A 72,089-nucleotide genomic window follows, 5' to 3' on the forward strand; every position below is an offset into this window, starting at 1 on the left:
GTGCACTAAGCAGGAACCCACTTTGTTCAGCAATAGTTTTTGCTAAGATAATGTGAAAGAAAAGATTGATTGGAGCCTTGAGTTAATATTTCAACCCTTAAAAATATTTTATATTCACAGTTGAATTTAATCTCCTAAAATGTTTTGTTACCGACACAAGGGAAATGTTTTGAAATTGAATTCCAGTTTCTTTCTTTCAGATCTGACAATTAGGGTGAAAAGAGACTCAAATTAGTGATAAGGTAAATATCATGTGAGGCAAAGAAGACAAGAAAATGTTTACACATTCTGTAAACTAAAGTATCTCCCCATGGACAATTAGCCATTAGTGTTGGAGACTCAGATTTTATTAAGTTCAAAAACTTTGCATGCAAAAAGTATTTCAGGATATAAGAAATATTACATAACACTGCTCTTGAGTAAAATCTGGAATTCTGATAAATGTAAGATTGCTTAATTAGTTATTCCTCTTTTTCTTGTATTTCAGCCCCTCCCTTTTAATTTGCCTTTTCACTAATCTCTCTCATCTAATCTGCCCTGTTTATTAGCATCTCTCTAGCTTCAATAAATTGTTAATCCCTTATGAGTTAAGACAAAAGCCACTACCACCTAAAAGATCTTTCATGTTTTGACTTTTTGGCTACCTTTACAGATTTATCTGTACCATCCTCCCATTTTTTTCTCAGTGCTCCAGAATTCTTTCCTTTCCCTAAAAGCTTGCTCTAATCCCAATCACTAATGGGCTGTGATTATTTTTGTTTTGGGTGGTTACAAATAAGACTAGAGATAAGACTGGATTAGCTGTCAAAAGTCAGACTGTAGAGAATCTTAATGGCATATCAAATATTTGGAACTTATCTTTAGTTTAATGGTTTTCAAAAATATTTGTTTGAAATATTGCTGTTAGCTTCTTGCAGTGAAACACATTATTTAAATAAAATCTGACAGAAAATATGTAAAAGAAATAAGGTTAAGCTGCTCAGCGTGAAGTAAAAATATGAGTCCCAGAGTCATGCTCAATCCTACTTTTCCCTCTTCATAACACCTGAAGGTTACTGTATTCACCTAGTGATTTCTATGACACAGGTTGAAGAACGTTGCCTTAAGAAAAAAAAGAAAGAAACACTAAAGAATTCAAGCAAAATGATGAAGAGATTGCATTTTGATAGATAAACTGGAGCAGCAGTGTGAGGATGTATTAGAGGCTTGCAAAATGGAAGGCCGGCAGATCATGACCTGAATGAAGAAAGAAACAGTGGGAAACATAGCCAACAAATGGGAAAGAGTGTCTCTATAACTTGATTTCAAAATGTAAATTGACAGAAGAGAAAGGTGGGAGAACTTTCTGAGTTGGGTGACCAGGTGAGAGATGGTGCCATTCACTAATAGAGGGAATATAGAAAAAGGAGCAGCAGATCTGGACGGCAATAAGATCAGCTTATAGTACATGTGGGACATTCGAGTGGATATGCTGAGTAGTATAGGGAAGAGCCTTGTCTTAGTTACCTAGTGCTGCTTTAACACAAACACAAGTATTTAAAGAACAGAAATTTATTTTCTCACAGTTCTGGAGGCTAAAGGTCCAAATCAGGGTCTCATCCATGTCACTTCCTTCCTTGTTAGTAGCTCTGGGTGTTCTTTGGTTCCTTGCCATTCTTTGGCTTCTAGAAGATCCTCACATAGCATCAGACTTCTCCTATGTGTGTATCTGTATCTATTCTGGTCTTTTTTTTTTTTTTTTAACTCAGAAGTGATTAGGTTTAGGATCCACCTTATACTAGTATAAAATCATTTAAAAAAACAAAATAAAAATTTTATTTTCAAACAGAATCACATCCACAGTTAGAAGGGCAAAAAATTCAAAACATATTTTTGGAGGACAAAATTCAACTGATAACATTTCACCCATTAGCTCCCCAAAAGTCATGTCCTTCTCATGTACAAAAACATATTCACCCTACCACGAGCCTTATGTTGGGGGTTACCACATTCAGCACTGATTCACTACTTCAAATATACTCACTGAGTTATATCTGTATTCCAGATGACTTCTCAGTTAAGGAGTGTACAAGTGATCAAAAACAGCCATTTCCCTTAAGTTACAGTGATTAGAAATGATAGCCCATAATTGAAAGGGTAGAGGAGGAAATCTGTCCTGTGTATGTCTGGGCAAACGATCTTTTAGAACCTTGACAGTTCCCTATCAAGAGATAAAGTCTAATCATTTCTTCCCGAATTTGGGTAGTACTGTTAAAACACTTGTAACAAATAGAAAGTGGCAGAAGTAACACTCTGTGGTCTCTGAGTGCCATAAATAGCAATGCAGATTCTGCCTTTTATCTAGAATATTCACTGTGGAACATGAGCACCCAATATAAAATCCTGAGGCCACCAAAAGAGATCAGATTAGGTATCTGGCTAAAAGCTTTAGTTGAAATCCCAGGTGATAGTATCAACTACTAGACAAGTGACTGAAAACACTTCCAGATGATTCCATACCCCAGTAATCAAGTCCCCTCCCACTTTTAAGCTTTCTCAAGACAGTCCTCAGACATCATAGAGCAAAGAAAAGCAAACATCTCCACTGTTCTCTGTATTCCTGACCCTCAGAATCTGTGAACCCAAAAAAATTATACTGCTAATTTTTAAAGTCATTTGTTATACACAGTAGCAATCAGAACAGAACCCCACACTGTGGGTACAAAATGGGAGAGAGGTTGTTTTTGTTGTTGTTAGGTGTCATAGAGCCAATTCCAACTCATAGTGAGCCCATGTAGAACCATACGAAACACCGCCCAGTCCTGCACCATTCTCACAATTGTTGTTATACTTAAGCCCATTGTTGCAGACACTGTGTAGGTAGAGAGTGCCTAATACCTCACTTGAAACCTAAGATCTTTCTGGAGACTGATATACATTCTCTAAATGTAGGATACCCCAGGACTCACACCTGATGCAGCCAAAGTGACTGCAGATGGGGAAGAAAAAACTAGAGAGCTGCAATATGCAATGAACATTCCCATTGATTACAAGGAATGAGTGACCACTTCCTATAGACCAGAGGTAAGTTAAGTAGAAGAGACAGCTGGCGCAGGGCTTTCTTATGGCCTCCCAAAGAGGGCTGGCTGGGAGGATGAGGAAATTCTTTGGCTAATGTCTGACTATAAAGCTGAGGTAAAACTTCCTAGCTGAAGAAGAGCTATCAGACACATCAAGGGATCTTTGGTTAGAGGAGAACAGCAGGGGACCTCTGAAGAGTCTTGAAAGTTGTCTAGGGTAGAAGGAGTTTAAAACATCTGCAAGACCCAGAAGGTTAGAAGCCAGCCTATTACAATACAATTAAAGGAATTTCTTGTTATCAGTTCCCTTGCTTTTCCTCCAAAATTACAGCTATAGTGAAGGAGGAGATCAGAGGAAGTAAAAAAGAAAATGACTTTTTAAAGAAAAGGAGGAATGCTATCGAGTGGAGTGAGCACATTTTGCCCATAGTAAATCTGCTACAAAAGACTTCTTTAAAATCTTAAAAAACAAAGATGTCACTTTGATGACTAAGATGTGTCAGACCAAAGCCATGGTCTTTTCAATTGCATCATATACAAACAATAGCTGGAAAATGAAAAAGGATGATTGAAGAAGAATTGGTACATTTAAATGATAGTGTTGGTGAAGAATTTTGAATATACCATGGAGTTCCAGAGGTATGAACAAATCAGTCTTGGAAGTACAGTCAGAATGTTCCTTAGAAACAAGGGTGGTGAGACTCAATAACTAAAAAAGGATATGATATTTTGGTAAAGTGGACAATCACCAAAAGAGAGGGAAACGCATAACAAGATGGGTTGTCAAAATAGCTGTAACAGTGTGGCTCAAACATACCAGTCAGTGATTGTGAGGATGGTACAAGAATGGGAAATGTTTTGTTATGCATAAGGTATTTATGAGTTGGAGCCCACTTGATGCTAACTAACAATAGGATGGAAAGCAGAGTATATGGTCCCAGATACAAATTGTTAAACATGGTTGCCAGAGCTTGTGGAAGTTCTCTTGTTTTATTTTTCTATTTTCTCAATTACATGTTTAGTAGGATCGACACCAAGAGTGAGGGTGAAGAGAATGTACAGGTTTTAGGAGAGACTCATAATGGTTATCTATCACTCTCTAGCCTTGTTCCACTGTTGGATGAGCTGTAGATTAAATAGACAGTTGGATTTGAACAGCATTGAAGCTTTGCCAAAAGAAAAAGGCTGAGTGGTGATGCAAAGGAGAGTGAACTTAATCAGGTCCTTGACATTCAAGCTGGGGAAGAAGAAAAGAGAGGACATGAGGGGAAGTGCTGGAGACCGGAACACTAGTAGGATCAAAGCTGGAGGTTACCTCAAGGTTAAAGAGCAGTTGGTGTGGAGATAGAAAAATTAAGATAGAGATAGCACGTTGCTATTCCCTTAATTTATCAATGGTATGCGTAGGGGTTAAAATATATTATTAACCCATTATTAGAATAAGTTTGTATTGTATAGTATCTCTGTTGAATAATTAGGATGGTAAGCAAATTGGTACCAAGGATATAGCACTGAGCTTTTTGTATCCCATATGTCACATTTCTCAATTATACTGATTTTGAAGGCATTCAGAGGAAAATAATTCAACAACTAAAATGTTTTACAAATTTGTATTATTCTGAAAAGATACTTTTACTATTCCTTGTGTTTGTTTTAATGAAATAGTTTGCTCTTGTCAACTTACTTGTAATAAAATAGAAATTTTAGATGAGTAATTACAATGCCTGTTTTGGATGTCAAACTAATTTGACAGGCATTGGAAGGTTAGTAATTATGAATCTTTGGGAATTTTTGAAAAATCCAATTTGTTATTAAATTTAAATAAATATACTCCCTCACTCCTAACAAACAAATATATTCTGAAACACTCATCAATGTTTAAGAAATATTAAATATATTTAAATATTAAAGGAAAGGAATGTGCAAAATTATAGTCCCCATCTCAATATGATTTACTATATAATTCTTAAATAATATATATCTGATATTTAGTATTCTGTATATTCTTACTTTTCCAGTTTTTCTTTTTAAATTACTTAATTTATTCACTGAAGCCTGCAATTTTCAGATTATTTATAGATACAGAGGCCATTAAGCCTTGCTGTATAAATGTTGAATAATGACACCATGAAAATAATCCTTTAATACTACTTTATGAATATGTACGGCATCAATTGTAAGTAATATTCGTTTCTCAGAACTCCCTTATAAACTGGACAAGAACAAATAAACCAAGCAGTAGGTGCTCCAACCGTATTGGGTTATGTGCATCATTTCTATAAAAACCTTGAAAGAAAGCTTGAAATGACCTGTGTTAATTCGCTAGGTTAGTGTTAATTTTTTTTAAAGTTTTTGAAAACTCTCTTTGCTACCTGGTAGGGGAAAGGGTGTATAACAGTGTAGGTGGATGATCCCACCCCACCAACTGAAAATCCAACTTTTTTTTCACAGTTTTCAGGATTAATGTTGAATAAGAAAAACTAATAAAAACCCTCGAATCCTTCACCTGCTGATCTTTATATTTAAAATTTGTATGTAATGAAGTCAGCATTTTATTTTCAGAATTGTCTTTTTTATTAGCTTTGATCCCTATCTATATTGAGAGAATCAAAAGTATTTTTGTTTGCAGAGGTATTCTACCTTAAAAAAAAAAAAAACTGGCTGCATCCTGAAAGTAGAATTATTATCATTTTATTTTATGAAAATATTTTTTTCCTCAAAACAGTTCAAAATTATAATTATTAGATATGTGTGAATGTACTACATATCAGTCATGGCAATATGATTTTATTTTTTAATTTTTTCCCTGAGGTATGGTTCATCAATGAAATTGTTCAACTCTGGTAGACAGTAACCCTTTTACAGGAGACAATTCCCACTCATTGCTGTTTACCTCTGGTCGTCTTGCACTGGCTATTTAAAGCACATTTATTATGGTAGAAATAGATGGGTAAATCTTCAGTGCTATTAAAAATGGGATATCTTCCATATAAGACATCACACTCCATTTAAGTAATATGAACAGCTATTGCAACAAAGACAATAGTGAGGTAGAATTAAACAGGTATTACTTTAAGAAAAACTCTTTACAAAGCCGCAATTAACATACCTTGTTGAAAAAAATGAAGTACATACACATCTAAAAAACGTGTACATTTAAAAAACATGTTTTCAACACAATTCCCTGCTTTACTATCTGTCTCAAATGAGTAAATTTAGTGTTTGGAATTTCAGACACAAAGGAAGAATGGGAAAATAGAGCTGTTAAAAAACTAAGTGGTAAATGCAGGGTACAGAAAGATGCTAAGCTAAGGTGATCTGGTTTCAAACTTGGGCCCTGGTACTTACTTGCTTTATAAATTTGAAAAGTTGCTTACTGTTTATGGGATTCAATTTCTATTATTTATAAAATGGAGAGAATAACACCTAGTGAGTTGTAAGGATTAAAAGAAAACTGTACAAAGTGGCTATGGTAGGATACCTGTACTACAGAAGACAATGAATGGATGCCAGCGGTTCTTCTGGCAGTTTTCCTGAAGTGATCTCATAGGTAAAGCTGTATCTTTCCCTTCATACCTTGACTTTACGCTATGGGTAGAATGGATTTAAGGCTGAGAATTCCCCAAAGTTGTCGCATTACTAAGAAAAAATCGCTTGCTCTCCAGGTGATTCTGACTTATGGCGACTCCCTGTTCCCTGCGTTATATGGAACAGCTGTAGAACAGCTTCATAGGGTTTTCTTGGCTGTAATCAGATTGTGAGGATTTTCTTCCATGGTTCCAACCACCAACCCTTAGGTTAGCAGTTAATCGTAAACCACAAAGGATGTCCTGTCACATTACTAAGAAAGACAGTGATAATTTCTCTGGTTTTTAAATGAAAGCCAATTAGGTACCATAATTTCTTAATATAAAATCTGTAGCATGGTAGGAAACTTAAAGAGGTAGACTTAATGGTGACAGTTTGGGGAATAATAGGGAAATGAGTATGACAGGCAAAATAAAAGCCTTCAAAAGACAGCAGAAGCAGTTACCTATCTTTTCTATATATTATTGTTTTAGTTTGGCTTAAGTACTGTGACATTTTATATATGACTCCCTCTTCAAAAAAAAGAAAAAGACGGTATATTATTTTTATTTTTTTACAGGTAAGGAAAATAAACCTTGGAGAGGTTGAGTGACTTGCCGAGATCACTAAACTAGCAATTGTTTGGCCTCTGTAGAATCAATATTAACTTAAAAAAAAAAAAAAAAAAGAGTTAAGGATGTGTGGCTTTTCGGAGTTTTATTCAAATATTCTGAAGTAAATATATTTATTAAAGACCTTCTCCTGCTAAAAATGAGTAAAAATGGTCTGATGGATATTCAAAACTGTGCATTTTAAAATGAATATTCCAGTTGTTTCATCAACTAAGAGAGAGCATATTATACGTGTAACTTGGTTATTTAATCTCTTAATGTTTGAATTGATACATGTTTGCATACACATATATTTATGTATACACATACTTATTGATGTCTCTAACTGCATGTCTAATAGGCTTCTCGTATCATGGTAGAAATAGAACTCTGACCCCCATTCCCACCCAAGCAGGCTCCCTCCCATTTTCTCTGTGTTAGTAAATAACACACCACAACCCCGTTCTTTAAGTCCCAAAACATGAAGTCACCCTGAATTTCTCTCACTCCCTCTTTCCAGTCTCTTTCCTTTATCATCATCTAATCGTACTTTTAAAACATATATCAAATATATTTTCTTTCCTGTTCTCACTATTAACCTCTTAGTCCAGGGCTCCAATATTTCTGCCTAGAATACTATAAAATCTACAATAACCTCTTAACTGATCACTCTCAGGTCAATTTTGTCTTCCTGTAATACAGTCACCTGTCATTTTCAGAAAGTTTTCCAAAATATGAATAAAAAAAATATAAAGCCAAGCCAATTCCTACTTAAAACCATCCAAGGATCAGTACAGAATTGAAGAGAGGTGCTTCTTTACTTTTAAATATTAACTTGAAGACAAACTTTTTTTTTTTCTTTTCAAGCAGAGTTGTCTGGTTAGGTCTAGATACTTCATAATCTGTGTCAATACTAGAAGGGAAGGTAGTCTTGTATTGAAGGCTGGATTGCAACAGTTTCCTCCCTATTTAAAAAAAAAAAAAAGAAATGGCCTCTATTTTAAACATTGGCAATATCCGTTGAATTGAATTTTATTAATCAGTTAATAGTGCTAGAAAAATTTTCTAACCACATGAAAATAATAAGACTACAGCTTTATTTCACTTCATTCACAAAATGAATTCTAAATCTATTGAAGATTTAACTGTGAAAAACTAAACTTTTATGTTTATAAACATATATAGAGATGCTTTTGCAAAGTACACAGACATACAAGCACACACACAAAACTTCATAAACCTTAAGAAAAATTTGTCTACATTAAAATAAAATAGTAATAAAAAAGCTTATGTAGGAGAAAGACCTAATGAAACAGTCAAGCATATGCAACAAGTTGATGGGAGACATTTTAAACACAAAACCAGAAACAGCATTACACAGAATATAAAATACTGCTAGAAAGCTGCATACCTCCTCCCTTCCACACACACACAAATGACCAAAGGATATTTCTTGGAAAATTCAAAAATTCAAAACTTGTGATATCAGATCTGCAAAGATCCCATGTCACTTGTAATCAGGTAAATGCAAATTTTTAAACAACTCTGAGGTATCATTTTGAACTTAGAAGACTAAGAAAAAATTGTACTTCCAATTGCTGTCTAGTATGTGGAAAGTAAAAACAAACATACAGTGAATTATAAAGTGGTATAATCATTTTGTATAGCAATTTGTATAGCCAGTAAACCTGAATATATACTTATTTTTTTAAGAGCCCAGTAAAATCACTTCTAGGAATATTTGCTGGAAGAAATCTCAAATAAATGCATAAGAAAAAACATTCAGAGAGGTTACGTGTATTTTTTATAATTACAAACAAATAAATATAACAAATTATAATCATTCACATAAATATCCATTAAAAAATAGAAAAGTGGTCATATAATACAAAGCAATATTACATTAAAAATGAACGGGCTAAAACAACAGGCACCTAGATAGAAAATTCTGAAAATATAATATTTAGTGACCAAAGCACATTGAAAAATTACATGTGATATTTATCCAAAAGTTAACCTTTATTTAAAATTTAACAGAACACAATAATACATATTGCTTAAAGATGCATACATATACACTAAAATATGGAAGAAAAGGATTCAAACCCACTTCAGCACGGTGGCTATCCTTGGTGAGTTTGGATGGAATAGGAAGGAGAACTGTATTCCTACTGTTTCAAGTCTTTAAAAAATCTGAAGCATATATGATAAATATTAACATTTATTACATTTGGATACACAGGTGTTAAAACACTGTTTTTATAGTCTTACATTTGAAATAATATATGTATTAGTTTTGTATGTCTGCCGTAAGAAATTACCCCAAATTTGGCAGCTTAAAAGAACAGAAATCTATTATCTCACATTCTGAAGATCAGAAGTCTGAAATTAGTTTCAGTAGATGAAAAATCAGGGTATGGGCAAGGTCACACTCCCTCCTCAGGAGGCTGCAGGGGAAAAGGTGCTCCTTCAGCTAGCTGCCGACACCCTTTCGTTTGTAGCACATCACTCTAATCGCTGCCTTCATTTTCATATCATTTTCTCTTCTGTGTGTCTAATCTCTCTTTGCTTCTCTTATAAGGACATTTGTGATGGGATTTAGGGCCCACCTGGATAATCCAGGACAGTCTCCCCATCTCGAGATCCTTAAATAAATCACATCTGCAAAAACTTTACCATATAAGGTAATAGGCACCTGATAAGGATTAGGATCTGATATTTAACCCTGGTGGCATAGTGATTAAGTGCTTGGGCTGCTAACCAAAGGGTCAGCAGCTTGAATCTGCCAGGTGCTCCTTGGAAGGTCTATGGGGCAGTTCTGCTCTCTCCTATAGGGTCACTATGAGTCTGACTTGATTCAACGGAACGGGTTTGATTTTTGGTTTTACCATTCAAGGTACTACATTTTATAGCAAATAAAAAAAAAAAAAATCAAACTGAAGAACAGTCCTTTCTTCCTTCATTTTTTTTTTTTTCTTGCAACAAATATTTACAGAGGGACTATTACATGCTGAGCACTCTGTAAACATTGAGGATACAAAATAAGACAAACAAGGCATATGATTGAATCAAACTTACACTGGAGTAGGAGAGGCACAAAGATAATTATGTAAATGAAATTATTATAAAGTATGAATGATAAATACCACAAAATGAATGCACAATATGTGGTCAAGATTGATAAAGGATATAAGAGAGCCATTTTGTATTGTTTTTCTAGGGAAGGCCTTTCCGACCAGGTGTCAGTTATTAAACTAGGAAGATGACAGGAGCTGATGTTGCAAAGAATCAAAGAAAGAAGTGAGTGCAAAAGCTGTATAGTCACATATGTCCGGCTTTCTATGTCCAAATTGTCCTGACGTTTTGGCCAACTTGCTTGAATATCTTTGAAACAACCATCAAAAAACAGGATGCTAACTAGATATTTTGCAGGTTGCTTTTTTTTTTCATTCATATGCAAAGGAAAGAAAAACTTAATTTCCCCTTTCTGCTGAATCCAATCAACTAATATAATGCATTTAACTGCTATGTGATAGCATTTGGCCAAGATATGTGAAAGCAAAGTGAAGAGATACATTATGCTAAAAGGGGTCATACTGTATTTACCGGTAGTGGAAGAAAAAATTTCTGACTGCAAAACATTGAGAACGTATAAGAATAAAAATACTTGAAAGTTCTACCTTTTCCACACACACACACACACACACACACAAAACATATATTTCAATCCACGGAGATGGCGAAAAACCTTCATGCCTGCTAGAAATAATAGCAAGGTCACTTATTGAACAAAAAATAATTTTGGGGTGAGGAAAGGTGAATTTAGCTGGAGGATACTGAAGAGAGAAAATAAATGAGGAAACATAATCAATAGATGGAGGGCAGGAGGTTATTAACCACTGGCAATGCTGATTTTGTGTGTGCTGTGTGTGAATTTGTAATCAGGGGTATGTAAAGAGTCTTTTCTGAAGTGTATGCCTTTCACTAATGCAATAGAGGTTGATATGTTGCAGAGAAACTCTTCAGAAACAATAAACATCCAATTTATAACTGAGTACCTTTGTCTACAAATATTTCAAGAAATTATCCTAAGGGTCAGGATCTGAGAATAGCTTTGACAATTTTGTTCGGGCATAGAAGATTGTGGCAGCAGTAATAGAACTCATGTTCAAAAGGGCTAAAGAAGTGACTCTGGTGGCTTCAACTCCCACTGTTCCCATTTGCCTTTGATCTCTGTGACTAGAAAAAGCAGGTCCTTCTGCCATCCAGTCCCACTTGCCCATTCACCACAATAAATGAAGAAAAAAATTGTAGCATTTAACATGGAAAAGGATGCTCTTTTTTTAATTTTACCAGAAAATGTACATTTCATGAAGTTTAAATGTGCAGGGCAATGACATAACTAACCAAAACCATAAAGAGATGCATTTCTGTTCTCAGTTGGGAAAAAAAAAAAAAGCTATCTTTTAAATACATGAGAGAATGGAGTAGAACTGCCCTATAGGGAAACCAATTCGGATCCATCAGTTGCTTCTTAGAAACCCTGCAGGGAAGTTCTGCTCCGTCCTGTAGGGTTGCTATGAGTCAGAATCGACTTGACAGCAATGGGTTCGGTTTTATTGTCTGACTACAATTTCATCAAAACTCTCAGTTCTACAGCAGGTCAAAGACAAACAAAAGGTTCAGTGACAGAGCATCCCCATCTTTTACATTCATCTACAGAAGTTACCACCCAATCTCTCAGTTTGTCGCACTGTGGTGTCTTGTGTATTGTTATGATGCTTGAAGCGATGCCCCCAGTATTTCAAATATCAGCAGGGTCACCCATGGTATACAGGTTCCAGTGGAGCTTCCAGACCAAGACAGAGTAGGAAGAAAGCCCTGGTGACCCAGTTCCAAAAATTAGCCAATGAAAACCTTGTGGATCACAACTGAACACTGTCCGACTCACTTGCTTTGGACAGGTCATCTGAAAGGATCAATCACTGGGGGACAACATCATGTTTGGTGAAAGAGAAAGCTGGCAAGAGTGAGGGAGACCATCAGTGAGATGGATTGGCACAGTAGCCCCAACAATGGACTCAAACATGCCGGCGATCATAAAGATGACACAGGACAGGGCAACATTAAGTTCTGTTGTATGTAAGGTCTCCATGAGTCAGAGTCGCCAGCAGCTAGCTAGTTAGCCATCTGTTTATCTGTCAGTCTGTCTGCCTGCCTCCCTGCCTATCAACAGATGTTACTGATAGAAATATCTCAGACGTATTGAAAGCTAGATCTCCAATCATCAAAGTGTAATTTTCTCCCTATATTCAAAGTATGGAAACCCTTGTGGCATATTGGTTAAGTACTACAGCTGCTAATCAAAAGGTCAGTAGTTCAAATCTGCCAGGTGCTCCTTGGAAATTCTATGGGGCAGTTCTACTCTGCCCTATCAATGGCAGCGGGTTTGGTTTGGTTTTGGTTTGTTCAAAGTATATTAGTACAATATAAGAAAACGATTTTTTAAATATTTCTATTTCTTTGTCCTGCAGTCAAATAATCAGAATATCAATGACAAGCTACAAGCAAGCTTCTGTTCTGGCTTGATTAAAGTTGGGCAGGAAATTCATTACTTCGTCATCCACTTATTGACTCATCAACTAGCTCTTTTTCTGATCTGTCATAACCTGAATACCATATAAGTCAGAGTTATTTCATCTTTTGGGGAATTGTGTCTGTGAATAATATTTTAAAACAGTGACTCTTACCTTAAAGATTTATACTAATGATATTTTGTAGACAAATTCAGCTCTTACATAGGAAGTAGGAAAATCTTCCCTGATTACTGGAAATAACAACTCTTCTGAAATATTATGGAGGATATGCTAGTGACTTATCTATGATACATCTTAAAGGTGCTAAATGACACAATGATACGCGGCAATGTTTGTTGCTTACTAAAACGTTCCTTGATTGAGTTATTTTTCCCCCTCCCTTTTTTTTTCTTGGGTTATTTCTAAGTAGACAGAGCCTAAATCTGACTTGGTGACCAACATTTGACCCATCATGTGTGTATTTATTTTCCTGAATCATTAATTCCTTATAACCCTTTAAATAAGCACAGTGTCTGATGTACAGCCAGGGTGTGGTTGATGTCTAGTTATAAATTGCTCAAGACAGCACTTGATGCTGAGTATTACACAAACATTTTGTCAATTATATAGTCAAGTGTGATTCAATGGAATGACCAAGTCAGTCTACTATTCTATTAATGCTATGTAATACAGAGGGAAAATAGTGGGGTTTTTGAGTGAGATATGTTAGTTACAGAGTTTAAGTAACATCTCCTCTGATTGTCAGGGTGGCCTTGATCACTCTCATCAATCCCAACATTTCATATTTTCCATGTGTGAAATGTGGTATACGAACTATTGCAAAGTATTACTGTGAAGATTTTGAGGACTTAAACAATACGTGTAGGTTCCCTAGCACGTCTCAGGAGATTGTCCACACTGAAGAAAGTTCCCTTTCCTATGTGAGAACTGTTTTAAAGACTGAGCTTCTACAAAGCAATGACACACCATTGCATACAAGATGAAAATACCAGTTTGCACGATACATTTTGGTGGACTTTCTTTGACATCGGGTGCAGGAAAAATAAGTTTTGTTACTTATTGCCATCAAATAATTTGAAATTTAATTTCTTTTAAGTCAGTTCTATTGCCTGCATTTGAAATATCTTAACTGATACACACACCTCATCCAATCCAAAGATCTTAAAAAAATTAATATTATTTTTTCAGTGAAATTTTACATAGCAAATTAGGTTCCAATTTAAGAATTCCCACACAAATTGTTCAGTGACATTAGTTATATTTCTCACAACGTGCCTACATTCTCTTTCACTTCATTCTGGTTGTTTCCTGTGCTCTAGTTTCTCTGCCCCCTTTTCTTCTCATCTTTGCTTTAGAGTAATTATCGAACTTTTGTCTCATACAGGTGTTTATTTTTTAATATCGTGAAAATTTTTTTTTATTTTACTGTGCCTTAGGTGCAAGTTTACAGTGTAAATTAGTTTCTCACTTAAAAATTTATACACTAATTGTTTTGTGACATCAGTTACCATCCCCACAATGTGTTAGCACTCTCTCCCTTTCCCTTTACAGTCTGGGTTCTGCGTGTCCATTTGTCCAGTTTTCCTGTCCCTTTCTGGTCTTCTCATGTTTGCTTTTAAGCAGGTGCTTAGTTGTTTTTTTTTTTTTTTTTAATAAAGCTAAGGATATTTTGAATCTCTTCATCTCTTCTAATTCCCAACACTAAATTGCCATGTCTGGCTCAAATACAATAGTTTCCTAAATGTTTCCCTGCTCCCACTCTTGCTTCCATTCAAACCACCACACAACATAATTATCTTTTAAAGCATACAATACTATGTCATCTTCCTGCTTGAAATTCTCCAAAGCTTTCTTATTGCACTTAGCAAAAAAATCTAACTCCTTACTCCTTCCACGGCTTATGTGATCTGGTTCTTGCCTATCCCTCCATGATCATCTCATAACACTGTCTGCCTTGCTTGCTATGTTTTAGCTACACCGGCATTTTTTTGTTTCATAAATGTGTCAAGCTTGTTTTCACCTTAGGGTTTTTTCATAAACATCTCTGCTGCCTGTATTGCTTCTCCTACCAACGTTTAATAGATGGAATCCTTTTTGATGTTCAAACCTCAACTTAAAATGGCATTTCCTCAGGGAGACTTTCTATGACAATCTAAATTAGTCATAAATCACTCCCTTTCATATCACTCATTTTAATTCTGTGGTGATTATTCATCATGATATATGGTTTTCTTTTGTTTGTATATTCAGCATTTTTTATTTGACTCTCCCATTAGAATGTAAGCACTTCTGGGGCCAGAAACAATCTTGAATTTATATTTGTTAATTAGCAAAAAGTGTTATATCTCTAGTCATTTCCCCACCTTATATCTTTTAATTATATACAAATAAATTGGCATTTTCATTTTACCTACCATATTTGTACATAAATAATGCATGTGTTATATGTTTTGTTCACCCTCCCCCACGTTATTTTCATAAGCATGCTATACCATTTTTTTTCACGTGTTACTGACTTTTTTTTTCTGTCCAATATATTTAATGTTACCGGGATAAAACTGATCTCATGGAAACTTCATTTAAGGTAGATATTTTCCTAACCAAGTGTAACCAATGGTGAACTGAATGGGCTCGAGATGGAAATGAGACACCATGTTGAAACCAAAGAGTATGAATGTCCTAAGAGCTAAAAATTGGTAAATAAAAATGGCCCTGGACCTAAAACAAGACATTTTTTGTATTTTATTGCTTTCATAAATCTTAAACTGAAAAGTAATTTTTGATAATCAGTGTCTTTGAAATCAACCAATAAAAGTCACCAGAAGAAATTGTATTTTCATCTTAAAATAGGCCATTTTAGTTTATCCATTCATTGTCATAATCAGTGTATATCATTCTCACGGAAAGGTCATTCCTTTTCATGAATATTGAAATCTAGGTGAAACCAACCTTGAAATCTGGGATTCCTCTTTCATTTGCCAGAAGCTTCACTTTGACCAGAATTGCAATAGTAGAGACAGCTTGATTTTGATCCCTCTGAGAAATCATCCACTCTTTCAAGTCGTTCTCCAACTCAGGCCATTTTGCTTTGGGCCCACTACATTCATGTTTTCATGGATTCATTTTCTCCAGCTCCTTTTTCTTCTTTCTTCATTTGCAAATGGAGGACTCTCCAACCTCGAACTCTCTCGCTGCCACTCTATTGCTTGTTTCTTCTGCCTTCACAATAACTTTCAGCTTGAAGTTGGCAGTGGAGGACTTGTGTTTAATTCCTGCCATGATCATTAAGGGTTCTAAGATTCAGATTTATAAACTGAAAAAATATGTACAATGTAATCGGTAACTGGCTGGTTCCAATAAAGAGATTGCAAAATTTAATTGCAAGGTGTACAAGTAGCAAGGGCCTTTTTACATGCTCTCAAGCATATGACTAAGGTGATTTATGATCAAAGACATTGACCAAAGACATTGGCACTAATAAGATGTAATTAGACTATGAAATAAGTATACCTACCATAGCTTAATGGTTTCCCTTAGATGATCTGATAAGGTTTTCGGATTCAACTCTTGAGCCAAGAGAGATCATGCTTTTATGCCAGTGCAGGCTTCATTTTGTTGCACTTCTAATTGATAGTAACGGATTTATGGACAGGCTTCAAGAGGTTCAAGGTTCTGATTGATGACTCAAAAGTGAGAAGGATATAATTATCAACTTAAATTCATAGACAAATACACAGTTTCAACTGTTCATTTTCTGATTACCGGGGTAGTAGAAAACTTGATCCATGACTTCTTGATCATGCCTTATACCTTTATTATACAAATATGATCAAAAGTAGCATTTTCAGACTATCGAATGAGAGTGAATGAGGCCAAAATTCATTTCTGGAAATGTCATGAGATATGCGTGGTATATTCATAGCACACTAGGCCAAAACAGTTTTACATAATTTTCTCATTTTCACAGATCATATGTGTGTGCATGTTATTTACATATGTAAAAAATACCGTACTTTCTTTGTACTTAGTTGGTGTAAGAATAACTTAGTTTCATCACATTCAGATGTCTTCATAAAATTAAATTCCCAGGTCCATGAAATGAAACACATTTCTAGAATACGGTTTACCACTATGCGGCCTTTATAGTACTCTAAATAACAAGCCCAGATTTTTCAAGGAGCACCCTATACTTTTGTCCTGAAAGTCCTTTGAACTGCAACTTGGAGCTTTTTCTTACAGGAATTCTTTGCTTCCCAAACTCCTCCCCATCAACTCAGAGATGTAGAGAGGGGGAGTAGAGGGGGATACTTCCCCCTGCACGAGTCCAAAGGGGCACCAGATGAGGAGTGGAACGACATTCCAAGGTGTCATGGATGTGAAAGATGCCTTACTGAGGCAGCTGGAAAAGATGTGGAAAGGCATTTCTGCTGACTCATTGGCTCTATCAATGTCTATTTATCTTGAAATTGGGGCAGATGCAACTTAGACATGGCCCCTGGGTGGTTGTTACCCTTGCTACACCCCTGAATCAAAGAAGTGTGAAAGAATTCCTAATGATTCTAATTACTGCTTGAAAGAATATTTCTCCCCTTGTAGAATATTTTGAAGAAATGTAAGGAGTCCTGGTGGCTCAGTGGTTAAGCGCTTTAGTGCTAAGTAAAAAGTCAGTGATTTAAACCCACCAGCCACTCTGGGGGAGAAAGATATGGCAGTCTGCTTTCTGTAAAAATTACAGCCTCAGAAATCCTATGGGGGTAGTTTTACTCTGTCCTACATGTTTGCTGTTAGAATTGACTAGAGGCAGCATGTTATTGAATGTAACAAAATAATTTTTAAAACAAAATTTTACACTGTTATTTTTGCATTCTAAACCTTAGCTTAATAAATGCTAAATAACAATGAACATATTACAAGAACATGCTTAGTTTATTTGTAAAAGGAGTATGTTTCTTATAAGGTACTGTGGTCTCTAATAAGGAAATCATAAATTTCCTTCTGTATTACTAATAAAACATTAGGTTATTTTATAGCACCACTTAACATTTTGAACAGGTTTTAATGTGCTAATACTTAATTCTAGGCCTGTTTTTATTACTCCAGTGCTTTGCAAATTATCTGAGTGTGCAAAAAAGTTGACTGAACTGGACTATAGTGCTCATCTTGGCAATTTTTTTTTTTTTTTCAAAAGCGGAAAGGCAAAGATCTCCCAAGCCAGTGTTAAAAAAGAAAAAAAAGGAATAAAAAAGCCTTTATGTCATTTCATAACTAATGAAAGCTTTTAGAAACTGACATTTCTGATATTTTTCAGTATAAATCTATATCCTATCAAACACAGCTAATGCTGTAGTGAAACGAAATTAACGTGTATCATTTCATTTACATCCCGGGCTTCTTTTTATGTCAGATTTCCTCTGGTCATATTTTTATGTTCTTATCCTTGAATTTACTTTTTTCTTGGCCCATTTCTTACATTGAAGAATTCCTACTAACCCTGTAGGTTGGCCAACTCAATACCAACAATCTTCTTCCTTACTGCCTTTCACTCTAGACAATAGAAAACCTAAAGATTCTCTTCTCACATTCCCTTTCCACACAAGGCAAAATTATCACCAGTAGAAGATAAAATGTCTCATTCTGAGAAAATGCTGCTTTCCTTACACAATAAGAATGTTTTGATGGTGCTTTCCACTTGTCTTTCCCCTGATCTGGATATGTCACCTGGAGCTGTAATGTCCATTTTTTTCAAGAATGAGGAAAAGGCCAATAGAATCAATGACCAGTCCTGGGCTTCATATCATTGCTCAATAATCACTGCTCACTGACAATATCAGCAAGCACCTACCTCCATTATTCTTGTTATTTAATTAAAAAAAAAAAAAGTCTCCATTTTGGTATTTAATAGTAAGTCAAGTTTTGTACTGACAAATAACAGACATCTTTCTCCAGACCTAGCCAACATATTAGCTCTTCCACAAAGAATTCAACAACCCTCCTTGATGGAACCAGTAGCTCCCTCATCTGAATTCCCACCACGCTTTACAATCCTTCTTTATTTGACCACTTACTTTTTAACTATACACCTACTTTTTCTTCCTTGTTAGGCAGGGATCATCTTGATACACAGATAACATTTTACTTACTTTGAAACCACAGAATCTAGAACATACCTTGCAGAGTATACTTCATATATTCCATACAACAAAAATATGTTAGATTAAAATATTTTAATTGTAGTTGATATGAAGGTAAATTAAGAAGTGGTCACAATTAGTTGAACTCAGAGAAAGTTATCATTAACCATTGTGGTGGCCCTTTTCAGTAATGCTAGTATAATGATTAGGAAAAAAATATTCTTTAACACACTAGTGCAATAGGGTCAAAGCACATTTCACATTTTTTCTCCACATTTTGCAGGCTAATGTAGCCTTTGTCAGAAGACAATAAAAGGAACGTTACTGAGCCTGGTTGATTTACATCACTCTTGAGAAAACTGCTTGCTTCCCTCATGACAAAGAAATGGAAACAGAATTAACACTATGACAGACTGCCCCAAACCCATAAGGCCAAAGCCAATCTTCAATCACTTTCTTCCCTTTAAGGTCATACCTGGGCATTCACATCTTATCAAGATCTCAGAACCCAGACTGTATTTTACAAGACATGGAAGGAGGACTGAGATTCATTTCTTGTGGAGAAACGTGGAGTTCCTGAGCAAAGAGGTAGGAAAGAATAGTCAGATGTGAGGCCTGAGAAAAATTCATTGAACAAGTGAAAAATATCCTGTAAGTATAGATGAGTTTATATTTCACTCTAAATATAATAAAACATAAAGGGAAAAAAAATCAGAAGGTAGAGGTACACATAGAGAGTTCCAGTTAAAAACAAAATGGTGAGCTAAAAAAAAAAACAAAAAAAAACAGTGCCATCGAGTTGATTCCGACTCATACCGACCCTAATAAAGAACAGCAAATAAATATCCTACTAGTTCCCTTTACTTAACCCAACAATAGTAGTAACGCCTATGAGAAGGGGTGAAGTTTGGTTCTGCTGAATCCTCTGAGGAAACACCACTATGCCACAACACAGGCCAACAGCTAAAAAAAACAGCTACACAATGGTAAAATCGTATATAATGATATAACTCAGATTATCTTTTCAGATGAATTATTGCTAGATAATTTTTCATAATTAGGGTTATAATTTTTAAGAGTGTGCAGGAGCCTGCTATTCATAAAATTCAGCTGGGACTTTCAAAGGTGTTGCTTCTCCCATGGTCCCTCTCTCTGGAAGTGGAAATTTCTCTGCTGGGAAAATAAGAGGAGCAACTCTTTAATAGGAATCTTCAGGTACACCAATATTCTGGTTCTAGTCGATCGTCTGTAAACTTTCCTGTCAAATAAACCACATTTGATGGAGAACTTTGGAAATGTGTTAATCACCCATGCCAGGAAAAGCCAAAGCAATAAGTCTTATTTGTGTGTTGCAACTCATTTCAGAGAAAAACAGAAACAGGCATCATATATGAAAAATAGGTAGAGAAAAATTTTTTGTTTTTTTATATTTCTCTCTGACATTATGGCCTCAGCAGTTGTTTGCATTCCTCATTGCCACAATAAAGTAGCCAAACATCAGTGTCTACCTAGTGCGGAGCAAGTCAGCAAAACAACTTTCAGGTGGCAACAGAACATGGCTGGAGCGGGAGGAAGATGTCAGTAGGTACATGAAGACTTCTGTATCCCAAAAATAGCTGCTTCTTGCTGAGGGAGACAACTTTCATCTGGAAAATCAGCAGCATCAAGTGTGACAGTTTACGTTATGTGTCACCTTGCCTGGGCTATGATTTTCTGCGGTTTGGCAGACATTGGACTGATTGCCCTTCCATAATGTGATACAGTGTAATCAACTGCATGATGAGATCTGTTGAGAGCAGCCAATTAGTTGAAAAGGAAGTTTCCTGGGGGATGTGGCCTATGTCCAGTATATAAATGGGTGTTCCAGCAAGGCTCACTCTCACTCTGAATCCTGCATCCCACTCACTATCATCGAACCTCCAGTTCTTGGGATGTGAGCCAGCAGCCTCATGCTTGATCTACCAATTTTGCAATTTTCCAGCTCCTAGAGTCCCTTGAGTCAGCAGTCTGCCATCTCACCTGCCTATTTTGGGTTCATCAGCCCCTGCAACCACGTGAGTGAGAAAACTCCTCCAGCCTGATGCCTGACCTGCAAATTTTGGGACTTGTCAGGCTCCACAACTGCAGGAGCCATTTCCTTGAATTAAATCTCTCTCTCTCTCTAAATATATACAACACGTATGCATTTTACTTGTTTTGCTCCTTTAGAGAACCCAGCCTAAGGCACCAGCATAGAAGTATAGATGCTAATACTGGAGGCTTTATAGCCTAATACACACTACACAAAATTATTGAAAGAGACATAAAAGAATGTCTTAGATTTAGTTTTTACCTCTAGGTAGTCATCACCGTTTCTGGCTAAGGTGATATATTGTCAAAAATGCTATATTTAAAAAAAATAAAATAAATAGGAGAGGGAGAGAATATTGAAAATAAAGTGATGAAAATAGACATAGCAAAAAATATATAAATCTAAAAAAGTTTGGTGTGTAAACTTTAATATTTCAGTCAATTAATTTTAAGACAAAAACGTCACCTGGTTACAAATCATAAAAATGGAGATACAAAGAGATCAATAGTTATATTTGGAGATTATGATATACTTCTTTTAGAAGTGGATATATCAAGGATATAAAATATAAACAAAAATTAAAAAATATATAGTTAACACAATATGCTCAAAATAGCACAGACATTATAAATAAATTTGTCTGCAAAAAATAGAATAAAAAATTTCCATTGTTTGTGTAAATATAAAATATTCACTAAAAATGAAGATAATTTGGTCTCAAAGAAATATTTAACCATATGCATAATTAATATCAAGCAATGTTGTGTGACAATAAATAAATAAGGCATCAGTAGCAAAAGGATAGCAAAAAAAATTTCCAAATCTGGGGAAAAGAAATGAGCAAAAAAATTTGAATATTTTCAGGTTAAAGAGGAAATGACAGGAGATGCTACAAATTAACCGGATTTTTTTTTTTTTCAGAAGTGAATGATATTGAACATATCAGTTGTCAGAATTTGTGGGGCAGCACTGCAGTAGTGCTTAGAAGGATATTTACAGCTTTAAACATATGAGAAAGGAAGAAATAATATGAATAAATTAATCTTTCAGTAAGAGTAAGAATAACAATAAAAAAGGAGAACATAAGGATGAGCAGAAAACAGTGAAAGAAACAGATACACAATATCAGAGAAAAAAAAGAAATATAAAAATTGTTTGAAAGGTTAATAATAAACTAGTGAGAGATGGAGCTTGACAGGAATGCCTTGTTTTTCTGGATCTCGTAAGTTTTCCACCTTTGGCGAGGTGCAGTCTTACTGCTTTTCTAGCTCTCCTTTAGTGGAAAATATTTGAGTTTTCCTTCTCTGACAAGTTTTGCCTTGCACAGATTCTGGCTTTCTCAGGTTTTACTGTATAGACAAATCCCTACAAGAAATAGAGAAAAGACAAAATGAAAAAATACAAGTGGAATAATGTTAAGTCATTATACATGAAACGCCAATACAATGATATTTTAAGTTGCTAAACACCAAAGCACTTGAAAATATATAATGCTAAAATTGGTGTAAAAATAAATACAAGTATTTAATAGAACAATAAACATTAAAGAAATTGCTTATTCTTCCTCAGCAACATAAAAGTTCTAGGGTCATATGGCATTACAAATGTGTTCCAAAAGTCCTTCAAGGCAAAAACTCTCCCTCTCTATACAACTATTCCAGAAAATATAAATAGAGGGAATGTTTGCCTCTCATTCTTTGATTCTAAAACTAAATAAGGGCACCATAAGAAAATGAATCCGCACGCTTGATTAATCCATGAACACAAATATGAACCCCAAATAAAATACTAGCATATCCAACCCAATGTTTTATTAAATATTATTATAGCATGATCAAGAAAGACAAATCCCAAAAATATAAAGATGGCTCATCATGAGGGTGATTACATTATATTACATTATGGAAGAACAATCAGTGCAATATCTGCCAATTAACTTAACAAAACTCTATCAATAAATGTACCCTATTAATTGACTAAAGAACTATATTATCATCAGAATAGATCCAGAAAAAATAATTTGAGAAATTTTAATGACTATGTGTGCCTATATCACTCTGTCATAGATTGAATTGTGTCCCCTAAAAATATGTGTCAACTTGGCTAGGATCCTCAATTCTGTGATCTGGTATAATTATCCTGTAATCCTCCATTTAGTATGTTGTAAATCCTAACCTCTATGTGTTAATAAGGCAATATCAGGGTGGGATGTATCTTGAGTCACCAAGATTCATCAGCCTTTCTCAAGCCACACCCTTGCTTGAGTCACACCTTTTATCTTACAAGAGATAAAAGGAGAGAGAAGTGAGCAGAGGAGATAGGGTACCTTCTATCCCCAAGAAGGAGCTGGAAAAGAAATGCATCCTTTGGACCTGGAATCCCTGTGCTGAGAACTTCTTAAACACAGGGGAAGTTTGATGCCAAGATCCACAGAGATCTCCAGGGAATGCTGGCCCCACAGATGTTGAAAAAAGACAAGGACCTTCCCCCAGAGCCAACACAGAGAAAACCTTCCCCTAGAGCTGGTATCTTGAATTCAAACTTCTAACCTCCTAAACTATGAGAGAATAAATTTGTTTGTTAAAGCCATCCACTGTGGTATTTCTGTTACATTACTAGATAACTAAGACACGCCAAAAACAAACAAAACTAGCAATACTGGGTAATTTTATTTAGCAAGTTAAACACATTATAAAACTACAGCAAATACTGCACTTAAAGGACAAACTTTAAACGAATTCCATCTTTAGAATGGGAGCACAAGAATGCCTGTTTCGATGCTGCTGTTCACCATGATACCTGAGGCCCTTTCTATGACCATGAAGCCAAACAAATAAAGGATTAAGAAGTATAGAAGTGAACTCTGTTTTATTTGCCATTCATGTCTTCATTATCTTTTAAGTCTTTTTTAAATGTAAAAAATCACCCTACTTTTTTTTCTTACATTGATTTCTTGAAAACTGAGCCATTTATTCTACAAAATATCCCCTCCTTGTTTAATAGCTGTTACTTCTTCATATTGCCATTTAACTTGTTCTAGTACTGTCTAGACTGAAATTTAGAAATAAAGTTTGATTAGATTCAAGTATCATCCTTCCTCCCACTTTTTTGAAATGTACTTCATAGGTGATTTAAGAGAAAAAAAAAAAAGTTGCCATCAAGTCAATTCCAGCTCATGATGACCTCATGTATGTCAGAGTAGAACTGCACTCCTTGGGGTATTTATTTTTTTTTAATCTTATGGAAGTAGATTTCCAGGCCTTTCTTCCCTGGCACCACTTGTAGATTGAAACTGCCGCCAAAACACCAATCTTTCAGTTAGCAGCAAAGTGCAAACTATTTGTGCCACCCAGGGTCCTATTTATAGGTGACACCATGTCCTTTATATTGTACTACTTTATAAAGTTCATGGTGTGTGATCTCACTTTCACTGATGTTAAACTGATCAGTTAAGGGGTTAATACCTGAACCATTTTAACATACTGTACACATACAAAAAGTACACTAATCATAAGAGTATAGCTCAAAAAATGAGCACATATGGCTTGCCAGTACATCGATTATGAAATGAAATATTAGTAGCTCAAAAACCCCTGATGTTCCTTGTAGATGCAAACTCTGATAATCACTTCTAACACTATGAATTAGTTTGCCTGCCTTGCTTATTTGAACTATATGTAAATGAGTCATACAAAATATAGTATTTTTTGTCTGGCTTGTTTCAAAATCTCATCAATGAAATTCATCCATGTTTGTGTGTGTATAAATAGTTCATTTTCCTACTGCTGCTTGCTATCTTGGGTGTATATGCGTGACTATATCTATTCTACAGTCCATAGACATTTGGGTCATTTTCAGCTTGAGACTATTACATAGAGCTGTTTTGAACATTCTTGTATATAATTATTTTTTTTTAATGTGATCTTTTGTATACATTTTTGTTGATATATATATAACTGGGAGTGGAATTACTGGGTCATAGATATGCTGTACAGATATAACAAATAGTTTTCCAAAGTGGTTGTGCCCATCAATTTTTCACCTAGATTTTTTCCCATCTTTTGAAGATGATTGCCTGATTGGATATTAGAAAATATTAATGGCTTATTGTTAATTTTGTTAAGTGTGAGAATGGCACTATGGTTGTCAAAACCAAAAAAAAACCAACCCAGTGCCGTCGAGTCAATTCCGACTCATAGCAACCCTATAGGACAGAGTAGAACTGCCCCATACAGTTTCCAAGGAACGCCTGGTGGATTCGAACTGCCGACCCTTTGGTTAGCAGCCGTAGCACATTATGGTTATAGAAGAATATAATTTGTTGCTATTATAATTATCAAAGCCTTTGATTTAAATTAGTGACAGACAAGATATAATTCTTTTATTTTATTCTAAAACTTAATTTGAACACATCATTCCTTCTAAACTGGTAATCACTAACACTTTCAGATTCATTAGTCACTTTGAAAATATATTGAAAGCTATGGACCGGTATCCCTCTAAAATATGGTAAGGTAGATTGCACATAGTTGCATATAGATTTTTCGGAGGAGGCCGTATAGCACGCAAGAATCTTGGAATCTCCTAAGGTTTTACGGGTTCTAGATAAATTATGGAGCAGGTTAAGCACTTGAATACTAGCTAAAAGACTGGCAGTTCAAGCCTACACAAAGGGATGTCAGAAAGCACACCTGGTGATTTATTTCCAAAATGTCACAGCATTGAAAACCCTATGGAGCAATTCTATTCCTCACATCTCTGCTCTAAAATTTGTGAAATTCATGTTTCAGAGCTACATATGCAAATAAAACTTTCACCTGTCTAATATAGTTGAAGATGCTTCACTCCTGTGAAAACTAGTGAAGAAAATTTCCAAATAATACATAATATATCATACATAACTAAAATAAGGTTTTCAACAGAGCATCAGGCTAGTTTATATAAATAAGTTTCAATTAAATGTACTTTCTGTATTCCATTGAAATTTGTCAGTGTGTTTAAGATTATAATTTTAATCTTAGCATATTTTATTAACAAATAACTTACATGTGAAAAAAAGGCCAAGTACTTCTACTAGCAAGGATTTTGTTTAAAAATAAATAAATAAAAATGAATACATAAAATTTTTATGAGATGCTACTATTGGACTCTTATTTTGTAATCAGGCTGTTATTTTTATATTAGAACACGAAAAGCTTTTCGTAAGGAAACATGAAAATAAAGCAGTATTGACTTCTATCCCTTAGTAGCATAAGATTGACTTTCAAAGAATAGGATTGATTTAGCAAACATCAATTCATTTTAATTCAAGATAAAATTATCCTGTAAAATAATGGTGTATCAAACAATAAATGCAAACTTAAAATTGGCATTTGTTCATTCAATGCACATGAAATTAAATCCAATAAAAAGGCAAATTTAATCTTATTCAAAGGAGAGTTTGAGTGGCTTAGACAGAAAAAGTATCTTCAGTTAGTTCTTACATTTATCACCATTTACTTCTAAAAATATAACTTTCCCAAATTTAAGAAGCCGGAATCTTAAATGCAGAAAATATTGGCTTCCTTTACCCTTTGTGAGGACTATGCTACAAACTGTGCTATAAAAGAGGCAAGATGGGCAACCCCACTTTTATCTCTAACTGCATGGCGATGTTAAAATAGAAATCATGTTAAGCCAATAATAGAAGCTGATCGAAGTTTATTGAATATACAATTAGCAAATCAGGGTAATATTTAGATTAGGCAAACAAACAAACAAACCAAACCTGTTACTGTTACGTCAGTTCAGACTCACAGCTCCCCATAGGACAGCGTAGAACCACCCCATAGGGTTTCCTAGGGTGAGCTGGTGGATTTGAACTGCTGGCCTTTTGGTTAGCAGTTGAGCTCTTAACCACTGAGCCACCAGAGCTTTGGTATAAGAATTTTGGAGGTTGTTCTCATCTTTGGAACATTTTTAACATTTCAACTATCCTGTCAAAAATGTTCCAAAGGTGAGAACAACTTCCAAAATTCTTATACCAATTCTTATTGGCTTTGCCATGGAAAAAAAAGTGGAAACAAAACTGATAAATTTGTTGTCAAGAAGGATTTTCATACAGTATTGACTTGAAGAACAATTAAAATAATCACTGATTTACCCTAAACACAACTCCCAGTCTGATCTTTTTCTAAAAAAGACTGAATTCTTCAAAAGAGCACAATGCCCAAAGCAAAACAGTCTTACTAGGTTATCTAGGCCATTGTTTGACTCAAAAGTGACTTTTAGGAACCAGTTTTTTCAAGGTTTAAGGTTCAAAAGTAGAGCAAAGGGCAATGGCCTGTGTGGGCTATCCCAACTTCCACAAAAACCAGTAATGTGGATTCTAAGAAAATTAAAACAATTTTGTCAGCAAGGGTCAGCATGAATCCAATTCCCAGCTAGAAGTAGAGCCAGGCCTCATCTTCCAACATTTCTACTTCTCGTTGCCTGCCACTTTCATGGCAGTTCCCTCTCTGACGCTCATCACCCAGAGTTAGATCAAATTTCACCCCTGGCTATCCTGAGCCATGCTAAGACATCCCTGGCTTCCCGGGGCCCAGGTCATTGAGGATCAGCCGTAGGCTCAGGAGTCTGCACAACTCCCTGCACTTGAGACCAGCTGGGCTTTCTCCCTCTTTCTCTCTCTCTAATCCCCTGGGACTAGGTCACAAGCAAGGAGGATTCTATCCTTCTTCATCGACTGTGCAGCCTTCCCTTGACCATCAGACACATATAGCTGGGCCTACACAAATCAACTCCGTACTGCCAGTCCCTGATGGCTCATTGCCCCTGTGGGTTCATTAATCCTCTATAATGGCTCACAAAATTCATGGAGACTGTTACCTATACTTACAGTTACCCATTTATTATAACCAGAAAGGATACACTCAAAGGAACACATCAGGCAAGGTCTAGGAGAAGTCTCCCTGTAAGGCTTCCATTGTCCCCAGGGGCCGCATACTCTCAGCTGCATGAATATTATCACCAGCCCTAGAAGCTTCAAAGAGAAAGCTCCAAGGTCCAGATTTCCCTAGTCTTTGGGATCTCAATGACAATGCACGACTACTACCTTAATGCATAGTTTGGAAGACCTAAGAAGAATTGATGCATTTGATTTATGGTATGGGCAAAGAATTTTAGATATACCATGGACTGCCAAAAGAATGAACAAATCTGTCTTGGAAAAAGTACAGCCAGGTTGCTCCTTAAAAGAGAGGATGGTGGACTTCATCTCATGTACTTTGGATGTGGTATCAGGAGGGACCAGTTCCTGGAGAAGGACATCATGCTTGGTAGACAGTCAGTGAAAAAGAGGAAGACCCTTAATGAGACAGATTGATACAATGGCTGCAACAATGGGCTCAAATAAAGCAATGCTTATGAGGATGGCACAGGACCAGGCAATGTTTTGTTCTGTTGTACATAAGGTGACTATGAGTGGAAATTGACTCCAGAATAATCACATCGTGCACCCAAAGATTTCTGCAGTCTATAGGAATTATTCTCATCTTTTCTATTTGGGGCTACCACACTTCACTTCCACGGTCTTCCGGGGCTTGTGACCACCACACTTGATATGTTTTGCTGTGTGTAGTCACTGGAAATGTAGTTCGGACTTTTGCTCCTGCTGTTTTCTCACTCAGACTGTAATACTCTATAGTCCTGATAAGTACATGTCTATGTGCATGCACACATTTTACCTTTGGACTGCAAGAACAGAGGCTTGAATTAATTTTACCCTTCAGACCTTAGCATACTATTATCAGTGAATGTACTGTGCTGTGGCACAGTGTGTTTACTTTGTTTTGTTTTGCCTATCATACTCTATTCTCTTTCTTCTTTGCTTCCAATATTCTCTCCCTTTATTCTCCCCTCAAAGAAACCTACTCTAATGTGTGCCATATATGCCTTTGGATGTGTGGTGGCTTTGAAAAATATTTCGGTATGGTAAATGTGTGTGGCTTATTTAAACAAACTGTGTTAGGTTATAGATCTTCTATTTCCTGCTTTTAAAAAAAAAAAAAGTGTTTTTATGATCCATCCAAGTAGCTGTATGTAATTTAATTATGGCATTATATTTCAAAAGATATCAATGCCATATTTTACTTAATCATCTATCTAATGGAAGCTAAGTAACTATATCCCTTCCTTGCCTAAACAGTGCTAGAACCCACATGGTTCTATGAGAGATTTTTCTGGTAAATATATCCAGGAGTCAGAATATTGGTCCTAAAAATTGTTGTTGTTACGTGCCTTTACGCCAATTCCAACTCATAGTGACCCTATAGGACAGAGAAGAACTGTCTCAAAGGGTTTCCAAGGCTGTAATCTTCATGGAAGTAGATTGGCAGGTCTTTCTTCCTCAGAGTGGCTAGTGGGCTCGAACCGCTGACTTTCTGATTAGCAGCTGAGCGCTTAACCACTGCATCATCAGGGCTCCTTTTCTAGAGATTATGCTTGCTTATTTTCTAAGTACCACTGGATTGCCCTGAAGTGTGCGAGAGCTCCTGTTACCATATCCTCAACAGTATCATTTTTTTCTACTAATTTTGCTCAAATTGAGGATGTACAGTGGTACTTCATTGCTGAAATTTTAACTTTTCTGATTACTAAAGAGATTGAGCTTATTTTCATACACTTATAACAAGTCAGTGAATTGCTTATTCAGATTATTTTTCAAATTTTCTCTTGAATTTCTTTTTTCTTGTTCATTTGGGAGTTAGTTATATTTTAAAAATATTAATTTGTGTCAGCCATGTTCAGCTGGTGAAATATCTCCTTCCACTGTGCTAAAACCTATCTGTTGAATTTGACTATGGTTTCCATTTCTAAGAAGAAATACTTATTATTTTATTTCTAAGGCTTATTATCTATAACTTTTAAATACGTGAAAAAGATTATATGGCTGAGTATTTGCTTCTCAATTGAAATAGATGATTTTGTGTGTGTGTACCTTTGGAAGAGAAAAACTTCAAATGAGTCAGAGTAAACAAGAAAAATCTTCACATTGGATATACTTCTTATACTATTCAAATTTGTAATAAATGACTTTTTCCTACTGGATATTATTGGGAAAACATTTATTTTTGATAATTCTACAATCAACTCAGTAGTTCAATAAAATAAAAATGACTGCTTGAAGAGAGATTAGATACTGGGTTTCCACTTTTTAAAAACATTGATGATAAATGTTTAATTGACCCAAAATATTTGTTGACATTTACCATCTACTCTGTAGGGGTCGTGGTGAAATCACCAAGCACATGAAAACCAGAAGACACACATTTGCTGAAAAAAGTATTAAGATATACTTCACAAGTTAATACATATTTAAAACACTGTGGCTGAAGATGAAAATTTAACAGGGCAGTTGCAGAATGTACATTTATATAGTACTGTGTAAAAAAAAAAAAAAAAAAATTTTTTTTTTTTTTTTTTTAAAGCATGACTTCTCATTTATATTGAATGACTATTCTGCAAAACTAATTGGCTCATTTTGATACCAACTTTGCGTGTGTGTGGTTGCACTTACAAGAAGTTTGATGATAGCTATTGATGTGTTAGATTCATTAGCAGAATTTTGCAAACACTTTACATAGTGTCAGTAAATCAGTGACATCACATGCCTCCAACAGAAAGTCAGTTAATTCCAAAAATGGATCATTTATTTCACACAACTTATGAAAGAAATCACAGGATAAGTTTTTGAAGTTCCTTCTGTTGAAAATATGACATTTTTTGTGAATGATACTGTAAATTTAAATGATTCAGCATTGGATACAAACATTTTTAGTCAGGAAAATATAAATATATATTTTGGTGGAGAAAAATGGCATGGTATAGATATCACTCTTATTAGATTAAGAAGTCTCTGAGGACTGTGCTGTCTCTTTAGGGGGAGAGCAATTAGGAGTGTATAGCAAGGTGTATGTAAATTTTTGTATGAGACACTGATCTGTATGTAAACTTTCACTTTAAAGCACAATAAAAATTAACTTAAAAAAAAAAGCCTCTGAGCAAAAATGTTCTTGGAGTGTTTGGTGTACACGTAATTTATAATCACGTGTAAAGAAGCTGCAATATTCTACCAGTGAAGATAGAAATGGTAGTAGTCAAAGATGCTGCACACTTTTACACATACATAGAGTCCCTTGGTGACACAAACCGTTAAAGTCTGTGGCTCATATGCACCTAGCGGCGCCTCAGAAGATAAGCTTGGGCTGCCTAGCAATCTGCTTCCAAAAGGTCACAGCCTTGAAAACTCTCTGGAGCAGATATACTTAGCACACATTGGGTTGCCATGAATCAGAATTGACTCAGCAGCAACGAACAACAGCACAGCATATATACATATTAAATGAAAACAAAAAATCAGCATTAATAGTGCATGCTTTTCTTCTTTCTGCCTGTATCAAAACAGACTTTAGAAATATTTCAACTTGAAAGAATCATTACAAATTAAATTGTTTTCTGTAATGAAATCACCAGAGTCCTTAAAAATGGAAGAGGGAGGCAGAACAGGGTGAGAGAGGGAGATGAGACTACGGAAGAAAGATCAAAGTGATGGGATGTGAGGAGGAACCAATCTGCTGTTGCTGAATTTGAAGATGGAGGAAGGGGGCCAGGAGCCAGTGAAAGCAGCAGTTTCTAGAAGCTGGAAAAGGCAAGGAAATCAATTCTCTGTAGAGCTTCCAGAAAAGAAGACGGCCCTTGATTTTAGCCCAATGAGGTACATGTCAGATTCTGGCCTACAAAACTATAAAATAATAAATTTGTGTTGTTTTAAGCCACTAAGTTTGTAGTAATTTGTTGTGGTCACAATAGACGACTAATACTTTTCTTAATTCATTTTATGAGGCTTAATTTTAAAACCAGACAAAATTATTACAAATATAGGAATCTACAGACACATATACTTCAAGAGCATAGAGGCAACAATGTTTAATAAAATTTTAGCACATGGAATCCAGTTAATACAGAAGGAATAATATCTTGTGATTAACTGGATTTTTTTTTTCCCAGAAATGCAAGGTTGTCTAACATTTGAAAATCAATTAGACAATTGCAATTAAAATACAATAATATCCATAATTGCTAACTGAAAGGTCAGCGGAACGAACCTACCAGTCACTTCACTGGGAAAAAAGATGTAGCAGCCAGCTTCTGCAAAGAATACAGCCTTGGAAACCCTATGAGGCAGTTCTACTCTGTCCCATAGGGTTGCTATGAGTCGGCATTCACTCGATGGGAATGGGTTTGGCTTTTGGTTTTAAATGACAACATCAATTGTTAATGAGACTGTGGAGCAACTGGGACTAAATTACCTTGCCAGTGAAAAGTGTTAAATGGCAAATCTACTTTGGAATGCTGTTCAGCAAATTTTTATAATAATATACATATACTTACCGTGTTGTTGCAGTTAGTTTCCCTCGAGTTGATTTTCAACTCATGGCCGTCCCGTGTGACAGAGTAGGACTATCCACATACAGTTTTCTAGGCAGTAATCTTTACCAAAGAAAATTGCCAGGTCTTCCTCTCCTGGAGTCACAGGGTAGATTTGGACCACCAACCTTTTGGTTAGCCCCTGAGTGCTTAACCATTGCACCAGCAGTGCTCCTTTATACTTACTATTACCATTTACCATTACCCATTTCTGTCAAGTCAGTTCTGACTCATAGCAACCCTAGAGGACAGAGTAGAACTGCCCCATAGGGTTTCCAAGGAGCGTCTGGTGGATCTGAGCTATCAACCTTTTGGTTAGCAGCCGTAGCTCTTAACCACTATGCCACCAGGGTTTTGGTACTTACCATAGGACCCATCAATCCTACTTCTTTGTGTTTTACCAAGAAGAATGCAAACGTGTTCGCAGGAAGACTTCTGTGCAGGTGTTCACAGCACATTTATACATAATAGCTAAGAATTGGAAACAACGCAAATGATCATCAACTTGTAAGTGAGTAAACTAATTGTGTCATATTCATACAATGGAATACCACTCTGTTCATCAATAAAAAGGAACTAACTACTGATAAACACAACAATATGGATCTCCAAAGCATTGTGCTATGTGAAGAAGCCAAATACAAAAAATTCTGTATGATTTAATTTATATAAAATTCTAGAAAGGCAAAATTCTAGTGACAGAAAATAAGTCAGGGGCTTCCAGGGGCCCCAAGAGGATGGAACAAAGTTTTGGGGGAGTAAATAATTTGAAGGTAATATAAATAGTCTATATTGTGATAGACTACAAAATCCTATATTTGAAGGTGACAGAAATAGTCTCTATTCAGGTAGTTCAGTAAATATATAATTTACCAAAATTCATCAAATTATAAATTAATTATTATTGTATGTATATTATACCTCAATAAAATAAATCCTCCAATGAGACAGATCTTCAGATAACAGCATGGAGTTTATGACTTGGTTCTTATTACAGAGTAAGAAAGTCATTTCACATCACAGTCTACACCATTACACTTCTGATAACACCTAACAGAATCTGGAATAAAATTTATGCTGGAGGCTTGGATCATATTATAAAAATGCAATTAAAAAGCTTCCAGCATAATTATAAACCAAATAGTTACAAGTACTTGAATAATATTAACGTGCCTTTCAGGTAGGATATTTCCAATTTAAAATTCCTTTAAACAAGATAATTTCATTTAGATAAAATAGTTAATCTTCTAAATGTGCTAAAAAAAAAAAACACAATTTATCAGTTTGTTCTATAACTGGACAGATTAAAAACACAATGCAATGAAAGTAATTCTCTGATGTTTCCTTTAAAACAGAATATTAAAATTTGTAGCTTTAAAACTTGTTTAGGAAATTAGTAAGAATCATAAGACAAAAGGAATTAAATCCAGAGGTTTATAGAGTGAGAGAAGAAATGACAATTGCTTTAAACTTTAATGAACCCAACTTTTTTTTATAGGTTAAGGAAAAAGAAAATCTATTATTATTAGTTAAATACAGAGAAAACAAAGAAGAAATTTAGAAGCCGATACTAAAATTTTGTAACCTGTTCTAATTTTATTGCTGCCTACATTTAAAAACGGTTGAAGCATTTTAAGGATCTTATATAGTGTTGTTGTTGTTAGGTGCTGTTGACTCAGCCCTGACTCTTAGATACCCTATGTACAACAAAACAAAACACTGCCCAGTCCTGTGCTGTGCTCTCAGTCGTTGTCATGCTTGAGCCCATTGTTGCAGCCACCGTGTCAATCCATCTCAATGAGGGTCTTCCTCTTTTTCACTGGCCCTCTACTATGCCAAGCAAGATGTCCTTCTCCAGGGACTGATCCCTCCTGATAACATGTCCAAAGTATGTGAGATGAAGTCTCGCCATTCTTGCATCCAAGGAGCATTCTGGTTGTACTTCTTTTTTGTTCGTCTTTAGGCAGCCCACGGGTTATTTAATATTCTTCACCAAACCACAATTCAAAGCTGTCAATTCTTCTGTCTTCCGTATTCATTGTCCAGCTTTCGCATGCATATAAGATGATTGAAAACACTGTGGCTTGGGTCAGATGCACCTTAGTCTTCAAGATAACATTTTTGCTTTTCAAAATTTAAAGAGGTCTTTTGCAGCAGATTTGTCCAATACAATGCATCTTTTGATTTCTTGACTGCTGCTTCCATGGGTGTTGATTGTGGATCCAAGTAAAATGAAATCCTTGACAACTTAAATCTTTTCTCCATTTATCATGATGTTGCTTATTGGCACAGGTGGGAGGGTTTTTGTTTTTTTCATGTTGAGGACTAATCCATCATGAAGGCTGTAGTCCTTCATCTTCATCAGTAAGTGCTTCAAGCCTTCTTCACTTTTAGCAAGTAAGGTTGTGTTATCTGCATAATGCAGGTTGTTAACTAGTCTTCCTCCAGTCTCTGACTTCCTTATTTAAAACAGTATCCCCATCACTCTCTCTTTACTCCCTTTCCCTTTTTATTTTTCTTCATTGCACTTATCACCAACTTTCATGTTGTCTATCTCCCTTCCACTAGAATGTAAACTCCAAGATGATAGACCGTCTGTTTTGCTCACTGCTAAATCCCAGCACTTAGAACAGTACCTGTTCTAGTAGGTGCTTATTAAATATTAGTTAAATTAATGAGCGAAGAAAAGTAGAACCAGGAAATTAAAAGGGCCCTTCCCCAAACCAAATGACCTAGACACTAGTACTTGACAATCCTGACGCTGCATTCTTCTTCATATAGTCCAGCGTCTTGTATTATTTGCCCAGCAAACAGACTGAATAAGTATGGTGAGAGGACACAGCCCTGACGCACACCTTTCCTGACTTTAAACCTCACGGTATCCCCTTGTTCTGTTTGAATGACTGCATCTTGATCTATATGCAGGTTCCCCATGGGCACAATTAAATGTTCTAGAATTCCCATTTGCCTTAGTTACCTATCACTGCTATAACAGAAATATCACAAGTGGATGGCTTTAACAAAGAGAAATTTATTTTTTCACAGTCTTTTTTTTTTTTTTTTTTTTTTTGGTTTAGTAGGCTAAAGTCCAAATTCAGGGCATTAGCTGCAGGGGAAATCTTTCTTTCTCTGCAGGCTGTGAAGGAAGGCCCATCTCATCAATCTTTTCCTGGATCAGAAGCTTCTCTGCACAAGAACCCCAGGTCCAACGGACGTGCTGTGTTTCTAGCACTGCTTTCTTTGTGGTATGTTGTCCCCTACTCTATGTTGACTTCCCTTCCCCTTTATCTCTTGTAAAATAAAAGGTGGTGCAGGCCACTCCCCAGGGAAACTGTCTTTACATTTGATCAAAGTTGTGACCTGAGTAAGGGTGTTACAGCCCATCCTAATCCTCTTTAACATAATCTAATCTTGCCTCATTAACCACAGGCAGGGATTAGGATTTACAGCACATTGGAAAATTTTATCAATCACAAAATGGAGAATAACAACACAATATTGGGAATCATGGCCTAACGAAGTTGAAACATATTTTTGGGGGACACAAGTCAATCCATGACGCCATTCTTCATAATGTTATCCATAATTTGTTATGACCTACACAGTCAAATCCTTTTGCATAGTCAATAAAACACAGGTAAACATCTTTTTGATATCCTCTGCTTTCAGCCAGGATCCATCTGACATCAGCAATGATATCCCTGGTTCCATGTCCTCTTCTGAATCCAGCTTGAATTTCTGGCTGTTCCCTGATGATGTACTGCTGCAACTACTTTTGAATGATCTTCAGGAAAATTTTACTTGGGTGTGATATTAATGGTATTGTTTGATAATTTTCACTTTTGATTGGATCGGCTTTCTTGATAATAGGCACAAATATGGATCTCTTTCAGTCAGTTGGCCAGGTAGTTGTCTTCCAAATTTCTTGGCATAGACTTCCAGCGCTGCATTCATTTGTCAAAATAACTCAATTTCTGGAGCCTCGTTTTTCACTAATGCCTTCAGTGCAGCTTGGACTTCTTCCTCCAGTACCATTGGTTCCTGATCCCACGCTGCCTACTGAAATGGTTGAATGTCAATCAAATCTTTTTGGTATAGTGACTGTGTGTTCCTTCCACATTCTTTTGGTGCTCCCTGTGTTGTTTTATATTTTCCCTGTAGAACCCGCTTATATAATAGATATCAAAAACTTAAAATAATTTCACAATCAATATTTGTATGTTTGAAAAAAAATAACTTGTTGAAATTGTACTTGTTATTTATTAGTTTCATTGATGTATCAGTATTGAAAAAATATTATATGCACTTTGATAGTGGATGAAGAACTAATAACAGTGACTACTGCTCTACATAAACCAATGTCCTTTGGGGGCAAACATCAAATATAAATCAGGTAAAAAAGTAACAACTCTCCCTCAAAGAAACCGGTAGAATAAACCTGGGCAGCTTCCCTGCTTTGTTTCTTCCAGATTATACCAAATCCTTTGTTTTATCATCTCTTAGGAAATGAGTGGGACCTGCAAAGTGGAAATGCTAGTCCAGTAGTGTGTTTATGTTAGCACATCATGATAAATTTGGTTCCTTATGAAGCTTGGAGCCCTGGTGGCAGGGTTAAGTGCTCGGTTGCTAACTGAAAGATCAGTGGTTTCAACCCACTAGCTGCTCTACAAATGTTTCCATAAAGATAACAATGTTGGGAACCCTATGGGGCAGTTCTACTCTGTCTATAGGATTGCTATGAGCCAGAATTGACTGATAGCCATGGGTTTCATTTATGAAGCTTACACACTAGCAGTTCCTCATATAACAATTTATTTAGCTCTACGACCCTTTTCCCAATCCCCTACAATGGATTCTTTTTTTTTTTTTTTGACATGTTTAAGATCCTTCTCTGAAAAAGCAGAAAGGGAAGTGTCTAATAACAATTTTTTTGAAACTCATCCAACAAAATGGTAGAGGCAACACTCATATTGTCCCTGTTATATGTACTCCTTTCACATAAATCAGCAAGCTGGTGAACAACCAGAAACAGGGAAAACAAAATGTGCAAACAAACAAAATATGCAAGGGAGAAACATTAACTGTAAGAATTGAGTCCTGACACAGAAATTAAAAAAAAATAAAAATTCTCACTGAAGTAAAAAAAGTTTAGATAAAATGAACTTGTGGACTTTAACAGTACCAATCAGCATAACAGCAATGTTTTGGGGTTTTTCATTTGAACCAGGTACTGCTCAAGGTCACATGCATATATTAACTCTTTGAGTCTTTGGATCTGGCCTATGGCCAAACATTTGTGCAGATGTAGACCTGAAACCCAGAGGGGTTAGGTGTCATGCCCAATTGACATGCCCATTTCATTAGACCAAATTATATCAGAGTATAGGTTGAGATAAATGGCTTAGAGATCATAGCTTATTAATTAAAACATGGCATTTAAATACTACTATTATTAACAGATTTCTCCCATGCACCAGCAATACGGGTAGGAAATATTAATAAAATAATTCAGAGTCTCTCTATAGTAAATGTTAAAGAAGTAATACATAATGTTAATATACAGATACTAAAGGAAAGGTAACTATAAAAGAAATTAAAGTTTAAAGCCCACATTAGTTCCTTTTTCTCACATTTACTGTGGAACTCTGTTGTAGAGTGTGTTCTAACTCTTTCTCCCTTGTTGAGCTCTGGCCATGAGACATTGATTGGTGCAAAATAATTAGGTGCACAGAAAAAATGTTTTTAGAGACAGAAACTAAGAATGATTATTTACTTGGATAGGATGCCCTCCAAGTTGAAAATCAAAAATAATTAAGACTTGAAACTTCTGCTGATATGCTGTACAAAAAGTAATTTCTCTTGTTTTTAAGATAAATGTATACTGTGAGTTTTCTACCCTTGTCACAAAAAAAGCACAGGTGAATATTCTGATTACATATGTATGGAAATTGGTTGGCTCTAGGCTAAGTACAACTAAGTTAAAGTATATGAAATCATGCAATTAAAATATTTACTAACTAATTTTGTCTCTTTGTGCTTTGGCATGGGTCATTCTAGGCTGATAGGAGGAAACATGAGTGCGCTCATGAGACTTGCCAAAGTGATTAGTCACAGGGCAGGAAAAAAAAATTGGAGATTTTGAAATGGGAAAGTGAATGGGGGGCATCAAACTCTCCCTTTTCTCAAGTGAAAGTTGTGTTTGTGTGTGTGTGTGTGTGTGTGTGTAGTACAGAGGCAAGAGGGACTATAATGGCCCATTTTAAACAGAAAAAAGTCTATTTTCAAAGCCAGTTAACAAGGTAGCATAATCTCTGGAATGAGGAGCATGGGAAAGAAGCAGGTGTCTGATGCATGCACAGATTGGAGACAGGTGGACAGAACAAGCAATTTGCCCAAATCCCCACTAGCCTATGAATGTACTTTTGCATTCATGTGTAGAACATGGACTTAGCCAAGGTAAACAGAGCATTGAGTGACAGATTTAAAGTCAGTTCTGGTGAAGCCCAAGTTGAGACACCCTGTTTCTTGTTGAAAGGAGGAAAATATGAGAAAGAGGAGGCTCAGATGAGAAACTGCTGAAAATGAGGAGGCTTAGAAGGAAGCGGCTAGCTCGTCCCAGAAGTACCATGAAGGTGGTGCTATGGTATCTTGACCTCTTTACCTAAGGAAACAAGTGACCTTTTCTGAACATGGCAGTAGAAAGAATGGGACCGAAGGTGGCTTCATGGGGAGGTCCCTCCTCTCTCTGATTGAATATAAGTACTAATTGGACATAAAATTAAAAAAAAAAGTTACCAGCAACAATTTTAAAAAATTAACCCCCTGGGGGATTCGTGTGCAAGGGCTATCCCAACAAAAATCCAGTCTGTTAAAAATAGATTACTGGACTCATTCAGATAAGTTCCAGAAACAAAGCCAAATATTAAGTTAGCCAATAAATAAACAAATGCATTAATTTAAATACCTTTAACATTTTGGTGTCTAACATCTGTCACATAAAATTAGAGAGTTAGATAAAATTCTAAGGAAACTCTCAAAGGCATTATCCCTTTCACTGATTTTTTAAAATTTGTATTAAGTTCTAGTTACTATATTCTTGTTAGTTGCTGTGTGTACAGAGTAGAACTATTCCATAGGATTTTCCAGGCTGTGACCTTTCAGAAGCTGATCACCAGGCCTGTCTTCCAAGGCAAGTCTGGGTAGATTTGAACTGCCAGTCTTTTGGTTAGTAGTCTAGTGTTTAGCTATTTGTACCAGCAAGGGACTTCTAGTTATTAAATTGTCTTTTATATTTTTATTTTCTCTAATACACTTGTTAAGAAACATTAAAATGTCTTCTCTCTTTTAAAATAAATTATATTATGTTGATATATTTTTTTATGTCTTAGTCGTCTAGTGTTGCTAAAACAGAAATACTGCAAGTGGATGGCTTTAACAAAGAGGAACGTATTGCCTCACAATAAAGTAGGCTAAAAGTCCAAATTCAGGGCGTCGGCTCCAGGGGAAAGCTTTCTCTCTCTGTCTACTCTGAAGGAAGGTCTTCGTCCTCAAACTTCCCCTGGTCGAGGAGCTTCTCAGGTGCAGGGTCCCTGTGTCCAAAGGAGGCACTCTGCTCCTGGCACTGCTTTCTTGGTGGTATGATGTCCCCCGTCTGTCTGCTTGCTTCTCTTTTATATCTTAAGAGACTGCCTCAAGACACTATCCAGTCCTGTAGGCTGAGTCCTGCCTCCCTAACATAACTGCCGCCCAACCTCCCTCATTAACATCATCCCATCCCCAGTGCCCTCGAATCAATTCCATAGAGGCAGGACTTACAACATACAGGAAAATCACACAATCCCAGGAATCACGGTCCAGTCCAATTGATACATGCATTTTTGGGGGGACATAATTCAATTCATGACAATATACTATTATGAGAGTTCATCTGGGTTATTGAACTATAAAATTAATTTGAAGATAATTTGACAATTTTTTTTCAAAGGCAGTTACTACTAATGAAGTCTTAAAAAAATACCTTAGATGATTCTGATTCTGAAACTGGAGTATTGGTCTTCATCTCCCTTTATCCTCTTTGTTGACTATTTTTTATTAAAACTAAAAATGCAATTACTATAAGTTTCCCTTGAGGATGTGACACATTTTTAAGATCAGATTTAAAATTTTAAAAAACTTGTATTAAATAAGACAATTTAAGGTTACATGAAGAAAAGTCATGAGACGTTCTGGAGGGTTCCTTGGTGGTCCTTAGGATTATTTTTACCTCTCAGTTTATATGTCCTGTTCTATGTCTCATGCAAAAAAGAGAAAATGACAGGACTTTTTTTTTTTTTACCTGAATTAATGGGAAATTAATATGAATGTCGTGTACCAATTGTATACTTATTTTCATATTCATTAAGCCTATCAGAAAAGCTGATTCAATTATATAAAAATAAAAAATTTAAATGACTCCATTCTTCATTGTGGATCTCCAGTGGCAGACAGGTTAGTACCTAAAAAGATTAATCAAGTGACAGAAAATCCTGTACCCTTCATCTACTTCTGAGGAGCAGTTGAGAGTATAAACAGATTTTGAAGTTCAAATTAGCTAATATCAGTGACAACATATGTTTAAAAATAGTCTAATACCTTATCATTACCCCTTACAGGTATGAAGTCTATGCCAGAGAACTAGAAGTAGACCTTATAAAATTATTACAGGAAATTTTATATGGATGCTTAGAACAGTAACATGACCTTATCCAACATATAGTTGTAGATAACCCATGAAAAATTTACCACATGGTATCAGAATCTTATAACTTATTTCCAAAGGTCAAGACCAAGTTCTTAGATCTTCTTGTCTGTCTCCTGTCAAGGCCTGCCCATAAAAAAAAAAAAAAAAAAATAGTTAATCTCTGCTGGATTGAACTGTGTCAGTTGTTTTTGACAGTTTACAATGCCTTAAGATGCCAATAATGAGTAACCTGCATCTCACTACAAGTCAGTTCCTGACCCAGTGGAATATTTATCTTTTACCAATTTTCAAATAGTCATGGAGAATGGTGCACAAAGACCCTCCTCCTACTTCCCCACAACTTCAGGCTGCACTGTGAAAGTCAAGTTGTCTAGACATGGATCTCTTTTGGGAAGCAAGTATTTGAAAAATTGTCTCTGTAACTTACACTCCTGGTAAGTAGTACGTATATTTTGAGACTGAAGTAACATTTGAGGACTATGCTTCCAATGGAGTAAAGAATGGACGAAATCCAGCAAAACTGCATCATGAAATAATCCAAACATATGTTATGCAGAATAGCCTGAGAAAGAGATGAGGCAATCTTATTTTTAGAACTTTTAATTACCTTCATTATATTTTTCCTATGCTAACCTACAGAGTATTCTTTGGTTCCATGATTGATGGATTCCATTTGCCCTAGCAACTCTCTTAGAGATGCCATATAAGGCATCAGGTTGTGCCTGCAGGGAGACTTTGTTTCCAGAAAGCACTTGTTCAGAATAAGTATCATTATATTCACCATGTTTACAGAACTGATTGCTGTCTGGAGTGTTTTCTTGTTCATCAATGTGGATATTAGAAACCACATTGTACCTTATGATTTCCCACTTGAGATGATTCTCTAAAACTTACAAGATAAATCTTTACTAAAGGAAGAAACTCTGAGGCTGCTCTTTTGTTGGTAAAAGAAACTGGTATTCTAATTCATTGGAATTACACCCACTTTTCACTTACTGACATGGTTCCAAAGACCAGGTCATTATGCAAAAATTGACATTAGGTAAAAATGGAGGATGACCACATCAGATCACAAAAATGGAGAATGACTACATCATTACTCAATTGCCAAATTACATTATTACATAACTACCAAATTATATCATTACATAACTGTCAAACCACAGAGAATCATGGCCCAGCCAGTTTGACATTTAACTATCACAGTCACTTTGACTCTTAACTTACACCTCAGCATTTGTTACTGCCAGATGTATATTGTTAACACTCAAATAGTTGGATAGTAGATTTTTTACTGTTGTTGAGAATGTGAAATGTCAGATAACAAGATAGTCAATAAATGAAGAGTAGGTGTAATCCCACCTTTATCAACAAAAACAAAAGAAAAGAAAGAAACAGTGTTAAAGAATTCACCATCAATCAGGAACATTCCAGGAGTTCACATGTTTGTCTTAATTATGCTTAAAGCTTAAAGAAGTTGAGAATGTAATTCATTTTTTATTTTGACTTAAACTGTATCTACTCTAGGAAATTAACCTAGTTACTCCATTTGTGCTCATCCCTTATGGATCAATGTTGACTCTTATTACATTTCCCTCCAGCCTATGTTTATGGAGCAAAAATAATCTTATTAGTTACATCAATATGTTGTTTTGGACTATGTCAACCACTTAAATAGCATAGTGTGACCACCAACAGGTAGAAGTAGAAGTGTGCAGCACTTCCATACCCAATGAAAGATAGTGGAAATTCAAATACATTGGTAATTTTATCTTGGAATTGTCAAGTACTAGTGTCTAGGTCATTTGTTTCAGGGAAGGGCCCTTTTAATTTCCTGGTTCTATTTTTTTTCACTTATTAGTTTGGCTAATATTTAATAAGCACCTACTACAACAGATACTATTCTAAGTGCTGGGATTTAGCAGTGAGCAAAACAGACTATCATCTTGGAGCTTACATTCTAGTGGATGGGAGAGAGAGAATACGAAAGTTGGTGATAAGTGCAATGAAGAAAAATAAAAAGGGAAAAGGAGTAGAGAGAGAGTGATGGGGTTACTGTTTTAAATAAGGAAGTCAGAGATGAAGTGAAAAGATAACATTTAACTTCTGATAACGAGATTTATCAGGAGTATAACAACAGCTCTTTCTAAGAGCCATCAATGAAGCTAACATTCAATAACATTTCAGTAACAGCAAAATCAGTCTTACTTGCTTTAGTAATCTTTAGGTCTCTTAAATCTGAGACATTTCTATTCAGTAGTTCAAGTTAAACTCGACAAAGTAATGTGAATTTCTTAAACTGAGCACCCAACAATGTCAGAACAATTAAAATATGTGTGTGTAGAATAATTTTTTCATTGTAAATAGAACTAAAGGAGGGAAACCATGGTAGAATTTAGAGTGAACTCTAACCATGTATAAATGTGTCATGTTTTATTCCAGAGTCTGGAATGAGCTTGTATCACCATGACCTAAAATTCAAGCTGTGTGTCAATGAATGAAGTTCCAAACCATGACATCTAACCCTGACACCTATGAATGTTCATATAAACTTTTGACCCAGATGGAAGCTCTGTTTGCAGACCACATAACTTCCTGCATATTTTTTCCTTATTAAAGAGTGCAATTTTTTGGACTCTGTTCAAAGTATAGAGCATTATCTGACCATTCTAAATAAAACCAAAATAACCTCTGATCTGAATGCACTCTATTTGTGGTTGTTGGAGCATTTTAAAATTGGTAAATCTCTCTTTGACTATCTTCTGTTAGTCTGTGCTGGTTTCAATTGGTAGCAGATACTAACCTGCCTGGATTTACCACCGTGAGAGTTTATGAAATACTTTAATATAATTATTTTTTCAAAAGATGTCTGCCTAATTGATCACAGTATCTTGAAGGTCCACTATGGCAACTCTCATAAAATGAGATTTTTGGGGGATATTTATTTCCATAACTTTTTTGAGTATGACTTTGACAAATCAGGTATTTGGCGATTTTATGCTAAACCTAATTTTTTTAAGCCCTTAATTCCATAGCACTCTATCTCAAACAATCATTTGACACAGAGTGACAGCAATGCTAAGTCATGTTTTTATCATGGGCAACTGACAAACTCACATGAACTGTTGAATTCCTTCTTTGGGTATAATACTGGAGATGTTACAGAAATGTGAGTTAATATGACAGATCCTGGGACCTAACATAAGAACTGAACAGAGATAAAATGTTGGAGGCCAAAGGCAGTTGACTGTAGTGTGAGTAGGAACTGAAGAGGGCTTGGTTCCCAAGAAAAACAAGAGGCTAGGGGAGAACACTTTGTTTTTGCCCTTTTGCTCTCATCTCTACATTTCTAAGGAAAGCCTCCAGTATTGTAGGTAAATATTGATGGGCAGCATTTGGCAGGGACCCTATCTTTCACCCTTCACCATTCCCTCCTTTTTTCTACCTGACTTTAAAGATTAAGGGATTGAAATCCAGAAGGGCAACTACTGGAAGAGAACACCAGAGTTGGAGGTCAAGGGCAATTCCCTGAGGGAATGACACCACTGGAAGAGGGTGAAAATGAGAGACTGTTACCCATTGCCGTCAACTAAATTCCGATTCATAGCAACCCTATAGGGACAGAGTAGAACTGCCCCATAGAGTTTCCAAGGATAGACTGGTGGGTTCGAATTGCTGACCCTTTGGGTTAGCAATCAAATACATTACTGCTGTGCTAACAGGGCTCCAAAAGAAGTTTAGCTTACAGGTAACATCAAAGACTTTACCTTAAGGCTTACGTTTCCCTTCTTAAATCTACATGAAAATAAGTCGAATTAATTGATCTTAGAGAATATGAGTTTTTCAAAAAGCACAATAAATACTCTCAAAAACTTAAAAAGGATAATTAAAACAAAGAAGGAACATGAAGTCACTAAAATAACCATCTTCATGTATTACATATAAAAAATTTAAAATAAGCACGAGTTGAATAACAGTATGGATATAGCAAGAAAATGAATTAGCGAGTCAAAAGATGAGTTTGAAAAACCACATCCTTGAACTTAAGTTTTCACTATTAAATGTACAACAGCCATGAGCCAGCAGATACTATAGACAGCTTCTAATATCAAATAAAAAGAACAAAGTAAGCTAAACTGTGAACTTGAACTGTGGTGTTGAATGTACTGGGGACAACCAGAAGAATGAACAAATCAATCTGAGAAAAAATACAACCAGAATGCCCCTTAGAAGCAAGGATGGAAAGACTTTGACTCATTTACTCTGGGTGTGTCATCAGGAAAGACCAATCACGGTTAGTAGATTAGAGGGCCATCGAAAATGAGGGAAACCCTCAATGAGATGGATTGACATAATAGCCAAACAATGAACTAAAGCATACCAGCAATCATAAAGATGGCACAGGACTGGGCAATGTTTTGTTTTGTTATACATATGATCACTATGAGTCAGAGCTGACTCAAAGGCACCTAACCAAAAAAAAAAAAAAAAAAACTGAAAGAAAATAAAACTTCAAAAACTATTCTCAGCAATATAAGAGAAAATATTGAATGTATGAAATTTGAATATAATGATATGGACAAGAACATTTAGAAAACAAGAAAAAAGTCTTGGAATCAAAAGTATGAGAACAGAAGGAAAAGAAACATAGAAGGGCTGTAAGGTAGAAATTAAGAAATCCAAAGAAGAGAGTTAAAAAGATGAAAAAAAGTAGTAGAAAGACATTAAGTCTAGAGAATTAATTTAGGTAGTTCAGAAAATTATTTTATGTGATTATTATATATACATATATATATGTATATATCAATCCTTATATACGTGTTGTTGTTAGGTGCTGTCAAGTCAGTTTGGACGCACAGGGACCCTATGTACAACAGAACAAAACACTGCCCAGTCCTGCACCATCCTCAAGAGCATTGTTATGCTAGAGCCCATTGTTACAGCCACTGCATCAATCCATCTGTTCAAGGGTCTTCCTCTTTTTTTGTTGACACTATACCAAGCATGTGTCCTTCTCCAGGTACTGGAGCCTTCTGATAAAAAGTCCAAAATAAGTGAGATGAAATCTCACCACCCTCGCTTCTAAGGAACATTCTTCTTTGCATTCTCCATGGCATAGTCAATATTCTTCACCAATACCATAATTCAAAGGCATATATACATATATAAATACATATATACATATACATACACATATATATCTATATATCAATCCATATATGTACATATGTATAGTTCAATCCATATATATTTATATATATATGTATACATATGTATATGTACACCTACTCCTCACTTACCAATTATCTTGTTATCCAACATTTCACTTTGATGACAATAATAAAAATTTTACTATCTGACTATTTTGGGCATTAGCAAGTTATGTCTGGTTGTAACGAATGCCAAGGTGCGAAGTGAGAGTAACGCTGACTGTGATGCTTAAGTCTATGTGTCAACTTCACTGGTCTAGAATTTTCAGTGGTTTGGCAGTTATGTAACGATATAATTTGACAGTGATGTAATGAAGTAATTTTTCAGTTACACAGTGATGTAGTCATCCTCCATTTTATGATCTGATGTGGTGATCTGCCATTTTCACATAAAGCCAATTTTCGCATAATGACCTGGTCTTTGGAACCTAACCAGGTCAATAAGTGAGGAGTGATTGTATATATATTGTAAGGAGCTCTGGCTGTGCAATGGTTAAGAAATGGACTGCTAACTGTAAGTTCAGAGGTTTAAACCCACCAGCAACTCTGCAAGAGAAAGATGTGACTGTCTGCTTCCATAAAGATTACAGCCTTGGAAACCCTGTGGGGCAGTTCTACCCTGTTCTGTATGGTCACTATGAGTAGGACTTGACCTAATAGCAATGGCTTTTATCATACTATATTTTATACTGCGGACTTCTTTTCCAACAATATGTAGGATTAAAAGTCATGCAATTATTTCTGATACAAAACAGTCAATAATATTAGCTCATATGTGAATTAAACTTGATAAAGTTTTTATATAAATTAAAAATAAATTGAAAATGCTAGATGAAATATTTGAAAATATCTTTTCAAATATATACCTGGATTGAAGAAAGTAAGTGAATGCCTCAGAGAACTAGAATGAGCCAGGAGCATGAATCCAGTTAAGCTTGTTGAATCGGTGGCTTCCTTAAGGGCATCTGCCTTAGGAACCCGAGTTTTAATAGTTGCAATGAGGAAAAGCATTAAGAGCTTGTGTCTGTGCAAGATAGAGAAACAGGATAATAATCCCACATAAAGAACTCTGAAGGTCTACAACCTCAGTGTCAGAGAAACTAAAAAGAATCCATCCTGTAAAGCAAGATGTTCAGCAAATTTGCCACAGACTTGCCACTTGTTTATAGAATGAGAGTCACTCCTGAGAATTCACAATTACAAGCTACCTGCAAGTTAAAATTCACACTACATATAAGATACGACAAATATCCAACATGGGGAATTAATTTAGAGTTCCCAGGTTGGAAGCACTCAAACAAACACAAATTCTTTCTGAAATATTGCGCTTTTACCCCAAACCTTGTGGGATTCTTTCAGATAAACCACAGCAAATATCCTCACAATTAAAAAAAAAAAAATCACAAGATGCTAGAGTAAAACAATCATCTATGGTTCTTATCCCAAGAGGAAATCGCCTTCAAGTAATTAGTTGTTTCTTTTGATACTTACTTCCATCTTTAAAAATTGTATAAATAAGTAATATATTAATTCTGCAGTTTCTTCATATTTTATAGATTAGATTTGATTGATTTAATACAATGGAAGAAAAGCTTTTCAATTTTTAGTCTATCCCTACAGCCCAAGAGCATTTAACCACGAACATAAAAGCAAACACATACTTCCTGGCCTCAACCTCACAATATGGTACAAATAAAATTTTTAATCAATTTAAACTACGGTATTTTAGATTATTCTATGTTGTTTATGGACTGTATATGCTGTTTACATTTGAACTTCATGGATTATATTTGTAATCAGAACATAGCTTTTGTTTTTTCACTGAACTAAGTTTTTATGGAAACTTTTCTTTTTTTTTCATTAGCTCTTTCTTTTATCTTTTATTCTATGAATCTATCATTAATTTTCCCCCAGAAATTTAAAATTCTCTCTAGCGCTGAAGAACCTCAGGTCATGTATCCACCTGGGTTTACAGGGAGACTCTTCCCCTGGAACCCTCGGTTCTCCTGTCTGGATTGTTTGCTTTCTAGGTCTGCTGCCCAGCTACAGGCCTGGTCCCTACTTTCAGCAACGTACTGAGCACTCCTTTGCTACCTTCCAGTCTAAGATCCCATGATTTGTGGGTTGCATGTATTTCTTTTCTTATTATTTTATTTATTTGTTTGTTTTTTGGTAAGCCAGTCCTTCAGTGGCATCCTAAGAAAGTGTGCATTGGATCATTTTTGTAATACTTGTATGTCTGAAGTGTTTTACCCCAGCCAGTTGATCAAACGGAAAACTGGAAGAACTAATATGCATATGAATGTATGAAGACATTTTCAGCCTCATCAGTAATCCAGAGAACCACAACACAGGGATGGATGTGAGAAGTATTGTGGCTCAGGAACAGGGATATTTCAGGACAGAGGATGGCTTGGGAGATGCTCATAATGTGCTTATCAACAAGGTAGTACCTGAGTTCATCGCTACTGCACATCGATTGTGTGTTGATTTAGTATTGATTAAACTTTTTTAAATGTTTTCTTTTTGATCACTGTCAAGCACAGAGTGTTAGGTTGTTCATTAAGTTGTAATTTCCTATTTGTTAAGTAAAAGGTGATACTCTTTTCCCTCTGAGAGTGAGGGGAAGCTTACGCTCTTCATATCGTGAAAAGCAATGTAACTGGTTTTATAACAAAGGATTTTTTTTTTGAGAAAGATACAAATAAGTAACTCAACTTGCAGTTGACCCATTGTTGCAGGTAAGGTTCAAAGAGGTCTGCCAACTAAAACTTAATACATTGGAAATATTTAATATATACAAAGAATTCAAGTATGGAAAATACCAGTACTTTATACGTGCAAAGATGCAAGAGGGATTCAAAGATTTTACAAAAGGGAAGACTTATTCACAAATAATTATAATAAGAGGTAAAGAGTGATGAGGATCATAATAAAGGGACACATTGGTGTTATGTAACTGGAAAGTGGGGTATTTTTTCTCATTGAAAAGCTTCATAGTTAGGGCTTTAATTAATGAGTATGATACTACATGCTCAAAGTATAAATATCTAAAGTTTGGCTACGGGTTTATGAAGACTCACGGTATTTCAAAACCACAGAGTTGAAATATAAGAAACAGGGTCAAACTTTTGTCACTCTGGGTTATTCTTATGGTTTCTGATATTGGCTGACTTTGCTGACCATCTTCTGAATAAGAATAATTATATAAAATTATTTTCTGTATGTATTTATCACATTCAGAGTAGTGAAACTGACATAACTCAACATAATCATAAGCAAAATTTATATTAATTGAACTTGTGAAAGATTACACAGCAATACTAAGAAGCTACAATTATCTCTTTAGCCATACATTTTTAATTTTATTTAGCAAATGGAATGATTTAATTAAAGTTATTTATTGGAAATTATAAAAAAGTTATTTGCAAATATATTTGACCTTCATCTGTCAAAAGAGAATATATGTTAATTTTAAGCCCAACTGCAGTGCTTTCTTGTTATTAAATCAATTTAGTTTAATACCACAATATAACGATTATGCCAATGAATGACGGGTGGTTTTGAATTTCATAAGATCAGAAATGGGTTGCTCTTCAAGTCTTTCCTTCTTTCTTTTTTGAGCTTTTTGTCCTTTTGAGGAGTTAATAAATCAAGTTGCAAGAATAATTCTCAAGGTGAAGCTTGCCTTTCAAAGACCACATTCACTTACCTGAGAAATTTGTGAAGTTGCTACTTAAGCATTTGAGCAAATTGCATTGCAAATAAGAAAAGGAGGATGATTACAAGGGTGCTTCTTGGTGCTTGTGCTTTCAAACTCACAACTATCACTTTCAAATGATAATTCACAGGTCATCGAGTTTTCATTTAGAATAATTTTATAGTTGTGGGAACTTGAAGGTTCTGATTATGAAAAAAAAAAAAATTGCTTACAGCATCCATGCAAATATTCTCTCTGGCCTGACAGATTTTCAGTGGTGCAACCCATTTACCATGTCTTAAGAATTTTTATCACTTTTTTTTTTCCTCCATATAGCTGGTGTCTGGATTTCTCTATGTGATTAAAATGTTATTTTTATTGAATTACCTTACATTGAATCAAGGAATGACAAAAAGAGTAGGAGCTTTGAGTCCATTGAGATGTGGGATCAAATTTCAGGTCTCTTAATTTGGTGGCTGTGTCTTTACAGGAAATTTATAGAGATTCACTTTCCTCCTGTGAAAAGTTGGGGACACGATATCATCAGGTTTATTAGCATTTTGATAAAATGCTTCATACAGAGTGTTTGGCACAGTGCCCAACTTTCTAAGAGTCATCCAGTGATCTCTTTTTCTTCATTGAACAAGGTATCAATATAAACATTTCAACATGTATCCCGAATATGTTGTACTGCTCAGCCTTTGGTGACTCATTAGATCGCTGTTAACTACTAATGTTGATTTTTATGTGTGTGAGGCCATACCAGATTGGAGGTGAGTACTAATAAAATATCTGTGTTTTTTTTTTTACCTATTCCAAACCTCTAACTTTTCCCTTTATTTTCAGTTCCCACCTTAGTCTGATGCTTAAATTTTTGGGAGCATTAGTTTAGTTCATCACTGCATTTTGCATACATTGAACTACATTGGTTCTTAATTGCATAACCTAGTGTCTGTGCTAAAATAAGCATGAGCTCGAGGTTGAAACGTAAGAAATCACCATTATTAGACTGTACTTGATGTACAAAAATGGTAATTTTCAGTAGTTCAGCCTAATAAATTCTAAAAATGATAATAACATTTGAAAAGTATTAATAAGTACTGAATTTCCGTTATGACTTATGTACAGCAGGTGTTTATCTCTATGTACAACATGCATGTAGCTATGAAGGAAACTGAGTGGTGATACAAGGACAGGGGTTCTTTAGGAGAAAATGAATACGGGGAGTGAGGAGAGAAGGGGGAGGTTATTCTGTTAGAATTAGGAACTAAACTTTGATTTGTAGCTAGTTTTTCTAATTTAAATAATTTGAGATGCTTCTCCTTAAAGAAAATTCTGATATTCATGGATGTTTAAGGCAATTTTTACAAAATAAAGACAAGCTTTAATAGTATGCTTGGTTTTCCTCCTTAACAGCTACAGCATTAACAGAAAACTTGAAATTCATATGGAATTCTAACAAACCTGAACAATTTGCGGGGTCATAAATAGAGGCATTGAGGGAGTTCATCAGTGCGTTGTACATCTTCACTTCAGCTAACAAAATCTTCATTTCTGATAAAAATAATTCTCTCTATAAAAAGTCCCCACACATTTTCAACAGGCACTCAGCAAATTATCATTTCAGTTATTTATATAAGATGATAATGCCCCTGGCTAAGATAATGACAGCCAACTTCCCATTTAAATTATTTTAATTGTATTCATTTTTCTTGTAATATCTAATCCTACTCAGTGTGAAAAATGCAAGAAAATTCCTGGATTAATGTCTTAATTACAGTGTTGTTTAATGTTGCTAGATAAATGATTCTTCAGTTTTGAATATTTTTTAAAAATAGGTTCTCTTTTTTCCCCCTCAATTCTCAAAGAAAAGATAGGCAATCTTTTAAATGGCTGAACTAGTTTTCTGTCCCTATTTCCTCCAAATTCTGCTAGATGGGCTATTTAGGTGAAAGGAATTGCAGCTGTACATGAAGTCAACCAGATGTACACCCCTTACCAAGGCTACTGCTCTTCTGAACGTCCCTCTGGACAATAGCAAAGTCCCATGTTCAGACCCTGATGTACCATCACCTCCTGGGGTTCCATACTTACTTCAATAGACCTCATCAGTAAAGAAGGGGATATTGGCATACACTGTATTTTGCACGTGAATTTGCCTTGTCTGCCCACAACTTTTTCCAGCACATCATTCATGGGCTTCTAGAATGTCTTAGTCGGTTGTGGGCTGCTAAATGTTTAATGACTGGTGCTCTCAAAAAATAAATAAATACATAAATAATAATAATAAAACAAAAAAATAATTAAAAAATAAAGCAAAGTAGGCATATACATTCATAAATAAAACCATTGCCATCAAGTCAATTTTGACTCATAGCGACCCTATTGAACAGAATAAAATTGCCCCATTTTCAAGACAGTAATCTTTACAGGAGCAGAATGCCACATCTTCCATGGAGCAGCTGGTGGGTTCAAACTGCCAACGTTTTGGTTAGCAGTAGAGCACTTAACCACTGTGTCACTAGGGCTCTCATATATATATTCATATGTATATTTATTATAAATTGTATTGATATAAAGAATGTATAAGATGCAGTGTATAAATAACAATAAAATACAGGGAACTCTTTATTGTAAATTCCATGGAGGCAATTGATGCTCACAGAATGAGTTGGTTGATTTATACTGGACTCTTCTACCCATAGTTATCCATATCCACATTCATTCATCTATGATTGCAACTTAAAAGTGAATGCAGTTCAGATATGAATGTTGATTGATATTTTCCCGTACATTAATAAGACAAAATTGAAACAACAAGATGTGTGTCAAAATTCACTTATTGATTCTGGTGTGAGTGACTTCTTTGTAAAAATGGATACTAGTTTTTGAATTACAGAAAAATCCAGAGTAAGACTGGAAAAGTCTCATTCTTTTTGTGTTTTTCACAATGTAGCAGCGTAAAGATACAACACACTTAAAAGTTTAATACTCAATACTAACAGGTTCTCTCTATCACTTTTTTAAGCCTACACAATTTATTGTTTTGCTAAACAATAAATAAAGTTTTGATTTGCAGTGTTTGCCAATTCTGATGTTGTAAATACTCCCACTATGACCAATGTCATGCTACCAATATGAAATTACTAAACATGAATTTGGGAAAAATTCATGACATAAAAAAAAAAAAATTCAATAGCACACCATTATACAGTATTCCAACATACAGATACAACAGAAGAAAATAAACTCAAGGCCAAATAGTTAAATATAGTAAAATGATTTGCACATGATGGTATTTGAATATTTGCTACCTTTGTGTTTAATACAATTTGCTTGATTGTAAGTTTTGTATTTTTGATATTCAGCTTTATCCCCAATGACTACATAAGAGGTGCTCCAGATCACAGACAAATTTCTTATCAATTACCTTATAGCAAATAATGAGCTAATTGATCACAACCACTACTCTTGTCCCAGATTTTACCACTAGGGTGACATTATACAAGCCAAGTCAAGTGTCCTAGCCTAATAAGTGGATAGTCCACAAGTGACAGAGAACAATGGAATTTCACCATTTTTACACTGGAGAGAGACAGATGTTTCCTTTATCCAAGGCCCAGATACACCCCAGGTGGCTCTGTCTTCTATGGCTTAAAGGTGTCTCTAAAATCTTGGCAAATAACACTTCAGTATTCCTGTCACTTTGGGGGCCAGGAACCTGTTCTGGGCTGTAACTATTTGGTTCTTTTGAGGAGATAAGAGAAGTTTTATTATTGATGTGATGAGATCAGGTAATTAGACAAATATCTATAGATCTAATACTCAAGGGCATAAGGAGGCTAGGGTTTCTTATAGTAACACTGAGAAATCCAGAGAAATTTAATTTTCTCACCTTAAGTTTAAAAACTTTAATATTTAATTATGGCTGTATTTAAAAACGCATTCATAAAATTGTTAAAAACTTAACAATTGGCTCATGTAAGACAGTATGAGTCAAGTCTCACATACTGCTGCTTATCATCATGTTATCCACATAATATAATCTCCAGACAAAATACTCATTTTAATGCAAAAGATGTGCAACAATGAACTCTCACTAATGGAATTTCCTTATATCATCATAGGAGTCCCGGTGGTGCAGTGGTTAAGCAATCAGCTGTTAACCAACAGTTCAGTGGTTTGAACCCATCAGTTGCTCTGCGGAAGAAGGATGTGGTAACCTACTTTTGTAAAAATTACAGCCTTAGGAAATCCTATGGGGCATTTCAACTCTGTCTGATAGGATCACTTTGAGTCAGAATTGACTGGATGGCAACGGGATACATAGGCCTATCTAGCAGACTCAGTTTGAGCTATATCTGAGAGTAATACATTATGTACTGGGTTGTTGTTGCCATTGCTTACCCCACTGACAGAATATGAACCCAAGAACAAATGGGTATAAGCGGGAGAGACCTCTTCCCCTCTTTCATTTAATAATCCACCTTTCAGATTTTTGTTTCCCTTAGCCATAGCTTTGGATTTGGTGTATTTTGAGGTAATTCCTAGTGTCCAATGGGGTTCTGGTGGCACAGTGGTTAAAAGCCCAGCTGCTAATCAAAAAGTCAGCAGTTCAAACCTTATGGGGCAACTCTACTCTGTCTTATAGGATCGCGATGAGTCAGAATCGACTTGACCACAATGGGTTTGTTTTTTTGGGGTTTAGTGTCCAATACACGTGCCTATTCCAAAGAAAGTAATCCAACAGAATGCAGAAATTATCATACAACATCAACATCACATGCAGGTAGTTATGCTGATGATACTTGAAAAATGTTTGCAGCAGTACTTCTAGATGGAACTGCCAGAAATTCCAGCCAGATTCAGAAGAGGACATGGAACAAGGGATATCATTGCTGATGTCAAGTGGATTTTGGCTAAAAACAGAGGCTACCAGAAAGATGTTTACCTGTGTTTTATTGACTGTGCAAAGGCATTCAACCATGTGGATCATAACAAATTATGGAATACATCATGAAGAATCAGAATTCCGGAATATTTAATTGTGCCCATGAGGAACCTGGACATAGACCAAGAAGCAGTTGTTCCAACAGAAAAAAGGGATATTGCATTGTTTAAAATCAGGAAAGATATCTGTTACGGTTATATCTTTTCACTATACTTATTCAATCTGTATGCTAAGTAAATAATCTGAGAATTTTGACTATATAAAGAAGAACGCATCATCAAGATTGGAGGAAGTCTCATTAACAACCTGTGATATGCAAATGACACAACCTTGCTTGCTGAAAGTGAAGAGAACTTCAAGCACTTACTGATGAAGATCCAAGACTACAGCCTTCAGTAGGTATTATATTTGAACATCATAAAGAGAACAAAATTTTTCACAACTGGACCAATAAGCAACATCATAATAAATGGAGAAAAGATTGAAGTTGTCAAGGATTTCATTTTACTTGGATCCATAATCAATGCCCATGGAAGCAACAAACAAGAAATCAAATAATGTATTGCACTGGAAGAATCTCCTGCAAAAAAATCTCTATAAAGTGTTAAAAAGTAAAGATATCATCTTGAGGGTTAAGATGCCCCTGACTCAAACCATGGTGTTTTCAATTGCCTCATATTCATGCAAAAGCTGAACAATGAATAAGGAAGACCGAAGAAGAATTGACGCCTTTGAGTTATGGTGTTGGCAAAGAATATTGAATATACCATGAAATTCCAGAAGAATGAACAAATCTGTCTTGGAAGACCAGCCATAATGCTCTTTAGAAGCTAGGATGACAAGACTTTGTCTCACACACTTTGAATATGTTATCAGGAGGAACTAATCCCTGGAGAAGGACATCATGCTTGATAAAATAGAGGGCCAAAAAAAAAGAGGAAGACCCTTGAAGAGATGAATTGACACAGTGGGTGTAACAATGGATTAAAACATAGCCACTATTGTGAGAATGGTGGAGGACCATAGGGTCGTTATATATGCACAGTTGTTGTTAGGTGCCATCGAGTCAGTTCCGACTCATAGCAACCCTATGTACAACAGAACTAAACACTGCCCTGTCCTGAGCCATCCTTACAATCATTGTTATGCTTCATCTCATTGTTGCAGCCACCGTGTCAATCCACCTTGTCGAGGGTCTTCCTCTTTTCTTCTGACCCTGTACTCTGCCAAGCATGATGTCCTTCTCCAGGGACTGATCCCTCCTGACAACATGTCCAAAGTATGTAAGACGCAATTTCGCCATCTTTGCCTCTAAGGAGCATTCTGGCTGTACTTCTTCTAAGACAGATTTGTTTGTTCTTTTGGCAGTTCATGGTATATTCAATATTCTTTGCCAACACCATAGATCAAAGGCATCAATTCTTCGGTCTTCCTTATTCATTGTCCAGCTTTCACATGTATATGATGCGATTGAAAATACCATGGCTTGGGTCAGGGGCACCTTAGTCTTCAAAGTGACATCTTTGCTCTTCAACACTTTGAAGAGGTCCTTTGCAGCAGATTTACCCAATGCAATGCGTCTTTTGATTTCTTGACTGCTGCTTCCATGGTTGTTGATTGTGGATCTAAGTCAAATGAAATCCTTGCCAACTTCAATCTTTTCTCTATTTATCATGATGTTGCTCATTGGTCCAGTTGTGAGGGTTTTTGTTTTCTTTATGTTGAGGTGCAATCCATACTGAAGGCTGTGGTCTTTCATCTTCATTAGTAAGTGCTTCAAGTTCTCTTCACTTTCAGCAAGCAAGGTTGTGTCATCTGTATAACGCAGGTTGTTGATGAGTCTCCCTCCAATCCTGATACCCTGATCTTCTTCATATATTCCAGCTTCTCATACTATTTGCTCAACATACAGATTGAAGAGGTATGGTGAAAGAATACAACCCTGACACACACCTTTCCTGACTTTAAACCAATCGGTATCCCCTTGTTCTGTCCAAACAACTGCCTCTTGATCTAAGTAAAGGTTCTTCATGAGCACAATTAAGTATTCTGGAATTCCCATTCTTCGCAATATTATCCATAGTTTGTTACGATCCACACAGTTGAATGTCTTTGCATAGTCAATAAAACACAGGTAAACATCCTTCTGGTATTCTCTGCTTTCAGCCAGGATCCATCTGATCCCCACGTGTATGTCAATTTGTCATACCATGGGGGCTTGTGTGTTGCTATGATGCTGGAAGCTATGGCACCGGTATTCAGATACCAGCAGAGTCACCCATAGAAGACAGGTTTCAGCTGAGCTTCCAGACTAAGACAGACTAGGAAGAAGGACCCGGCAGTCTATTTCTAAAAAGCATTAGCCAGTGAAAACCTTATGAATAGCCGCGGAACATTGTCTGATATAGTGCTGGAAGATGAGCCTGCCAGGTTGGAAGACACTCAAAAGATGACTGGGGAAGAGCTGCCTCCTCAAAGTAGATTCGACCTTAATGACGTGGATGGAGTAAAGCTTTTGGGACCTTCATTTGCTGATGTGGCATGACTCAAAATGAGAAGATACAGCTACAAGCATCCATTAATAATCAGAATCTGGAATGTACAAACTATGAATCTAGGAAAATTAGAAATCATCAAAAATAAAATGGAACGCATAAACATTGATATCCTAGGCATTAGTGAGCTGAAATGGACTGGTATTGGCCATTTTGAATTGGACAATCATATAGTCTGCTATGCTAGGAATGACAACTCGAAGAGGAATGGTGTTGCATTCATTGTCAAAAAGAACCTTTCAAGGTGTATCCTGAAGCACAATGCTGTCAGTGATAGAATAATAACCATACCCTTACAAGGAAGACCAGTTAATATGACTATTATTCAAATTTACGCACCAACCACTAGGGCCAAATATGAAGAAATAGAAGATTTTTATCAGCTGCTGCAGTCTGAAATTGATCGAACATACAATCAAGATGCATTGATAATTACTGGCAATTGGAATGTGAAAGTTGGAACCAAGGAAGAAGGATCAGTAGTTGGAAAATACAGCCTTGGTGATAGAGACAATGCCGGAGATTGAATGACAGAATTTTGCAAGACCAAATTTGCACAGTACATAGGGTCGTTTTGAGTGGCCAAGGCAACAGTGTTCCATTAATCAGAATGTAAGACTTGCTCTGATGTGTCAGAAAAGAGAGAAAGATATTTGAAGACACTCTGCTGCAGCTTTTGAAGATTAAAGAAGAGGCAACGGTCAAAGGATGTAAGTGGTCTCTGGAAACTGGAAAGGACGAGGAAAAGGATTCCCCCCTAGAACTTCTAGAAAGGACATATCTCTGTGGATCTGTTTTAGACTTCTGACCTCCAGGACTGTAAGATAATATACTTGTATTATTTTATGTCACTAAATTTGTGGTAATTGGTTACAGTAGCAATATAAGAACTAACTAGAAACCTGAAGATTCACTAGTAATTTTGAAATCAGAAATATAAATAATAATTCAGTTAATGAAGGGGTTTTCTCTAGTCATGTACTGGTCAACTCATTCTATTACATATGATTTGGACCTACACACATATACATATATATCAGATATGTGTTGCATCCTGCCTTTTTCTCTGACTTTATGGTTGATAGTTACTAAGTCACAATGTTAGCCATGCCTTTTTTGTTTTCCCTCTGTGATTTATATTCCTAACCTGAGAGTTCATGAGTGACTGTAACACGTTTTACCTAAGGGCCACACACAGTGATACCAAAATGTAAACGGGCTAATCAAGAGTTACAAATGGAAAAAATACTTCAATGGCATACACTTCCTACCCTCCTTTCTTGTAGCTCAGTGCTCTAAGGAATACTGACGTGATTTACAAAAAAAAAAAAAAAAAAAATTTTTTTTTTTTTTTTATGAGATACTCAAAACCAAAACCCATTGCCATCAAGTCAACTCCAACTCAGTGACCTTCTAGGACAGAGTAGAACTGTCCCATAGCATTCCCAAAGAGCAGCTGATGGATTCAAACTACAGACTTTTTGGTTAACAGCTAAGTTCTTAACAACTATGCCACCAGGGCTCCATGAAATATTGAGTGCACATAAGAACTGCCGAGTTGCATAGAAAGAAATATCTTTACTATACAGATGGCTGGAAGGATCAAAAGCCAAATAAAAAATCTTTTTTTTTTAAATAATACCAATGCATTAGAGAACTTTAGTTCCTTAGGCTAATTTTAAAAGTTGCAAATGTTCAATAACAGCTGCTTTGACCAAAAGAAAAGAGAAGGGAAGGGGGGAAGGAGAAATGAAGAGAAAGGAAAGGAAAAGACTAGGGCTAGGGAGAATCAAAAAGGAATAAAAAGGACTCTTTGTGCACAAAGGCAATTAAACAAACATGAGAATAAAAATTGAAGGAAAGAGATCAGCCCTCAAAGCCTGAGAGACCATAATATCTGGGTTCCAGAAGCTGGACATTAATATTGCCCACTTATTGGTGGCAACACCAGAATTTCTATATAGAAGAGACTTCAGAGCAACAATCCTGTTGGAAGCAGCAGCCAGGGCTTGTCTCAAATGACTTTTGCATGGCAAATGCACCAGTTTTGCCTTCGACTGTATCTGTATTGGAGTCACTTTGGTGCACTGATAGAAATTAGGGGGATGGAAGCACCCTTCACCCACAGACAACCCACCCTTTAAATCTGTCTCTGTAGTTTGGATACACATACACCTCCTTTTGGACTCTTCATAATGTAGAACCTATAGATAGCACAGGAACAAATGAGATGAAGAAATATTCCCCCTATCTTTAGCTGGGGGGAAAAAAAAACATTGCTGTCAAGTAGATTTCGACTCATAGCGACCCTGTAGGACAAAGAACTGTCACTGGGACATTTCTTAGTATCCCGCAATCAATAATAAAAGTCAGTGTGAAACTGAGGGAACCCAATAAATACAGGATAATTTGGATCCTGAGAGCATTACGTTTTGGATTGCCCCAATGGTTAAAAAGCCTGAACTGGCTGAGTTCAGCAGAGAGTAACGGGAAGGGAAATATAAAATAAGGGATAGAAGAAACCATGATTATCCATTTAGGACATGTGGTCATAACCCAACTGGAGATTACAGTAGCTACCTTATATAGCATAGAGGGTAGTTTGGCATATCTGAGGCCAGTTAGTCATGATATCCCCATATTGTCAGTATCTTGAACAACAGATGACATACAAGAGGAAAAATTAGAAGAAATGCAAATTCTCTGGATTGTAGAATAAATACAAGCTGATTAAATCATTCATTTCTATGTAAACCAATTATTTGTATATTGTATAAAAAGACATTCACTTCTATTTCTTAGTTATGAAATCCTGTTTTAGTTTTAAATCCTTTAGGTGCTGGGAAAAAAAAAAAAAAACTCATTTTCTCTGCCAAACTATGACCTTCTAAAGTAGAATATCTCATAAGAAGGCCTATTTTCATAATGTTCACTTTGGCTCCTTTACAATGAAGCTATAAAATAGAAATGCTGAAATCTTCCTCTGAATCTGTGCATACATACACACTCCAAGTTAATAGCTTGGATATTTAAAGTTTCTTCTAGTAGGACAAGTAAATAATCTTCTCTTATTTATCAAGCCTGACACTTTATTAATACTGAAAAAGAGGGATAGAAGGTATTTCTGTTTTAGAGGAAATGAATTGTAATCATAGGTTATTGTAGAATAGACTACTTTCTGAATGACTTTAATCAATCCAGTAATACACTCAAATAGGTTTTCTTGGGACCATCTAACCAAGGAATATTTTCTGTGCCAAGCCCCTACCCTATTTCTGAAGTATTGCATTTATCTCCTCAGGACCACTTCACTGTACTACTACAGGAAGCACCGTCCACATTGTAGTCAATGCAAATGATACCTCAGGGGTTGTGTGCAACAATGCTGGCCCAACTGCTACTGGCTTTCTTTCAGTTGGATTTAAATTCCTACATCTCGAGCTTCTAAAGGCATTAAACATGGATCTCATAGCCTGAATTCTTTCAGCAATTGGTAAAGTTCATTTTAATCCATTCCACACAAACGCTAAATTAACTATTAAAAATATCTAGGCTTTAAAACACAGCTTATTTGAGGGAGGGGGATTGTTTCTAGTTAAATAAGATAATATGATGTACAGTCCCATTGACTTCAAGGATAGAATATCTCTTTGTTAAAAAGCTGCTACGGGTTTTATGGACTGAAAGCAACAATAGCAGATAAGGTTTTCCAAATTCATCCTGTATACTAGATTACCAGCAGTTTCCTAATCACTCTTTTTAAAAAAAGCAAAAGAACAACATCAGATTAGATCCGCTGTTGTTGCTCAGAAGGGAGAGCAATGCCCACTGCAATGGCTTTATAAGTTGAATTGGCAAAGAATATTCATACATTTGAGAACTGGTCTCTCGAAGTCAGAGATTAAAAAAAATTTCATTGTTTAAAGCCTTTCAGTGATAAATAAAAGCTAGCATATAGGAATGTTCCCATTTCACCATCATCAAAATAACCTATCTTTCTTTATCTCTTTCCAAATGGTTTTTGTTCTTTTAACTACAGAAGAAGTGTCTTTGCTCCTATTAAGGCCACATCCCAATAACTGTGCTAAAGTTAATCTCCTGTCAAATTCTTGGGAGTATTTATTATTATTATTATTGATTCTATAATCCCGCCTTCAATCATGCATTACTGGATTGTGTATCTCCATCAAATTCTTATCAGGGCACAAACATGTTCTTGAGTGCTCAATCTGTTTTATATATGTATATACATATATATGTATATATGCATATATGTATATATGTATATACGTATATATGTATGTATGTATATACATATATTTTTCTTTTTTGACCATCTATCCTCTTCTTTTTTTTTTTATCCTCTTCTGGTTCCTGACCTTTATCTCTTCCATTCACTTATTAGAATAGAATGATTAGACAGAAAGATTTACCAATAGCTGGAGTGTAGATTTACTCATCACTCATTCTCTCTTCAACTCTCTAAAACCTGAATAAAATAATTTTCAATATCATTAATGACAATTTTACAAATTAAAAGATTTGTTTATTTTTTATTGAGTTCTTTTTTATTTTTTTATTGAGCTCTTAGCAGCATCTCATATTGTTGTTCAATTGCTTCCTCTTGAAGCTCTTCTCATGGTCTGAGATATAACACTCTTACTTTTCTTTCTACCTCCTTGGCCATTGTGCCTCTCATAACTCTAGACTCCTACTACCAATTCCAAATATCACATTTCCAAATAAATGTCTACTTGGCACCTCAAATATAATATGGCCAAAACAGAACTATTGATTTCTCTCCTTAATTGCAGTCTGCTCCTTTTCCAGTTTTCTATATTTTAGTAAATGCTATTACTTAGTTGTATGAGCTTAATTTATAGCAGAAATTACTTTTCCTTCCTTTTTACTTCTTACTCCCATATCATAACAACAAAAACCAAACCCGTTGCTGTCGAGTCAATTCCAACTCATAACAACCCTATAGGACAGAACAGAACTGCCCTATAGGGTTTCCAAAGTGGGCCTGGTGGATTCAAATTGCCAACCTTTGGTTAGCAGCTGAACCATTACTCCACCAGGATTTCCAACATCATACAGTTCTATTGAATTTGCCTTCAAAACATATCTCAGAACTGTCCCCTTTGTCTTCATCTTCACTAATACCACATTAGCCTAAGTCACCACCAACTGCCTGGACTAGTATAATAAAAAAAAAAGTATAATAGCCTCAATTTACTCCCTGCTTTCTCTGTTCTCCTAAAATCTGTTTCTCACACAACCAGGAAAGTGATCTGTTCAGTCTATTACTTAGAAAATGTCATTCCCTGACCAAAGTTAAAAGTCTTCTGTCATCACACACTAAAAAAAAAAAAAAAAGCCCATTGCTATAGAGTCAATTCCAAGTCACAGAGACCCCCTGTAGGACACAGTAGAACTTCCCATAGGGTTTCCAAGGAGCCACTGGTGGATTCGAACTGCTAACTTTTTGGTTAGCAGCTGAGCTCTTAACCACTACACCATCAGGGCTCTTTCACACACACATGACTCATTTATTACATGAACTGGACTCAGAATGAATAAAGAAGGAAACATCGCTATACTTCCTTATCACTGCTTTCAAAACCACTCTTTCAGAATTTCCCTCCCCATCTCTGGATGTTTTTTTAAGTTAATTCCATTAGATTTTCCAGTCATGTTCACGCATTGGTGAGCAGTCTTGTTTTCTTGTACATAATCCTTTCATGGGTGGATTATTATTATTATTTTTAATTTTTTGGTAGTGTCATTTTTTTTTACTAATGAAATGGATGCTGGATCATTGTTTGTTGGTAGTTTTATTTTATCATTTGAAAAAATGGAGTGACAGTTGCAAGCAGGAGGTATCAGCCCTATGCTCCATGAAGCACATCACACACATGGAACAAACATATCCATCCCATGACCCAGGAAGTGTATCACACTTCCTGGTTACACTTGAACCATAAAATATCTTATTCAATTTTCCAGAAATGCACATGAAATACTAAATAAATATTACACTTGCTGCACATAATTGTTATCAGTTTAATTTAGAGAGGGCCATATTCGTACCAGGCCTATCAAGTGCGTCATAAATGGTTTTGGCAAAAAAAATAACTCATTTACTTGAATGTTTGCAAAGCTGGTAACCGTAATTTTCCAATAATGCAAAGGAAATAGTAAAGATACACGCAAGCCTTATCTTGCTGTACATAAGCCAAAGACACAAAAGTTTCACACAATCACTCTGCTGGGGAGCATACAGGAAGCAACCCCCCATACAAATGGCCCTCAACACTCAAATGTGGTACGAACTACTTCCCTGTTTTTTAGGCAGTTGCACCAGTATCCACCACAATGCCAGAATATACTAAAGTGGCTCAAATGCCTGCCAATAAGCCTTCAGGGGTGGAAAATGTAACTGGGACATATGTGTCCCAAAGACCAGAAAAGGGTTTTGAAAGACTAGACCAGAGGAAAATCAACACTTTATTCTGTTCTGCAATGAAAAGGGCCTCCCTTCACAGCCTGGGTCTTGATTTGAATTTGCAAGACTATAGCAGGGAAAAGAAACACTTTGCTTCATCTCTCTCTTTTTTTTTTTTTTTTCCCTCCTCTCTCTCTTCCTTTACTGGATAGGAACTATTACTGTCTTCCCTAGAATCTAGTGCAGAGGAGAGAGGGATTTAGAAAAATGGCAACATCTCATGTGACTTAAAGCTATAATATCCTGGTGTTGTGTCCTCCAACAAGAAAAAAGGCCTAAAAGAATGGTGATGTATTTGTTTTTGTTTTGTTTTGCTATTCATTACTCTATATCTTTTTCTGATGTGGTTCATATTCTGACAATTGGCTACCTATAACTGACCTCTCAGCTCTTCTCTCCAACACTACATCTCATGTATATTCTTTCTGATTGGATTACATCACCCTGATAGCAGATCTCTTTGATGAGGTCCTATCATGATGACTCACACTTGGCTACCTTCCAAAATCTCTACTCTGGCTTATGGGAAACATTCAGTATCTGTACCCTGAACAAACTCTAGAAAAACAGGCTGTTCCCAATGTGACCTCTCTTCTTCCTCTCACTTTGCCAATAAAACTTCTGGACATTTGAATTTATAGTTTGATACCAGTCCTCATGCACTGTGGTCTCCAGACCTATCTGTTTTCCTGTTGGCTTTCTTTAGGCTTGACATGGTAGGGAAGGTGGGTGAATGGATGCAGAGAAGCAAGAACTCTGAAATACTCTCTTCATCAGTCTCTCAGTGAATCCTTCCACAGCTTTGATATGGCCTAGGGGTAGGTGAGGAGCTACAAATTACAAGCAAGTTTTGATTCACCCCCTTAATAATTCTGTTGTTGGTCAAGCACATCACTTGGGATGTCATGGTACTTACCTCCTATGTTTATTAGTTTTCAGGTATAATATAAAACTGTAAAAAACAGGAAAAGTCTCTTTAACAGCTAATTATACGTATTATACATTCAGTGTTCTTACATAAGTTTACAGAGCTTGACAGGATTTGATTATTTCCTAAATCCTCTACTATATCCTATAGCACCCTCTCCCTTACCACCATGACCAAACAGCACAGGCCTTATTTTACAACCTTAAATGCAAGCTTCTCCCTATCTTAAAATATTTTGTTTGTTATTATTTACTCCTGCAATGACCTTTCTCATGATATCTGCATGGCCAACAACTTTTTGTTTAGTGCTCTTCTTAAGTATCTCTCCTCAGAGAAGTTTACCCTGACCTTCTAACCTGTAGTAGCAACTAAATCAATATTACATCAAACTTACTACATTTCTGTAGGTAATTTCCTTTCTCATTCTCTCATTCAACTATTTCACTCCTTCTCTTTTCTCTACAGATTTCCAATCCTTCTCTCCTTTGCTCTCCATTTATGGCCTTGCTTATTTTTCTGGAAACCTAAGCAATAGTGAGGAAACCACACCATTCTACAAAAAAAAAATTCCATCTTATTTATGTCTGTACTCATCTTTCTTTCCTATTACTATGGATGTACTGTCTCTATTCACATCTAAGTACAACCTTTCATTGTGGGATGAATCTCATCAATCTTCACCTAGTTAGTGACTCTGCTTTATTCCCTCTCAAGCCACATCCTCAGCTAATTTCAGTATTCTGCATATTATATGTCCTCACCCCATACAAATATGTGGTAATAAAAAAAATTAGCTCCACTTATAAGTAAGACCCTGTCTTAGTCCCACATTCTTGTCTAGTTACATCTCATTTCTTTTTCATTTATGGTAAGAATTCTTGAAAAATATATTTAAGCTGGTGTATCCAATTTTTTACCACCCAAATCTAGTAATCAACTCTATCATGTTTCATCCCTACTACCCCTTTGAAACAACTCTTGAAAACATTACCAATAATTTCAACCATGACAAATGCAATAATCAACTTTCACTCCTTCTTATCTAGTTCAGTGTTTCTCAGTACCATTTAAAAGCTTAAAACTGGAGAATCTATATATTAATCCATGACTGTACCTCCAAGCCCCAGATTTCTATAACCAATTTCCAAGTTGACTTCTCTGAATTGATGTCTAATAGACACTCACAAATTTTATGGGTTATATAAGTTGGTCTCAGATTTGGAACAGGTACAATGTGTTCACACAACCAATGTACTCAGCTTTAAGGGATACAAAGCACAAAATGTATCAACAGAACCAAACAGTAGTCACATAGTCAAGAGTAGCTTCCAGCCCCCTCTACCCTTTTTATTCTTGGTAACAAGTGATGGGGGATGGCAGAAGCTGCATCCTTCATTTTTTGTGTCTTTTGCATACCAACTTTCATCTCTCCCAGTATAGACCAGTATTCATTACATACACACATAAAACTGATAATCAAAGACAATCTTACTTGACTCATACATTTTTCTCCTTTCTATCGTTAGTTATGTTGGTGAGTCCCACTGGCTGTTCTCTAAAATACATCTGAAATTTAACCAGTGGTTTTTTTTTTTTTTAACACTTCCAGTTATATCCTCCAAACCTAGAGCACTTATTACTTATCTGATAATCTTTCCTTCCTTCCTTCCTTCCTTCCTTCCTTCCTTCCTTCCTTCCTTCCTTCCTTCCTTCCTTCCTTCCTTCCTTCCTTCCTGCCTGCCTGCCTGCCTGCCTGCCTGCCTGCCTGCCTGCCTGCCTGCCTGCCTGCCTGCCTGCCTGCCTGCCTGCCTGCCTGCCTTCCCTTCTTCCCAAACTGCCTTTCATTGCTAGTGTAAAAGCACCATAGAAGCACAGACCTAGCCTGACTCTTCACTACAAAATGCCCTTTTCCTAGAGTATTGCCTACCATGCAATGGGTGCTTAATAGCCATTTATTGAATAAATGACTACTTGATTAGCTCTTTGCTTAGAATGACATCAGAGGACACAGGAGCCATTGGCATGGGGCACTTCTTTTGTCAAACTTCATTAAAACCTGTTGGCATTTTTGTTAATACTTGGTTCTTCCTATGATTTTAGTAAATCCCCTTGGTCTTCCTTATGCATATCTTCAGGATAATTTCTTTTTTTACGCAAGACCTTGCTAATTCATAATTTTGTTCAGCATAATGGCTTTGTTCTTCTTATACCATTCACCTCGTAAAGATCCCTGAGGGTTTATTATATTTGTCTAGCACAAGACCTTCAAACATTCCACTGACAGAAGTCATTCCATGGAATGAATGAACATTGAATGAATATTATTTTATTAATACTATTCAGTTGACCCTTATTCTGAGGCAAAATAAATAACTGCTTTAAAAAAAAAAAGACACAAAAAGGACAAAAGTAAGGTTATGTCTGGAAAAAGTATTGTATTACTAATTCATGTCATGATTCATCTTGTCTATTTTAACTAATGATTTCTATTTCATATGCTCCCATCCACTTGAATCCTCATATCTGAGGCTTTCATGATTAACCATAGATGTTCCTAAAAACTTCTGTAAAAAGAAGAGACTATCATAGGTTTAGCTTTCAGTGATAAGCTGAATTGTTTTAGTAGAGATTTGATCATGCCTGCTCATCTTAAAGTCCTCCATTGAGGGAGGATGCTTGGTCCACAAAAATTCCATATCAAGGAGCAGCTACTCAATGTCATAGAAATAGAAAATGGAAAACTCAGAGGTACACAGTTAGGACAGAGAATTAAAGCAGTTCATAGAGAGGTTGAATTAAGATGCAGTGGTCTTAATGAGACTTGTTCATACTGAACATATGAAGGAAGAAAGACAATGAATAAAATAATCCTTTATTTTTGTGCCATAACTGAACTCTGCTCTCTGGAGTGATCCTCTTGTTGATGCCTCACTTTCTTAGTCAAATATTAAGATAGATCTATATTTCCCACTGTTTTGCTCCATCCACCTTACAAGAGCTTCCTTCCTTAAAGCTCCTCTGAAATGCTGATATTTACTTAATCTGAAACAAATTTTACACATTCCAAATTGTGCTCCCTCAAAGCAAAGGCTATGCCTTATTGTGCTAGTTATCAATTTATGATTTCTCAGCTCCAAATTCACCCTTCGGTATATATTTTCTGATAATAAATTGAATTCCTGTAAGCATTTCTGCTTTGAAGTGAGAACGATATTAAGCTTTATCAATAGAAAGGCTGGAGGACCACTTCAGGAGGAAGGGGCTGGTCTGCAGTTTCTGGCTGCTGTGCTGTGGGGATGAGGACACCCAGTGGAGTTCTGTCCTAGCCACACATCCAGAATGCATGTTTTCTCAGTGTCTTGCAGCTTCAGCTTGGCCATAACCTTTCTACCCCGCTCCAACCTTCCCCACCAACTGCGTTGTGCTGGCCCAGTGACTATGGACCACTTTAAGCCTGGGTATACCAGTGAAGTTCTCTGCTATCCAGCAGACTGAAATATACCTTCTCTATGGGTCTGACTGCAGGCTTGGGAAGAAGGAATCTGTCTTTCCCTGGGTACTCTTCCTTAGCCCTAGGTACCATATAGTGTTTCCTTTTATCTTGCTGCTACTGTCATGTCATAGTTGAATAATTCCTTATATTACACTTCTTGTTTCATTCACTTTCTGTTTTTTATCTTTTGGTTGGACCAAATACACTTCTCCATCATTTTTTTCTTCTCCCTAGCACCTAACACACTTAATGGCATTTAATGTACTAAATTTATCTATTAGATGAATAATCAATATCAAATTCTATATGCCAAGTTGGATTTCTTCTCAGCATTTGCTGCTGAGATGCACTCATGAACTCATTTCCTGTGACTAGGAGCATTTTGGCCCATGTCCCAATCAATTAAATCTATGTTTCTAGTAAGCCTCCTGAAAACCCCTCAGTTTTCCACATTTAAATAAATAACATTTAGGAAACCTGGCCTTTTATTTAATTTTTGGTGCTTAATAGCTATTTGATCCCAGTATTTCTCAGCTATGCACGAATGTTAAGACATAAATCCCCTTTCTGATTCCTACTAAACTCAGCAGACCTTTAGATTATGCAATAAGTGGATTTTACCCTTTGGCATTAAACCTCCAGGCTCTTTTTTATAAAGAACTTTAAAGTTCATTAAAAGGAAATCAAATCTGTTGATCCCCAAATTATTTTTCATATATGGCAAATTTGTGAAATTGCTTGGTAAACAAAAATACTTAACATCTGACACTTTTTGATCAAATAGGTGACCCAGTTTTACATATTGAATATGACTGAAGAATATAAACATTTTGAGAGGGACTCTATGCGGACAGAGAGTTTTACTGGAAATGGGAATTTTTTTTTCTTTTTACCTTTCATGTTTCAAGAAATATCATTAAAAATAAAGTATACTGTCAATAAATGAGACTAGTAAGAGAACATTTCCTATAACCTTTTTGAAAAACTTTTCACATTATATGAAATTGTTTAGAATGAAAATATGGTTACCAATGTCATCAACACATTTATTTTCCAACATTTTACTAAACGCTTACTCTACCTAATGCACTAACTCTCCTAGGGGCTCTAGAACATAACAATGAATACAATAAGATCCCTGCCTTCAACAGAAAACATCAGGACTGAATACATCTGCTTTTGGCTTTTTGGATAGTGATGGAAGTTTTTCACACATTGCAAGCAGGTTTCATGACCCTCAATTATTAGAAATTCAGAATTAATTTACCCAATTGCTGAATCATCATTAGAGGAATTAAACTTTACATTGAGTAACACGAAATATTAATGCTGGGTGTAGTCTTAGTTATCTAGTGCTGCCATTACAGAAATACCACAAGTGGATGGCTTTAACAAAGAAAAATTTATTTTCTCACAGTTTAGTAGGTTACAAGTACAAATTCAGGGTGTCAGCTCCAGGGGAAGGCTTTCTCTCTCTGTTGGCTCTGGAAGAAGGTCCTTGTCTTCAGGCTTTCCCTGGTCAAGGAGCTTCTAAGGCACAGGGACCCCATGTCCAAAGGATGCTCTCTGCTCCTGGTGCTGATTTCTTGATGGTATGAAGTCCCCAACTCTCTGCTTGCTTCCCTTTCCTTTTATCTCTTGAAAGACAAAAGGTGGTACAGGTCACACCCCAGGGAAACTCCCTTTACCTTGGATCAGGGAGGTAACCCAAGTAAGAGTGGTGTTATAATCCCACTCTAATCCTCGCAACATAAAATTACAATCACAAGATGGAGGACAATGACACAATACTGAGAATCATGGCCTAACCAAGATGACACATATTTTTAGGGAGACACAATTCAATCCACGACAGTTGTAGAGATTTTCTCAACTTTCTAAGACCCAAATTTATAAATCTAAGTTTAACGTTATTATCAGAAATATAAATTGCTTTAGCCTTTTGGGGTAGAATTTTTCCATACACACCAAAAACAAAATGCATGTACACTTTGACTTAGCAATTCTAAAACCACGCAAAATTGTATGTGAAAAACTAATCAACTATCTGTATTAGTGACTAATTTTAGACAAGGCAAAACAGTGCATAAGTTTCTCGAAGGATATTTCCAAGGGCCTAAAAAAATCTCTGTGTTTGGAGCATTGTACAAAATAGTGCTGTTTTTTTCATTTTTTTCTTCAAAAGTGTGCTGCAAGTTTAAGCTTTTTTTTTTTTTTTTTAAAGGTACTGTCCAGATATGTTCTTGGTATCTTCCATTTTTTACTTTAAATTGAAGGATTTACAGCTTTTGGTCTCCTCCTCCGCCTCCAAACTAAGGATTTCTGTGGAAATTTTTGCATAATATACTTCTCTATGATCTTTTTTTTCCCCCTAGCACCTAGCACACTATATGGCATTTAATGTTCTAAATTTATCTAGGAAGTGAGTAATCAATATCAAATTGTATACCCCAAATTGGATTTCTTCTCAGAATTTTTTTTTTTTTTTTTATTCAGAAGATTAGGATTTCTCTAGTAATGTAACTTTAAAACAATTTGTCCAACCACATTGCTAGGTTTGAAGTACATTAACACTTGTTTATAATTTATAAGCTATGAATATACAAACTTACATTTTACTAAGAGCCACATGGTTCATAAAAATAGCTGATAAAAATGTGGAAACACATAATGACTGTTATCTAAATTTATAGACTTTGGAACTCATAGGGCTTGTAAAAATGGCATTAGCTCTCATAAATTACACTTGAAGCAAAATGTCATTGTGTATTTGGAAACTCTCCATTTAATAAATCATTATATGCTAGAAATGAATTCATATAGTAAGGCTATCTAGTATTAATACGATTGAATTTAAATTTCCCTATTAGTCCAAGTGTATTCTTTTTTTGCCAGACATCTGATTTAGCCAATAAAAGACATATAAAGCAGTTCACATTTTTCCATAGTGTCACACAGAATTATTTCTTCAGGAATTTGCAGTCAGACTCTTTTATCTTCTAACACATAATCCTAGCAGCTTTCTGTAACTCTCGTTTTAGTCAGACGTCCAAGAATGATTTCTACTGGACACATGTACAGGTTTCTGTTCCTACGGTTACAAAAATAGACTACTGTTTATTTATGATCAACAATTGATTAATTGCATCCAGTTTGATATGTTTCCTTGTTACATAGGTTTCATTTTTTATGTACCTCCATTAAAAGATTTTCAGATATGAAATGTTTTTATCTCTTTCAGAGTCTTTAGAGTATGTATGCGTTGAAGTTCTCTAGTGAAATTCTGTTTTCTTGCATTATATAATACTACAGACACTTCTCTTGTGCCCCTATCCTAGGCCATATTACTTGGGTCCTAGTTTTCTCTTTTAACTTTTTTTTTTTTTAAATCAATGTTATAAAAATTAACACTAATACAATTATAATGGCATAAGCATTAAGACCATATAAATTCCAGCTGTATCACTTACTATTTGTGTGAACTTGAACAAATTTTTTTTAG

This window comes from Elephas maximus, chromosome 15 (genome assembly GCF_024166365.1).
Source record: "Elephas maximus indicus isolate mEleMax1 chromosome 15, mEleMax1 primary haplotype, whole genome shotgun sequence".
In the NCBI taxonomy this organism is placed as follows: domain Eukaryota; kingdom Metazoa; phylum Chordata; class Mammalia; order Proboscidea; family Elephantidae; genus Elephas; species Elephas maximus.